The following is a 72,089-nucleotide window of genomic DNA, read 5'->3' on the forward strand; positions in this document are numbered from 1 at the left end:
TTCTGAATACATGTGTGACAGGGTGGAGTGGCAGTGGCAGACCATTGCCACCAACCTCACTACCACCTTATATCTTCCCATTAGCCACTCCACTACCCTCACAGAATGCTGCTGGTTATAACTGGTGGAAAAGCAATATAATTTCTTCAACAGGAGAGAGTTTGTGCTGTTAACCAAGAACAGAGTTCAACAGACACCACCTTGGTTCTTCTTTCCTGATGAAGCCTAGCCCAACACGAACCATATAAATCCATTAAATACTCTGTGGGTTTTACTGGTTCTACTCAGCCCTCACATTTATAGCCACTTGGCCCTTACTTTGAGACATTTAAAAATAAACCCTTTGATAACTGTGTTTAAAGTACTACATTTTTTGGTGTGCAAAGAAGAATCTGCTTTACTCATTTTATATTACAACAATTTATTATGCAATGTGATTACATGTTGGCAGCATCTCTGATTAGGACTTTAAACAGGAACTAGCAGCAGTTATGTTGAATGTGGTTTTCATTGGACAAAGCACAATACCATTGATTGGATGGCGATTATATTCAGCATTAACTCCAGCTCTATAAAAATATCACAAAGGAAATGGGTCTGGTAGCATCAGATATTTCTAATTGCATGGATGAACAGCACATGTTGTGACTTTTGATTTTAACAATCTGAGTAGACAAAGGATGCTGTAGGTTGGAGCAAAATCATTAATCTCAGTGGTTATGAAACATTTCTCCAAAAGGCATTAATGACTTGTTTTTGACCTTGCGTTGTTCAACAGGGTTAAAACAAAAAGCTGAGTCAAATATTTGCAATGACCAATGAATTTCACAGACCTGATAAATTATCTTTAGAGGCACGCTTGTTTCTTTTCACAGAGGTGTTTATGACTTTTTAATTCAGTATTTGGTAAATTCAGAACTCGCAATATGGTTTCCTGATTAACAGTTTGTCGTTTGACATTCATAATTGTAGGGTTATGCATCTTGTTTGTGTAACATATGGCTGGTTGACTGTGGGCTTCTACTAACGAAATACAAATGCTACTGTAGGAACAAGGCTCTCGTAATTGCTTTTGCGCTGGACTTGTACATACAGCTTTGGATAAGACTCAATGCAGTCCCAGTGGGTCAACTCCTGTTCTTGCTGGGTCCCATTTCAATATAGTTTCTGCCTCTTTTTCCTACTGCCACCTGATTCTTTACCATGTGTCATGTGCAACTGTACCTCCACAATGTATGCTTGTATTGGAGTGCATGAACACCCAAATACAGATCCAAAACCTAATATTGCTCCCCATATAGCACTACTGAGAATGTGTAGGTGTAATACTGTAACTCGCCAGATAATTTTGTTCACACCCTTGTTCCAGCAATTAGTTTTGGCAGGCTGTGTGCCCATGTACTCACTAGTCACCTGCATAATATCCTGTGCATTTAGGCCTTGACCTCTGTCAAATTCTGATTCAAGTATCCATTGTAAGGAGCATTTTGTTCATTTCATAAGGTGGTCACAGGTAATGGTTTTGGAAGGACTTGAACAAAGGAGATTAGAAAATTCTGAATTGGAAAGTTTCAGGCTTTTTATGATTGTCATATCTGGATCTGGAACAGACAAATAATTACCAATAACCACCGTACAATGGGTAGACAAAATCTTTTGTGGATACAGGTTTAATAACCTGGAGCACTGTCTCCAAGGGGCTCAGGGTGGCTTCCCTTGGTTTCCACCAATATTGGGCAAAACTCCCTCAGAACTACTCATTGATGGTTTTATAATCCAATTTGATTGGTGCGTATTCACAACATAGGCAACACCCAATGTTGGAGGGAGTGCAGAGAGATTGGAACTCACTGGCGCCTTTGAGGGATAAGCACACATTTGGGAGAGAGTAACTGCAGAAAATCAGCTTAATTATTGGCCGACAAGTAGAATAAGATCCTACGCTTTGTCTTCTCTCATTATTCTCAGCTGCTACTGCTAATCTAATTTTGAAATATCTAATGATATATTGTAACTGCCTGTTTAGTGATACCTGAAGACTGGAAGGGCCAATTACACTGGACTGCTGGTAGAATAAAGCCTTGTATATTCTCCCCCCCCCCCATCTTGATATTTTATTAAGGATTTTCTTGTTTTACAGAAGTGCAATGCCTCGTATTTTTTTCCCCATGTAACATTTTTACAAATCGGTTTCATTTGTTGAGGCATTAGGGGGAGAAGGGAGAAAAAAGAAAAAAGAAAGGGGGGTGGAGAGAGGGAAGATGGATGGGGGTGGGGTCGGGTGGCGGTGTTTCTATTATGTTTAATGTATGTAGAGTTTGGTGCCAGCGTTGCTTGTGTTGTTCACTTGTGTTCCTTTGGTGGTGAGAGAGGTTGGGGTTGGCCTAGGGTGTGATTGTTTGCTTGTGATTGGCTGTGGTGATCTTTGTTTTCGTGTGTGAGTGAGGTGGGTGGGTGTTTTGGATCAGGTTAGCCATATTGATTTGTATGCTGTTGGTGGATTATTGTCCTTGTCCTGTTGGGCTGTGTATGTGATAAAGGGGAGCCATACCGGGGTGAGGGCGTCTTCTTCTGTTTGTCCCCGTGTCAGTTTCAGTTTATTACTTAATTTTTCTAGTAGGGCTGTTTCCCATACTATTTGGTACCATTGGTCCATGCTTACTCCTGACAGGTCTCTCCAATGTCTGGCTATGATGCTTCTGGCTGCTGAGAGTAGGTGGGTTATGAGTTCTTTGTGGTGTAAATTGGCATTGTTGTCTTGGAAGATGTTAATAGGGCCAATTCTGGGGTGATGTCTATTACTTGCTTAGTTATTTTACATATTTCTTGTATGGCTGTTGTCCAGAATAGTTGGATTTTGGGACACTCCCACCACATGTGGAGGTATGTGCCTGTGGAGGTGCACCCTCTCCAGCATTTTGGTGAGGTTCCTGGGTGTATTAGCGCTAGTTTCCTTGGTGTTAGGTACCACCTGTAGGTGAGTTTCAGTGTGAGTTCTTTTCTTTTCATTGATATGGATTTAAAGGGGGGTTTAAGACCACATTCTGGGAGTGGGGGAGTGGAGCCCACCATCTTAAGGTCTTTGGGGAGCCATGGACATGGAAGTCTTGGCAACCATTTGGTGGCCTTTCATTAAATATATCACTACTTGGTCCTTCTGTGAATGTATCAAGTATGATTTTATTTGCTGGTATCTTCGAGTCATTTTATTTCTATTGCTGCCTCACTGGATCCTGTCATGTTCTTTTCTTTGTGGTCCATCTTACTTTCATAAGTGTTTTCATAATGCAGGGGGAAGTAGGGATAAGTTGTTTGTTGTTCTTTTGGTTGTTTATCCTTGACTCTTTGAATTATGTAAAAGGCACTACATTCAAATACGTATTGCTGGTATATATACACACACACACACAGAGAGAGAGAGAGAGAGAGAGAGAGAGAGAGAGAGTATGTAATAAGAAGGTAAAATGCCACAAGCCACACAATCTGGAACAGGATTTGTACTAGAGTGTACAAAAATACTGACCTATTGAACGCAACTATTCGCAAACTTAAAGGTCATCATGGAACTGGCCATTTAACAGCACATATAATAAACTCATAGTAATGTTTGAAAGCTGCCAAGGAAAGTGGCATGATGTGGGAATTAATTACCTAACCTTTGCATTGAATGTGTCATATCAGTAATTTGACTTTTATTAAAAGACTGTATAATCAGAAACATAATCACAAATGCAGTGTTAAAGAAAAAGTGTGATATGAACCTTTGTACTCGGGTCACACATAATGTAATACAATTTTACTTTCAGCTTAATGCATTATATGTATGAGGTTATGCAGCAACACAAAAATGCAGAGTGAGAAATGAGAGTCAGCTCCAAAACCTCAATAATTAATCCTTAGAGCTGTATTGAATTTTTTGCAGCTCTTGACTTTCATATCAAAATGTACATTTTTACAGGGTACATTTTTTTTATAAAAAACCCTAACCTGCTGTCAAAATATGCAAAAAATGTAATTTTCTTAAAACCATTAAAAAAGAAAATGTTCCTATCTTTAACAATAATATCCACAGGTAAGATGGGTGTCTCCTTCCAATTCCATGTAGAAAACAAGCTGCCATTGAGTCTGTTATCCTACACCTACTTACCTAGAAATAAGCGCCATTTAACTCAGTGGGAGTTACTTTTGAATAGAATGTCTACTGTACCTGCACTGTAAAGGTGTGATGTATATCATGATGACATCCTCAGTCATTGTTTAATAATATTGTAGAAGCTGACATAACCAATCAGATACATTAACATTAACATTAAAAGTGATGGTGCAACCAAGGGCCAAATGCGAGAGAGCCACCTTTTTTGAGATTTGAAAGTAGCTATAGGATGCCTGAATTGGGCTGTGGCTATGATGCTGGAGGAAATGGTTTTAACTCCTCTTCCCAATTTCACAGCTTTGATTTAAATCAGAGTCCTCCCAAGTAAGCTTCCATTAGCTTCTACCACCCAACCCTGCACATCCCTAGTGTGGGCAACCCAGCCAGGTGGGCAGGGTAGAAATAATAAAACATTCATTCATTCATTCATTCATTCATTCATTTATTTGTTTGTTTGTTTGACCTGGGGAAGATGCGGGAGGGTGGAGAATGAACCACCCAAAATCAGATCACAGGTCTCCTGAATCATGAATTGTTTGGCCTTGCTTGTGAGCACAGTGCAGTGCAATTCAAACAAGGGTGAAAATAAAAACAGGAAAGGTGGAATTGATGGGGAACCAATTGCTGTGAAAGGGTGGCAATTTTCAAAAGGTAGTGGCAGACCTTCTTGCAGTGGTGAGGGGCCACTTAGGATTGCTGACCTCTAGAGACTAAGGGATTCTGAAAGAGTCCTGAAAGACTCAATTTTTTCAGTAGAAAGAGCCAGTGAATAGTGCTGAGGGCTTTGCTGTTGAATAGTGAGATGTGGAGCTACATAATGGCTCCAGAGAACACTCTCCATGGAATTGTAGAGTTGGAAGGGACCCAGAGGTGCAGGAATCTCAACTAAATCATACCAGACAGATGGCTATCCAACCTCTGTTTAAAAACCTCCAAGGAAGGAGAGTCCACCACATCTCATAGGAGTCTGTTCCACTGTTCCACTCTTCCCTTTAAAGTTCTTCCTGATGTTTAGTGGGAATCTCTTTTAACTTGAATCCACTGGATTGAGTCCTACTCTCTAGAGTAAGAGAAAACAAGCTTGCTCCATCTTCCATGTGACAGCCCTTTAGATATTTAAAGATGGCTGTCATATCTCTTCTCAGTCTTCCCTTTTCCATTCTGAACATACCCAACTTGATCAACTATTCTTCATAAGACTCAGTTTCCAGACCCTTGATCATCTTGGTTGCCCTCCTTTGCACATGTTCCAGTTTGTCAGTTTCCTTCTTAAATAGTGGTACCCAGTACTGGATAGAGTATTCCAGGTGGGGGGGTCTGAATCAGCCTTAGCCATCCTGATAGATGGGAAAGAGATGGGGAGGTTGGCCTTGCAGCTTCTGTTCTATCTCTAGGCAGCTTTCAATGCCATTGACCACAGTATCCTGCTAGACTTGCTCTGTTGGGTAGATACTGGGAGTTCTGCACTGACTTCCCATCCGCTACAAGGAGGCCTGGTTCTAGGAACCTATCACTGGGTGTCTCATCTTTTAAAACTAGTGTCTTATCTTCATTTTTCTAGAATTATGTGGCTTGCATGTGGGTGTGGTCTCATACACTGGAAAAGAGCAGGGCAGTATTTTTTAGCACGCTTTATGGGCTAATTCCCAGGGTTGCCCAAGGCATTTCAGCACTTGAGGCAAAACTCCCTGCTGCCACCACACAATGTGGGTGCAAATTTTATAATTAGTCTCCCCCACTGGACACTGGGGGAGATCCTTTATAGATCTACCCTCCTACCTGCCAGTGACACTTTGCGTTGGTTCCTCCCTTTAAGAGAAGCTAGTGCAAATCCCCGTCACACCACTGGCCTGAGGTGGGCCAACTCTGGCTAATTCACACAACCACTCAACCGACCTGTTGAAAATATGGGCTGACTAGATCCTTGCAGAGTTCAAACATGTAGTGGGTGTGGGTTTTATCTGCCACACACCTGGTTTGCAATGCCACCTTAACCTTACTGTACTCTGCAAACCCACTTAGATTCATTCAGTCGACATGCTGTCAAATTGCCAATTTGGTTGGTGTGAATAGGTCCGCTATATTGCAGAAATGAAACACTTGCTTTCAGGACACTCGTATCTTCTGGTAAATGTTAGCCACCTAGCCCTCACATGTGAGCTGGGAGGTATTTTGCGATCATTCATTTTTAGCCAGGTAAGAAAGGAGTTTAGTGTCCAGGAAATAAATGAATCCTTGATTCTCTGTGAGTGAAGCTTTCTGAAGCTAAAATGCTTGCTTTAAGTCTCTAATGTTTCAAAATACGGTGAAAAATAGCAACAACATTGCCTCCTGTAGAAGCAAGGCAGAAATAAATCAGAGGAGTAATTTACTTCAAAAGCCTCTATGTTTGCCTCTTTCCCGTCTCCTAACTGGGAGAACAAAAATGAAAATAAACACCTAAAATTGTCAGGTAATACAAAGCTGTCACAACTAGAGTGATTCTGAATGCATCAGACACTGGATTCACTTAGACTATTTTGAGCACTTGGTGGATATTTTTGTTCCTTGGCTGCATTTCTAGTGTCAGTCAATAAGGCTGGGAGGTTCAGACTGGGAGGTGTATGTTGCAGCCCTTCACACGACTGGTCCCCAGAATGCGCACATAGGGTCTGAATGATGCTGCAGTTGGGAGGATTAAGGAGAAACATTCCTCATGTATGGGAATCTAGCAGTTCCAATCCTGATCAAAGGCTCACAACTTTAGGCCTGCTTCTGTTCCCTTTTATTTTCCTCTGAACCCAATACTTCTGGCTGTATCTCACAAACTTTTGAATGGGGAGTCACTGCAGAAAAGTAAAACCACTGCAAAGAGAATGCTTAGCATGGAATTGGTGCTATGCCATGTGCCCAAGGGAGGAGCTGAACCCTTCCGGGAAAGTCTGTAAAATAAAAAATAAAAAAGTTTTTCACATTGGATGCCATATGCACAATGTCAGAACCTGTCTAACTTCAGTGCACAGTGTGCACTGCTAGGGAGGTGTCGCTGTGTTGAAGAACCGACTCCAAGTCACCATTTTCCACCCTGAGTAACATCAATCACATCTGACCATTGGCCAATCCTGGCTGGGGCTGTTGGGAGTTGCAGTGTGCAGCATCTGGAGGGCACCATGTTGGCTTCCTTGGTGTAGACCCAACAAAGTGGTTTGGGACCAGAGTGCCTGAAGGTGCAACTTCTCCATATGCGTCCATACTTCAGCTTTAAGATAATCAAGCAGAGCTACATTCCAAGGACCATTCTTTGGAAATAAAGAAGCCTTGGGGCAATGAAGGAACAGGGCCTTTTTTCTGTGGAGCAGCCTTCCTGCTCTGAAGAGACTGGGTGGCTAGCTTGCTGATTTAGGAAGCTGGAGGGCAGGACTTCTCTGTTCAAGAAGGCATTTAGCTGACTGACTAATGCTGCTTGCATGGTTTCTTTTTTGCTGCTTTTGTATTGGCGATTTTAATGTGGTTTTTAAAAGTGGATTTTAGACAACTTTAATATAATTGTCAGCCATCTTAAGGACCTTTTAGGCTGGCTGGTTGGGAAAGCATTTAACAATAAATAAATAAAATTGCCATCTATTCCACATTAGCAACCCTGAATAAATCCACTTTGCATTGAGATTAATTTTCACGATGAAATGCAAACACGGCATAAGTTGAGACTGACAATCCTATCCATGTCTGCACAGAAATAAATTCAGCGAGACTTTCCCCCTGATAAGAGTGTATAGGGTTGCAGCCTCAGTAATCTAATATACTGAGCACTAAGGAATGGCTACTACAAGCCGGGACTGCCTGCTTTTTAACTATGCCACATAGTGCTGGAGTGCTGGATGTGGAAACGGACACATAATTTGGCAGCTTGAAAATGCCAGCTTTCATTTAAAAATAATGCAATGATCTTGCTCCGAAGATAAGCTTCAAAGTGGGTGGGGAATGCCTGATAAAGTGGGATGGAAACTGAACATAAGAGTCCTGCTGGTTCATGCAAAAGGTCCATCTAGTACAGTACTGTTGTCACAGTGGTCAGCCAGATGCCTTTGGAAAGCCTGCAAGCACAAAGGGAGTAGAAGGGCACTCTTCCCACCTGTGATTCCAGCAACCGGTATTCAAATGCATAGTGCCTTTGACAGTGGACAACATAGCCATTACGGCCATTGATAGTCCTAGCCTCTTTTTTTTTCTTTAAGTTTTCCATGTTGGTGGCTATCATTACCTTCTAAGGGAGCAAATTCTATAGTTTGGACTATGTGCTGTGTGAAGAAGTGTTCCCTGACTCTGCAACCTCTTGCCTCATAGATGTGTGCAATCATTTTACAATGAATTAGTGAACAGAACTGAATCAGGTGTGTTGAGATTTATTCTTTCTGAAATGGATTGAGTAAAAAAATTGGGGAAAGGGGCTTCCTTGTTTCAGATGGCAGCGGAGCAAATTTTAGCCAAGCTTCTCACAGCTGCCATTTTGTTTTCTCATAACTTCTTGCACATTACACTGCTTGCCATGGTGGGGTGACATGTGCCGCACAAACAAAAGGAACATCCTAGCTGGAGGCTGCCCTTTGTTCCCAGATGTGTCCCTGCAATTGTGACAAAAGGAGGCAATGGGCAAAACAACCACTGCCAATGAAACAGAAGGGGAAAGGAGTGGAGAAAGACAATGAATGGGTGGTATTCAACAAATGCATCCCATCAGTGTAAGGATTTCCACTTGCACAATGGGACTTTCCCCCTCCCTTGTCCACCCATGTGCACACTCCATGCCCTTCCTCAATTTGCTCCAGAACATTGGGGGGGGGGGCAAGAATTGATTTAGGGGTCACACAGGGGGAGGAGAAGCAGATAAAATTCCATTGTGTTGGCAGAAATTATTGCACTCACAGAATGTTCACTTTGACACTACATTGGATACAGCCAAGTGTAAGTACCAAAACAAATACAAGTTGAGTGAATGGATAATCAAAAGAATATGATTTAACTAATACATAATTTTATGAAAGTAGTCTTTAATCATGAAAACAAATGGAACAAAAAGGTGGGAGGGACTCTTGCATACCCCTGCTGCCCGCTGTTGTAGCTCACCCACCTTCAAACACATCTGTATCCTTTATTCTGGAGAAGTTATACGTGGCTAGATATGTGACTACATTTACCAGTGGCCTTAGACCCTGGGAAACCTCTGCCAAGCCAATCTAATGGCCTCTATGACTTAAAAACAGCTCTGACTTTAATTTATACTTCTGCTACCCTGGAGTGTGTTATTGCTTTAAAAACAAATGAACTTTATTTGTTAAGTCTTTCACTAACACAAAACGTGCTTACTGTCTGTTAAAATATATTTAGCATTGTTCGGAAACAAAAATCAATATATCTGTATCTTCTGCTCTAGCCAAAGGAATTGCTTTTATTCAGCTTCAGGATACATGGGGAATTATATTGCTAAAAGATTTCACACTTCCTACAATGAAGTTTAAACTTTTTCTGAGCATTCAGTGCAAGATAACACAATATCCAGGTGGTGATGAGAAAAGAAAGGTTTATTTATATAGTTATTTATAATGTATTTAACAAAGAAGGTTTTTTTAAAAAAAAAAAACAACTGACTGGAAAAAAAGGCTTCTCATTTGACTTTGTTGACTGCACAAGCCACTATCTTTCCTGGTTTTGCTGAGGAGAACATAGACTTGGATCCCATGAGGTTTAGAAAGTAATTAATGCAAACAATTTAAATCTGATGTGGAAAGATGAATGAACTAAACAATGAAAGGTAGATTACTTTTTTTGCTGGCTGTTCACCAACTTGGGTCAGAAATGACACAGAAAAGATTAAATGGCACACTACACCAAGCAACATTCTTATCACTTTTATTATTGAGAATGCATTTTATTGAGAAGTACATAAATGCATATGACATTCTTCACAAAGAAAATACATCGGCATTATTATCATGTTTATACCATACCAAATGGAAACATATCAGGAGATACTGGTGGGGAGATAGCAGAAAGGAATTGTTCTGATCTATGCATAAGGTGAGTTGGTGCCATTGTCCATAGTTTTGAAGATAAGGTTTATAGAACGAATCGAAGAAGGGAAAAGGAGATTAGAGGAAACACTGAAGAGAATAACTAAAGTAGGGATGAAGGAGAAATTTGACCCAGTATGCATTTAAAGTCAAACCTATCAAATTCGCATGTTCCAAATCAAAATGCAAACCAAAACCACTAACCTTCAAAAACACACTTATCCAAATTTTGCAATGCGGTTATCCAATGACTGTTTACAAAAGTGCAGATACTAGGAGAAAGTGTGCATAAAAATGAAGGTGCTAGTGAAAATATACAAAAATGCAATATATGAGTAAATTGCTTGCAAAAATGTGTACATTGGTAAAAATGTTATTAGGAGATTCTGTTGCATATTCATGAGGAGGCCCCTACAATTCAGAGTTCCCTGTGAATGATTGGTTATTAAACCACTCCGAGAACTGTAGATCTGTGAGGGGACTAGGACTCTCCTAAAAATTCCCAGCACCCTTGACAAACTACAGCTCCCAGAATTCTTTGAGGGAATTAAACAGTGACTGTTTAAAGTGCTATGTTTCAACTTTTAATGTATAGTACAGAGGGGACCTGATTCTCCTCTTCTTTGCAGATTGGGAGCAAATTTAGGTTACTGAGTAGGGTTATATGTTCAGGACCCTAACAGTGTGGCTTGGCATAAATGTCTTGAAAAGGGAAGCACTACATAAATCATAATTCCCTGATTTTTTTTTTTCTGTTGAGAGAATAGCCACTGTTGAGAGAATAGTCACAGTGCAAATGCTAAGAGGTTTGTTGGGTGTCTTTCCTCTTCCAGCCATTGCTTTGTGTGCTCTGCAATGTAAAATGAGCTGGTTGTGGAGAGGCTTTGCTGCAGTGAGCCAGTAGTCACTTGTGTGGTCATGTGATGCTGGAGTGAGCTGGTGTGGAGAGCATTCATGACAGAGAGAACAGGAACGAGACCAAAAAGAGATGCCATTTGAGAGGCTGAACGGCACCTGTCTCCGCTCCAGCTGGACTGGAGAGAAGGAGAGCCCTTCAGCTCACCAAATTGCCAGTCCTTTACTATTCAAGTAGAAAAACTTCACAAAACTGTGAGGAACGCATATTGTACGGATTTCAAAAGAACTCATTCAGTAGTATTGCTTTAAAGCAATGGGGCCTATGTTTCTTTAAAAACATTTATTCAAATGCTTTCTGAATACCGGACTATTCTTTCTTTTCCCCCCAGATTAAATGCACTTGGTAAGACAAATACTTATAATTCTTTGGTTCATTCCTAGTACTACTCATCCTTTGGGCCTTGTTTAATAGTGAAGAATCATCCAGCGTACTTTAAGACTCAAAAAGACACTGTGTGTCAATAAACGAGTTTGTGCTTGCAATACTCAGGAAAGTTGTGTGTGCACATGATTGGAGGGGGGGGTGTAACTGACCGGGGTGTGATTTGACATGACTGAAGCAGTCTTTGAAAGCTGTGTGACAGGCAGACATTGAGCAAGGTTAAGGTATTTTCAGACAGAATTGAGAGAGCTATAGCAACTAAAATTCTGCCTGTGGTGTGGCATGCAGTTGTTAACAACACAGGGCCTCTGCTAAAAAAGATGGTGATGCTAACTAGAAGGGAAATTTCCTTCCACATTTCTGTTGTCCCCCCTGCCTTCTCTTCTCAATGCTTTCTATCAGCCATATGCTACCCTCCCACTTAGTCCCTTCATGCTGCTCAGCTACTGAAACCAAGAAACAACTAGCTAATGGAGAGATTCATGTACTTTGCCAGGTTAACTTGCACTTAACTTCCCCCCACACCCAATCATATCTTCTCAGGCTCAAATTGTTGTCTTAAACGGCGTTTCCGTGCACTGCTCTGGTTCGCCAGAAGCAGCTTAGTCATGCTGGCCACATGACCCGTAAGCTGTACACCGGCTCTTTCGGCCAATAAAGCGAGATGAGCGCCGCAACCCCAGAGTCGTTCGCGACTGGACCTAATAGTCAGGGGTCCCTTTACCTTTACCTTTTTACCCCAACAAAAGGAACAGGTATTGTATGGCGTCATGTTCCTGTCTAGCTTGGACAGCTCATTGGAGGGAGGATCCTGCTATCGTATGGTGGTTTTGGTTTTCAAAAATAAATAAATACAGCATTTATCCATCCCTGGGAAATTGTGTTATTTTATACCAAAGGTTTCCCAGGGACCGAGAAGAATCCATTTTGTGCTCTTTTTCAACTAAAGGAGCAGTGATTTTCTTATAAAGAAATGTCATGTCTTCTTCCATGGGAAAATTTTGTATTTTTTTCATACTTCTATTGTGTGAGTATATATAAAATGGTAAGCTGATTTGAAAGGTTTTCTTGAAGAGCAGCATAAATATGTGGTATGAAGTGAAAAGTCTGCATGCTATGTGTACAAGCAGTTAACCAGACCACCAGTGCCGAAGGTGGAGGGCAGGTTTTGCTCTCCTGACAAGTGTCACCAAGTCCAGTGACATACTTAACAGATGCACTCTCAGGGCACCCAATGCTATGAAAGCTAAACCTGCTACCTGCTTCCAATGTCCCTCACGATTGAGAATCTAGCCTGCTACTAGCCCTACCTCTTATTCTACTCAGGAGCCCAACCTGGGTTCTCCTTCTTGGAGAAGAACTCCTGTTTGGTGGTAATACTCATGTTTTGCATGTAGAAAGCCTTAGCTGAGACCTCAGCATCTCCAGTTAAAAGGACCAGGTATTAGGTGATAAGGAAAACCTTCTGCCTGATCATCAGAAGACCTTCAGACCATACTGGACTGTATGGAGAAACAATAACTACCACCAGAAGAACTGCTCATACATTGAAGCTATGTAGGATTGAGGAGCAAGGCTGTACTAACTAGTCTCACTCCTGATGTCACCCATACCATTTTCTTAGTTCCTGACATCCACATGTATAGCCTTCATGCATACAGGCTTCCCTCTTGCAGATGTTCTCAGTGGATACTGCACTTACAGCCTGGAGAGCTCAATCAGTGACTAGGAAATTATGGGCTGGGGCTCCTTATTCTATTTCAGTGTAGCTCTCTATGCTTCTTGGTCACCCTAGAGTTTGACAGAATGTTGGCAGTGTAACTGGGGTTGCCCCTGATGTTGCAGCAGCATTCTAGATATTATACAAGAAGATATAAAACAAGACCTCCTTTCCTGTATCCCATCTATAGAGTTAGCCAAGAGCAGCCTTCTGGTGTTGCCCTCTATATACCAAATGGGTATGTGGGGAGGAAGCGAATGCCACATCAAAGTTGTTATTTTTCTGACTTCACCCCGTTTTGGAATTCGTTCTCTTTAGGAGTTCAGAAATGCCTGACTTTCCAGAAACCACTTACCTAAGGATTTGGGGGCAGCAGGGCAGTGATGACCAGTGGACTTTAGTGTTCTGATTATTTGATTTGAAATATTTACCTACCCCAAGGCTTCAGGAATAGGATAGGCAACCTGCTTTGAATAAATGAATATGTTAGTCCCTGTTCAGAAGAAACACAATCTATAGTACATACGCTGTATCTCTCTTTATGCTGCAAATTTCAAGGAAGTGTTAGTGCTGAGAGATCTTCATCTCTGCTAGCTCTTTCTGGGATGAGCTGATATGTTCAAAGAATCAGCAGATTTTATGCCTGTTGCTTTTCCTTGACCTGTTTCCAAATCTGAACCCAGCATCCATAAAGTCATTCTGTCTCTGCACCAGTTTATGATGCATTCTGAATCAATAGCATAGAGTGGGGAGAAAATACGAAAAACAAGCTAACTGAGGCAGTGCTGAAGTCTTCAGAGCTATATTCAAATACTCCTCTCTAGCCGGTTCAATATAATTTTCTGAATAGCACACAGCAGGAATTCATTTGCTACAAATAGCTTTACACCACCAGCATCTTCAATAATTTTGTCATGCAGTGTTCCCTAGATAGGGCCATAATTCATTTAATAAACAGAAAATTAAAACAGAAAATAAACAAAACTGAGTGAAGACAAAGCCGACATAGATTTCCTTCAGCGTTTAAAAAGAAAACATTGATCTTTTGTTTTCTATCTTTTTTTTTAGGACCTCTGTTGCAACTCCTAAGGTCACCTTCTTGACAATTCCAACAGGGGTTTATCTTGTACCATTTACTCTGACATACAGCCCAATGATTTATTATTGCTTAGTTCTTGATACTCTTCACTGCACAATCCAATCTAAAAGACACACATATTTCTCAATTCGGGGACTTCTTTATTTTATGAAAAATCAGCTTGGTGCTTTGTGGTAAATGCTAGACTTGCCACTTGATCCTAATTTCTTTCTTAAGTATGTTTTCCACATACTGTGTTCCGTTTCCTGCACAGGTCTTTACCAAATGGCATCCCTCCCCCTTTACTTCCAACAATCCCATTGTGCTCACATCCGGAGGGAAGATGAGTGGAGCTGTAACACTGGAATGTTTCTATATGCATCTAAAAAATCTATAGTGTTATATCCCTCAAGTGTTAGTAGCTGGTGTAGGGGTTTTGTTCTTTTCCTGTCTTCCTTTTTTTAAGTTAAGGTTTATATTTAGACTAAGGGCTTTACAACATTGGATGCTAATTATATTGCCAGGGGAGACAGAATAAGAAAATACTTGTGCCTTTAACTCCTTCCCTGCTTTGCAGCTCAGGGAACAACAGTAAAAATGGGCAAATCATGTGTGTTTTATATAAGGTTGCAGTGATGCCTTTAAGAACTGCATTGTGGGTAGAAATTCAACATAGGCTACACACTTCATCTGTTGAAGTCTTACCTGCCACACAGTTGCATGTGAAAATGTGCTTTTAGATGGAGGAGGAGGAGGATTCTAACCCTTGCAATGTGGGAGAAGCAAAAATAAAGATGCTGAGCTTTTCCTGCAGTGCTCTCCTATCTTAACTGCTTCCCAATGGGCTAAATTTTTAATTGGTGAGGCTTTCTCCTTATGGAATCTCTGATCTAGGAAAAGATTTGCCTGTCTTGCAGTGTTTTAAGGCACAGGAACCCTGCTGAAAAAACGTGGCAGCTCTTTAAACTGGAAGCTGAAACTGTGTGTCACTTGCACTGCTCACCACTTAAGCAATGGTCTGATGTTCTTTGTTCAGTTGGTAGGAAAATCCAAGGTGTATCTGTATATACTAAAGGTGCGGTGATTGCTTAAGAACATTAGGAGAGCCCTGCTGGCTCAGGCAAAAGAGCAGTGCTTTTCTTGTGGGAAACAAAGGTGCCGGCACTGCGTACCCCTGAGTACCCCCATGAAGAAGAAGAAAAGCAAGGCCAATGACCCACCTAGTCCAGCATCCTGTTCTTACACTGGCCAAACTGGTGCCTGTAGGAAGCCTGCAAGCAGGACATGAGAACATCAAACTCTGCTTACCTGCACTTCCTGACATCTAGTATTCAGAGGAATATTGCCTGTCACAGTGGAGGCAGAACATAACTATCATGGCTAACAGCTGATGACAGCCTTATCAATACGATATCTTTATTGTCATTGTCCCATGCAGAACAATGAAATTGAAGAAACTACATAAGACATTCAAAACCCTCTAAAAACTCTGAAACCCCATTTAAAAATACAATATACTCCTACAGAGATGCCTTATACTGCGTTTAAAACCAGAATTGCATTTGGGTAGAAACTGTTTCTCAGGCGGCTAGTCCTAGTCTTTATAACCCTGTATCCTCCATTAATTTCTCCAATCCTCTCTCTTTTTTAACCCATCCACGTTACTGGCCATCACTGCCTCTTGTGGGAGAGGCTTAGTTCCTATGTGTATTGGAACAACCATCACTTTACTTTTTCTTACTCAGCTTTGTATACCCAGGTACAAAATACCTGTGTGCTCTACCAAGCATGAAGGGTATGCTGCTCATGTAGAATTACATGAATGACGCCTAAAAAACAAACAAACCCCCAAACAGCAGCAGTGGTTGAGTGTACTTCCAAAAACTACTTCCACTTTTATGGGGGGGGGGGGGTTAAGAAAATCATGCCTAATTAGGAATATAGAATGCTGCCTTATGTGTGTGCTCTGCCACTGAGCTATGACCCTCCTCCCATCCACATATGCGCCCTCTTCACACATTATAGCAGGTAAAGGAACTTGTGTTCCTCCAGAATTATTCATTTATTTATCATTCATCCAAGGAGCTCAAGTTGGCACATATGGCCCTCTCCCCTTCTCCATTTCATCCCCACCACAACCCTGAGGCACTGAGGTAGGTTAGGCTGAGAGATGGTGATTAACCCAAGGTCACCCAGTGAGCTTCATGCCCAAGTGAAGGTTTGAACCCTGGTCTCCTACATCCTACTGGGGCACTCTAACCACTATACCACACTAGGTTGATAAGACAAGAATTACATCATTCCTGATGTTGAGGGTGCTGGCTGGGTCTGGTGGGAGTTGGGATGTAGTAAAATCTGAAGGACCCAAGGTTTCCCATCTCTGTTACAGGGTAAGTTTTTGGTTTGTTTTAACTTAGACATGATTCACCAAACCAATTGGACACCTTTCCACTTAAATATGTTTATGATTCTCCCTGTCTGTATGCGTGTTTGTGTGTATTTATGTGTGTCTATTTTGCCTTTCTTTGCAGTATATTAATATCTGCTTCAAAACTGTGACAGAATGCTTCTTAAAATCTTGGTCACCACTAAAGTTTTTGCAAGTGTTCCTGCAGGCTGTTTAAACCATTTGGTGTCATTAACCCTCCATGTACCTAGATCCTAGAATGCAGCTGCTTCCTTTAAACTGTTCCAGTCATTAGCTGGTACGTTAAGTAGCTAATGATGCTCTTACAGGATCTGCTGCCATCACACAGGTGCCAGGGAGTAAACATTTTTAAAAGGCATTTTTGTGACATGTCAATTAAGAGCTCAGATTTGCAAATGCTCTCCTGAGTAAGTTTAGTCACAGGTTCAGACCTGCCCTTCACTCAGTTCGAATGTCTCTCTTTGCAGAATTAGGTCTTTAATGAGCACAAATCAATATCAGACATTGGGCTAAAAGCTGTGGTATGGTAACTTAAAAAAATAAAATCTAGCAAAGTAGAAATAAATGGTCCAGCAAGTACTTAGTAATCTATATTTCCACTTGCTGTTTATAAAAATGATGATTTGCCTGTTGTTGTTTTTGCAAGAATGTGGATTTTACCCCTCCGTTCTGTGACATCATTGTTTTCCCACAAATTGATCAATGTAAAAAAAAAACCCCGTCAAAGAATGATGTTTACTCCCCTGCTAATTAGCTACATATAAGGAAGATTAATTGGATGTATGTAAAATATTGAAGCCTTAAGCAGCTTCTGGAGTCTCCCCTATTCTCATGGGGCAGGTGGAGGACCCCTATGGAAAAGATGCATAGCAAGGTTAAGTAAGCAATCCTCATCTTTCTGTCCACATCTGTCAGACACCTTTGCGGTCCTGCTGGCGCCAGGAAATCAGACGCCAGCCTCCAAGCACGGAACCAGAGAGGCGCAGGAGGCTGCCAATGTTGAATTTGATACCACAGCAGGAGGTGCCATTTGCTTTCCCATAGGAAAGCAATTCCACTCCTTTCCCTTTCATGCTCATATAAACAAATTGAAGATGATGTAATTGTTAAAGGCGTTGCAGTTTGGGATTCTTTTAAAATAAGAATTTTCTCATTTGATTTCACTTGCTTCTCTGGCTGGCAAAGGCTAAAAATATATCCAGTGGACTTCCATATAATAGTGCTTAGATTTGCAGCCACATAGCCTGATCATGTGTGTTTTAAGTCCCACTGAATTGACCAACATTTCCTCCTAATTGTGCATAGGACTACAGCTCTTGCATGTGTATGTACTGTTCCTAATCCCGAACAAAACTGCATACATACAAAGTCCCCTTCGCGTGTACACCCAGTAGCGTGGGAGCTGTTTCATTTTGATGCAAAACCACACCCCTGTGGTATGGAAACATTTTAGTGAGTAGGGCAGTCATATGGGTCTTCCCCACCTTGTCAGCATATGTCATAGTGACAGCAGGCAAAAAAGTTGTTGCAGAAATGCTGTTAAACATCGATTTTACAGAAGGGCCACTTTGCAGTGCAGTACTAAATGAGCCAAACAGGAAGAGGCATCAGCCCACATGCAGGTATTTGAATCATGCTTCCTTTCTGAAGTGAAAGACCTTTTTGACAAGAGACACAGCAAACAAAGTCAGTGCATCAGACTAGGACCTAGAAGAGCAGGACTGAATCTCCACTTGACCATGAAGCTCACTGGGTGACCTTGGACCAGTCACTCACTGCCTCTCAGCCCAAGTTACCTCACAGAGTTGGGGGGATTAAATGACAAGGATGTATGCCATCTTGAGCTTCTCAGGGGGGGAGACAGGATAGCAATACGGTAAAGAAATAAACTGCACAACCCTATACATGGCTACTCAGGTGTAAGTCCCATATACAGTGGTACCTCAGTTTAAGAACAACCCTGTTTACGAACTATTCGGTTTACAAACTCCGCAAAACTGGAAGTAGTGTCCTGGTTTGCGAACTTTACCTCAGTCTAAGAATGGAATCTGAATGGTGGAAGGGCACCGGTGGCGGAAAGCCTCATTTGGGAAGGTGCACCTCGGTTTAAGGACGGCTTCGGTTTAAGAACGGACTTCCAGAACGGATTAAGTTCGTAAATTGAAGTGCCACTGTAATTCAATGGAACCTAGTTCCATATAAATGTGTAGGCATTGCAGCCTCTTTCACCCCAAATGCCAAGTGTAAGATTCTGCTTTAGCTGCCTTGGGGCTGCTTTGCACTTAATGGTAAACCAGAGTTAAATCAAGGATGACTTACCAGAAACAAGCAAGTGCACTGGTGTTTTTTGTTCAAATTGTGCCTGCCTTCTCATCAATTTGCCACACCAGGGGGAGACAAACCAGAACGCTGGCTTAGTGTTACATGTGAACACTTGTTTACTAAAATAATAATAATAATCCCCAGAAGAACAAGCCAGTGTCCTCCCAGTGTGGCAAAGGGAGAAGGTGGGGTCATTCTGATCAGTGCTTGCTCATTCCCAATAAACCAAAGTTTCCTAGCCCTTATGTGCAAACCAAGTCACAGCAAAGATCATTGTTAGTGTCACTGAAAGTAGGGCAAATGCTTGGTACTGGACTGCCTATTCCCTTACTGCTTTGACAGAGCGCTTCCATAGTATCCACAAAATATTTGCATTTCCTGAACCTCCAGCTGGCTGAGAGAATACGATCCATCTCTTTGTTCTCCTGTTTAATAAAAAGACATGAGTACATAGCTTTTCCCTGATATTCTTTGACATGCTGACATACTAGTTTTTTCCAAGCACAACCATATCCTAATGGACTAATGCTGGCTTCTTCTAAAAGCTGTTTTTGTTAACTATCTGGCCAGGCTGTGCCTGTGCTTGTGTAACTGTTTTTACAATAAATTGTGCCCACACTGCATTTTCATGTATTAATACTTCATTTTTTAAATAGCTACATCTTCCCAGAACTCCATCCTGAGGCAGCGAGCTACCAGTTGTCATATTGTTATGCTTCAGTCTTAGCTGACAACATATTTTTCAAATGTCCCTGGTTTTGCCTTTAAGTTTCCGCTCTCATTCTTGACCTAAAGTTGTCCCCAAGCAAACATTAAAATGTCAGATTAGGGGTGATGGCTCAGCTTTACTTCAGATGCCATTCCTTTCTCATTTCAATATATTTTTGATACCATTTGTCTCTCTATTCTTGCTATTTGTTTGATTGGGCTTCTTTTTAAACTGATTTTTAAAATGTATATTGAATGTCTAGAAACATTCTGTTCAGGGACATATGCTACTTACTAGCCTAGTCATCAATTAATTTTTAAACAGCAAGTCTCTAGCCCCTGTGAATGCCAAAAATAAATAAATAGCTACACTATCTGGTGCAGATTTTCTCTCCATCAGCCATGACTGGTGGCCCACCAGAGGCTTCATAAACCCTTGTTTTTGTTGCCTGCCTGGATTGCAAAAATTGGTGTGTGTGTGTGTGTGTGTATGTGTGTGTGTTAAGCACCTGGCAGGCACAATATATATGGCTTGTGAGTTTCATTCAGCTTGGTGAATAACAAGTTGTGCTGGTGAAATTGCAGAAAGGCGAGACAAAAGCTTAATGTTGTCAAAGTGGAAAGCATAGTCAAGGGAAAGTATAGTGTCCTGTGTAGCAGAATCAACTATATAATAAAGTACATGAGCATTAGCTTAATTTTAATAATTACAGAATTTTAACAATCACCAAATTTAGCTAGTATTGGCAATTTATTTATTTATTTATTGGTTATTTATATTTTTAGCACAAAAGATTAGTGTAAGCAGCAATTGTTTGGCAAAACAAATAACCCATAGGGAACTAAAGCAAAGTTAAATTGTGCTTGCATAAAATAAACCATATACTGTACAGGATGAGTTACTTTTGGCTATTTGAAAATACCTTTATCTTTTTACCCACAATGCAATGCTGTACACTTACATTGGAGGAAAACCCATTCAACTCAGTGGTTCTTACTTCTAGATAGCTGGGGTAGCTCAATTGGTAAAGCATGAGATTCTTAATCTCGGAGTCATGCGTTCAAGCCTTACATAGGGCAAAAGATTCTTGCATTGCAGGGGGTTGGACTAGATGACTCTCATGGCCCCTTACAGTTCTATGATTCTATGTATAGGACTGTACCATCTTTATCAGAAGCCTGCCTTTCTCACTCCCCTTACAACTTTTAGATACTGCTTTTCTTCTAAAGAAAGCACTCAAGTAACTAATTGTTAAAAGGCCCGTTTCCAACACTTTTGCATCAGTCATTTCCACACCAGTTATTTGCAGATGTGTCAGCAAGCTAAAGTTTGAAAATAAGAACAATGTTTACTTTATCCTGATGTTTGTTGTAGGCATTTACAAACAGAAAATTCAAATTATGAGTGTGATATATGCAAAGTGGTTAAAACATTTGTCCAGGCTTCAGAAAATCTAGAGGTAAAAATATGCACATTCTACTTTAGGAAAAAGTTAAGTTACTATATAGATGGGGATATGGTAGCAGTTTGAAGATTCACATTGCAGATTTAGCTTACTTCCAAAAGCACGATAATACCATAATGATACCAGTGTCCTTTAGCAAAGCCCTGAAGCCATCCAAACTATATCAGCACCATGGACAGCAGCTAATGTTTCGACAAACTGCCTAAGGCCTGAATGAGTCTTTTCATATACAGGCCAGATGTTCACTCTTTCTTAGGCCAGCTTAAGGCTAAAACAAACCTTTTCAACCAGGGTTTATCAGAGTTTCTAAATTACATACTGGGAAGAAATTTAATTGGTTTAATTAAGAAAGTTTATTTCATGGTAATTCAGTTTTGTTATGCTGCAAGATTTAATGTGTCCTCTGGTAGAAGGGATTTGTTATAAATATTCATAGCAATTTTTTTTTTCTCCAGCCCAGCCAAAAAGCAACTGTATGGAGAAAATGTGAATGGCTGTAAATAAAAAATGTAGAATAGTTGTTTTAAAAGTCAGAAGGATGTCTGGTTTATAATCTTCCCTCATACTGCTATGCTTATTTGTTTATGTCGATATAATTAAATGTTATCTGTCTCTATCACTCTGCACTTACTTCATTGATTTGCTGTATATTCTAGAGAAATGTCATCAAGATGAACAGACAGGAAGGTTAGAAGCTGATTTTCTTCATTCCCCCAAATTTAGTCATTACTTTGCTGTTTGTTCAGTTTTTATCACACTTTAAACACAAAGGACATGACTGACCAATGTTAAGCACTTGTTCTCAGCTCTCATCAATGAGACAATTGGTCCAGATTCAACTAAACAATTGCACTAGTGGGAGCCAGAGCAACAAGCCCCACTAGCACAATGAGGCTTCCCCCTCTTCCCCTGGCACCCCCACAAATCAGCCTGAGGGGCGCCCCCTGCTTTCCACCCTGGCCAACATGGTGGGGCTGCCCTGTGACTGCCTGGCTGGGATTAGAATTGCTCTGCTCTTTATTAGCCATGATAGTGAAATCGAACCTCTATGTTGAGACTCTGTATACCTCTGAAGAGCAGGTGTTAAGAACAAACAAAAAACCATGCCTTCGCTTTCATGCCTCACTTATAAGCTTCCCGGGGCATCTTGCCAGCTATTGCTAGAGACAGGGTGCTAGGAGATATGAGCATTGGTTGAATGCAGTAGATCAGTTCCTCTGTCGCAGGAGGAAACGTGCAGCCCTCCAGTTGCTGAAATACAACTCCTATTATCCTGGATTGTTAGTTGTGTTGGATGGTGCAGATGGTAATTTGAGTCCCAACAACCTCTAGAGGGACACAGGTTCCCTCCCCCTGTCTTATGGCTGGCTGTTATGTTCATGTACCATAAAGGGTAAAGGGACCCCTGACCATTAGGTCTAGTCGTGGCTGACTCTGGGGTTGCGGCGCTCATCTCGCTTTATTGGCCGAGGGAACCGGCATACAGCTTCCGGGTCACGTGGCCAGCATGACTAAGCCACTTCTGGTGAACCAGAGCAGCGCACGGAAACGCCATTTACCTTCCTGCAGGAGCGGTAACTATTTATCTACTTGCACTTGATGTGCTTTCGAACTGCTAGGTTGTCAGGAGCTGGGACCGAGCAACGGGAGCTCACCCCGCCGCAGGGATTCGAACTGCCAACCTTCTGATTGGCAAGTCCTAGACTCTGTGGTTTAACCCACAGCGCCACCTGCGTCCCATATGTTGGGCCAAATGGGAAGATGAAATCATGGATATGTTAGTTGTAGGTGTGAGCTTTTCACTCATGTCTACACTGAGATATCCTGATGTAAACTTTAAAAAATGGCTGCATATGATGTTGTACGTGATAAATTTCCCCCTGTTGTTATTACTCTGGACTGTGCACTCTACCAGCCAAATTTCCTCCAGGGAAGATGCAGTGCTGTTTGTAATTCATGCCAAACAATACCTACTCTTGAGCTGGCAGGACATCTTTTTTCTCAATTGGTTAAATTAAGAAGAACAATGATCTCTCCCTAGATTACTGAAATCCATAAATAAGCTGTCTTGACAAAGTATCTCTGCCAATTCATAGCAGCCAATTTGTAAGAGAGGAGATTGGATTGATGCAAAACATATTTTCTTTAAATCTTTGATGCATTTATATGGGCATTTTAGGCAGCATGAAGTTAAGACTGAAAATATATGTTCCTGATACCAGGTTCGTACATCTCACAAAAGGCAGCTTCATCCAGCCAATCTTAACCAGAAAATATGTGCCTGGTTGACAATAGCCAAATAGAGCTCTCTTATTATCAGTATTCAAAAGTCAACACCGAAAAGATAACAGAGTAGGGAAATAACAAACCTTCTCACTCTGGGGACAATCCAGGCAGGGAGGGTAACATGAGTCAAACTCTTTGATAGTGTAATGCAGAAAACTTTTTAAGTTAACTTTTTGATACTGCGACCAGCACTGAATTACTATATGTGGGGCTATTTGTCAAAGCAAATACAAGGGCCCCATATTATCTCTGACCTATACAATACAGTCCTTTGCCAGCACTCATGCTTCAAGGCAGGAATACAAAAGTTATTCACAGGCACACATTTTTGAAAGCATTCATCCCAAACACTCTTATAAAAACAACCTAAGGTAATGATAGCTGATATCATTCAGGAGAAATGCAAGTACTACTGATAGGAAAAATGATTTAAAAACAGGAGAGACTGGAGTGTCCCAGAAAACTACAGGTCCAAGCAGAATAGGAAAGCATTTTTTTCCCCGGGCAAGTCGACTTGCATCTTAAAGATGTCTCCATGGAGGTGCATTAATGTGATCAGAACATTATTCAGACATTGACCTTAGCCGCATTAGGACCCTTTAACCAATGATCAGACAGAGGTTAATGCCATCAGCTCCTTGGAGATGTCTCCATCCACCACTTACATACCTCCAAAGCAGTGAGATTGGTTGAGGTTACGGCTGATGAGGCAGGCACTTTCAGACTTCCATGTTCAAATGTTTCTCACCTTGACTATCTTCAAGTCTAATCTATGAACTTTCCATTTGAGGGCACTTAATATTTGACTTTCTGTGTGTGAGTGCTGCTCTATTAACCATGAACTGAAGCAAGGTTTGGACCATTGGGTCTGTTGCTGCTGCTGCTGCTGCTGCTGCTGCTGCTGCTGCTGCTGCTGTTATCATGGGCTCCTTTGGGAAGAAAGGGGAAATATAGGTTTATTACTTCCCCCCACTCTGTTCTGCCTGCAATGTATGCAGCAAACAGTCTATGAAACAAAATAAATACTTTCAACTTTACTAGAAGTCTCCAAATTGATTTTATTTATTTTTTTGTATAAAACTAATGAACTCAAAAGATGTTCACAAAGCAGATAACATTAGCTGGAACTATCTGGATTTACTACGCAGCCCTGCAGTATGCAGTCTTTCCCATGCTGACTGCTACTTTTTATACACAGACTTTCTGTAATCGATTATTGATTGCTTATTGGGAAAGTGAAATTTGATAGATATTTGCTTCTTTGTTATACTTTTTCCCCCCTAATCCCCCCCCCCCAGCCCTACAAAGGAAATCAGAACTTGTGTGTTGTAGCAGCAAAATAAAAATAAATGCTACTTTGGAAATCCATTATTGGATCTCCTGTCTCTTTCTCTTAAAGCAGCCATGGGAGGGGTGATGAATGGATCTGGAGGGCAGCATTGTATACTTTTACCAAAGTAAATCGCAGACTTTCTTCTAGAAATTACTATTTGCCCCATATAAGACGAAATATACTTGTATTTAAAATTTAGAGCAGTGGTTCCCAATTAGCTAATTATTGAGGGCCCCGTGTTTTTCAAAAGCCAATCCATGGACCCCTTACCTCTGTAAATTTTGGTAACTATGGTAGTTACCTCTGCAAAGCATTTTTTTGAACAAAATGTGGGGGCCCTAATAAGCAAAGGATTTTAGGTATACTAAAAAACAGACTAGAGCAAAGTGATATCTGATTTTCAACAGCATTATATATCGGCAGCTAAACATCAGGATATTTCTGGTATATCATGATGTCTGAAATTGGAGATTAGGCATGGGGATGAGGTAAGGAGCAGTCACGGCTATCGGCGGTGCCTTGGAATCAGCGGCTCTGCTCTCCCTTGCTTGAGTAGCGATTTATTGCTGTGTATTGCTGGGTCAAAATCGTTATTGCAGTGTGATATCAAAACCGATTTTGGCCAATATATTGTAAAAATGCACAGCACTAAAGCAGACCACCATCCCCTCCAGACTGGCTGCCCCTGCCCTGCATGACTTCAAACTGTTCCTCTTACAGACTCAGCCCCCTTTGTGCACATTTTCAATCCTGTAATCAAAGGGTGGCAGGCCATTCACATGTCTGAAGTTTCTGGTCCCAGATTTGTGGAATGAACTGCAGGTGCCCATTTAAGAGTGGAAAACACTCTACATACACCCAAAGGCACAATGTACCTTATTAATATTTTGTCTTCCAAGCCTAAAACCATGAGAAAGCATTGCTGGGGCCAAGGGCTTGGTGGCATGTTTCGATTGCCTCCTGCTGCCCACCCCTTAGCTTTTATATATAATGCCCTCTTTGCTGATGGCCTTTAAGTTTACAGATGTTTGTTAAGCATATCATCATCTCTTCTTTCCCCAGATACTTTTTCATTGTAACTGAGAACATTTTAACGTGTTGATTGTATTGATTTTTTCCCCTTTTGAAGCAGAAATAGCAGGCTGCTCCATTTCAAATGAAATTTCAAGGACATAAAGACTGCTAGAATGGAAAAAGCCATTTAGTTCAACAACCCTGTTCCCTTTATTTTTATCTCAGCCAGGCACAGAAAGAACCGAGAAGAGCCCAGTTTCCCTCTCCCTGCCCTTTATCCAAAGGCAGAATCCTGATTAATCTAGATCCCCAGATGAACTGGGAGGAGTCGTGCTGAGGGCAGAGGACACAAAGAGTAAAATAGACTGTGTAGATAGATACACATGACACTGGCTGTGTTTATAATCCTTATATCTGAAAGCACGAAAAGGACTTGGAATTGTCACGGCCCATTTCTAAAGCCGCTGTGTTGCAGCAGTCACCTTTGCAGTCCAACGTTAAAAGTGTTGAGTTCCACACTAGGGCTAAGCTCCTTGTGAAGCACAGGCACACTTTATTTGGGTCTCACTCTATCTCTGTTGTCAGATGCACCACAAAATGCCCTCCAGCTTTTTGATTATCATGAACTGCCTTAGTTCTCACGTGCCTGAACATCATTTGATTAGTGTGCACTCAATGTCTTGAAGCATGTGCAAACCGACTGGGTCAAAAGGTGTTGTGCTTGAAAGAAAAGATGAAGTAATAAGAACATTCCATGACTGGAGCATCTAAATTCACACATGCCATTACCAATATCATGTCACACTAGGGGTTGCCAATGTAGTGCCCACGGGTGCCAGTGCGCCCACCTGTACCTCCTACAGCACCCGCAGAAGGTCTTGGTACATATCCCCTCAGAAATCTGCAATACAATACAATGCTACTTGACCATCCTGCTCAGATCCTGTTTGCACTGGCCCAGATTTTCCTACACTGAAAATGCCTCCTTAAACATGTAAAGACATTTCATGAGTTGCCAATATTGAGTGCCCAATCTCCCGTCTGTTCTGAACAGAGGAGAAATGCAAACATGTGGTAGTGGCTCATATAGGTGCCTTCCCCACCCCCCAACCCCATGGTTGGAGCAGTTGATGGGGGGTGGGCATATGCCTTTTTCTGCTTTTTTATGAAATCATTTATTGGTTTTATAAATACAAAGTACAAATAGTAAAAACATATATAAAGAGATTCTCTGAATCTCGAGACTTCCCCCCTCCATCCTCTCCATGGGGTCTCATTTTAAACATCTACAACTGCATATTCATCCATACTCCAGTTTTTATATCAAACCATATTATCCATAGTGATATTTTCCCTACAAGTGAATCAAAATCCTGCTCTTGTTTTCATCTGCTTACAGTGGTCTCCTAAGTAATTTATAATTTTTTCCCATTCTTTTATATATAAAAAAATATCCTCTTGGTTTCTGGTTTTTCCAGTCAGCTTTGCCATCTTGGCATAGTCCATCAGCTTGGTTTGCCATTCTTCTCTGGTAGGGACTTGGTCTGCTTTCCAAGACTGGGCTAATAACATCCGGGCAGCTGTTGTTCCATACGTAAAAAGTCTTTTCTGCTCCTTTGTTATGTTGGTACCTGTAATTCCTAATAGAAAAGCTTCTTGTTTCTTAACAAAAGTTATCTAAAGCATTTTTTTCCATTTCATTATATATCATCTCTGGTTTCGTAGATATGGCAGCCCCACAGACACACACACACAGGCAGCCACTGTGGAAACACAGCCAGCTCCATTGCCATAAACATGCCCCAGGTATAAAGAGGGATAAAACTTTGACACAGACTGCAGTGCACAACCCTGACCTGCTCTTCTGTCCATAGTATTAACAAACAAGAGAAATAAATACCTTTAAAATGCAGGTGTCAAATCTATTGGTAGGAAGTTATGGCTAGCTTTCAGGTCAAATAACTAACTTCATCCAGAACTTCCTGGATCCATTATTAACAGCTTTGCGGAAAAATGAACTGATTGCGGCTTCCATTTCTCTTTGCCCAAGGATAAAATTATTCTCTGTGGAATGTAGCATCAATAGTTTGAGAGGAAGTTAGAAATGAAACCACAAAGCGTCTCAAACATTGTATTGTACAGGGCTCAAAATTAAAGAGAATACAAAACCAAAACAACTATGGCATATGTGTGACAGAAAGAGATTGCTGTTGCTCCTCTGAACATGGATGCTCCATAGCGCTATCATGACTTGTAGCCATTGATAGACTTAGGGTGCTTCTAGACTGCCACTATTTGGGGTTAGGATTTAGTCACACTCTGGCAAATTCAGGTTACACAATCAAAGCAGATGTGAAGCTCAACAAACCAACGATCCAACTTTTTGCAGTAAGGAAAGTGACAGAAATGCTGTGGAAAGTGTGAGGTAATGCTTGCTTTGATGCAGTGGGATTGTCCACACTTGAGCAGTATTTACCTATTAATCCACTCCCCCCCCCCCATTCAAATTAGACTGAAGTAGTCCATGCCCTCACATATTTTAATTTGCATTGTGAGGAACAACTGCATAGAGAGCCGGTGTGGTGTAGTGGTTTAGAGCGATAGACTCGTAATCTAGGGAACTGGGTTCGCGTCTCCGCTCCTCCACATGCAGCTGCTGGGTGACCTTGGGCCAGTCACACTTCTTTGAAGTCTCTCAGCCCCACTCACCTCACAGAGTGTTTGTTGTGGGGGAGGAAGGGAAAGGAGAATGTTAGCCGCTTTGAGACTCCTTCAGGTAGTGATAAAGCGGGATATCAAATCCAAACTCTTCTTCTCTACTTCTTCAGTCTTTTCGGCAAGAAAGAACTCCAGGTTCCGTTCAAGGCAACCAAATGAAAATATCTCTCCCTAGAGATGATATAGGCCCATACTTAGGGTTGTGAGGCCTCCATTTTTAAAGGAACATCTCTTGTTTTTAAAAGATTGTCTCTTTGCTCAGAGCATGGTTTTCTATAGAATATAACAGATGTCCAATCTTTCAGAGCACTGCTATCCGCAGCACTAAATTTAATTAGACCTCACAGTGCTATTGTGTCCTTTTATCTATTGGATTTTGATCTAGCAAATGTACCTAGAATAAAAGCTCCAAACCACATTCATGTAAAGTGCACAGCCCTGTGAATTCAATAGACGTTTTGAATGCACAAGGGTTTTAAAACTACTTTAAGAGAGAGGCCGACAGACAGATATTGAGAATGTTTACTCAAAAGCAGATCCCACTAAGTTCAATGGGACTTAACTGGGTTTGTATAGGATCCTTGGCTTCCCCAGATTTCAAGTGCATGCAAGAGCACACTAACTAATACATGGATTATCACATCTCATATTTTCACATGTTCAGTGCTACAAATGGCAGCTTTCCAAATGGTAAAGGCTGCCATGATGTAAGAGCTTTAAGTGTTTCCTACGGGTAATCTTTCTTTCTTTCTTTCTTTCTTTCTTTCTTTCGTTCGTTATTTTACATTTTGTATTCTAGTTTTTTTGGCTACAAATGTGTATATGTACCTATCTCTTATGGAAAATTTAAAAGTGCCCACTACAGAGACAGGCAGATAGTAATTTGGGATTTACTGGCTTTGTTTTACAATGGAAAAAACAAAATGACCCCTGCAAATTATGCTTCTGGAATGGGAGTGCAGGTTGCCAGGAGTGGAAAGACCATGAGCTCAGTTTAGTTCTGAGACACAAGACAGGTTCCTGGGCTCAGAATTCATTAATTCCAAGGGTTGTCATTGGTATTTGACTCCTGTGGTGGATCTTGGTGCTCAAGTGAAATAAATAGATAGATTGCACAAATCTGATGGTTGCCCAGCCCAGTTGCCTATGGCTATGGTTAAGTGTTCATGTAAGTCCAGCCTCATTATTTTGCATGCTCATGCACATAAGTGCTCTTCATTCTGTAAAATACAGAGATACTGTTTGCTTTAGAACATTTTTATTTCCTAGCAGGGTCAACTTCCAAAACAGAAACTATTTTAGTCTTTTGAATTTAACACAAAATAAAGGAACCTGTGGGTCCTAGAGAAACTGAAGGCTTAAACAAAAGAAATAGTGCACAACCTTTTTGAAATAAGACTCAGCTTTGCCCAAGGTACCTCAAAATAAGAGGAAATGTCAATATATCACATTCTTCTAAATATCAGGTAGTAGCCTACAACATCCCAACCAGAAACTGCAACCTTGCTAAAGAAAGGAAATTAAACTCAGCAATATAGTTAATTAATTTTTTGTGTTAATCCTTTTAAGAAGAACCGAGAACATGAGGCTACTGAACCAGATAGCAATGTTCAGAGTTTTGGCTTCCAAACATTGTTTTTGGGTCAAACGTTCAGATGCTGAGTGTGAAGGGAAGTGACCAAATGTATTCTTTTGTCCTGCAGTGTAACGTGCTGTTTCCAAAGCTGCTGCTGACATCTATTGGCAGCAGCCTGAAAGAACACTCCTCTCGTGGGTTTTTTGTTTCTTTTTACAGAGGAGCAGCTATATGTCATAGAATCACAGAACTGTAGGGTTGGAAGGCATCCTGGGGGTCATCTAGTGCAATGACGCCTGTTGCAGGATCTGGCCTGAACTAGCTGCCTCTCTGCCTGTTGTATCAGCCAGGGGCCTCTCTCAACATTTTGGGAGACTAGTTGAGACAGGCAGACAGCTCAGGTCAGCAACAAGCCACTGTTGCTACTTCCAGCTGAGGAGGATGAAATAGCTTCAGGGGGGAATATATAAGGGTCAGTTTGTGCTGCTCCCTCAGCATCCACCACCTGAGATGGTCACTTCACTCTGCCTGATGGAAGAGTTTGCCGTGATAAAACACAACTTTAATACATTATCTTTAAAGACATTTATTCAATGAACCCAATTCAAGAGTATTCCTTAAGATCAAGTTCTCTTCCTCAAGAACAACTCTGCTTTATTCACATTAAAAGTATTCACTTGCACAATGCTTAAAAGTGTACAATTTTATTTTTATATAAAAAAAATTAAAGTTTTGAAGATACAGAAGGAAAAAAGAAAACACACAAAAATAAACTACTATTTACATGAACAAAAATCCTTCCTACCCCTATGACTTCCGATCACCCCACCCCACTGCTTCCTTCCACCACACCTCGACTTCCATATATTTTAAATTTAAACATTCCAATCTTTTAGGTTTTAAATTCTAATCTCTTTATAGCGTGACTTATTAATGCTTTCTTTTCCACTTTCCTCCTTTAGTCTAAGCATATCAGCATATTCTTTTTTGAACACTGTTTACCCATATATTCTTCAAAACATTGCCATTCTAGTCTAAGTTTTTGGTTTGACTGCATTCTTATATATGCAGTTAGCTTTGCCATTTCTATAAATTCACTTACTTTATGTAACCAGTCATCTTTTGTAGGTATTATCTCACTCTTCCATTTGCTAGCGAACACAATCCTGGCGGCTGCTGTAGCATATAGGAAAATTCCTCTCTTTTCCTTTGGTATGTCTTTCTCCAGCAGGCCTAATAAGTATGCCTCTGGTTTCTTTTGCATAGGCGTTTTAAACATTTTTTAAAGTTCTTTGTGAATCATACCCCAGTATGCCTTAGATTTTTTGCAGCTCCACCAGGCATGGAACAATGTTCCTTCTACTTTTCCACATTTCCAGCATAGGTTGGACTTCTTTACCATATTTAATCACCCTGCAAAGGAACACTTAAAATAGATTAAGGTAAGAAATGCTCATTTGCCAAAAGCCAACCAGTGAACTTCAGGACTAAACAGTTCTGTGTCCCAAGGCAGTAGGTTAAGTACCGCACTAGACACTGTCCCACACTGACCATTCATGTGTGTTTTTTTCACATGGGAAGTGCAGTACATTGTCTCGCCATACCAGGAACTGCTTGTGTTTCTTCTAGTTTCAATTCTGCAATTGAACAACCACCAGCCCAAATCATGGTATTCCCTCTCTATAAAGTGCTTGGCATTAAATTTGTGCTTCTTATGCACCCTGTGTGTGGCTTCCTCTTCATTATACTTCTCAGAAATTACTAGGGATAAAGGAAGGGAGTGAGGAGTAAATCAGAGACATTAGAAAAGAAAGGAAATGGAAGGATTCTAAATGTTTGATACGCCCTCATTAAAAAGACACATACTCTGCTGGGCATACAGTGCTGAGGACTGGGAGTTGGAGCAAAATGCCTAGCTGTGGCTAGCAGAAAACATTAAGGCAGGTGCAGTTATTAATTGGTCCTTTCAGCTGGACCGCGCTATCCCTCCATCCCAGTGTCTGCCTGCCATTTGGATGCATCTGCAGGGATGTCAGCTTTCCATCAGGATAACGAGGCAGGAAAACGAGAACTGGCACTTGGAAAGAGAACTCCATAAACCGTGGCACCAATGACAACATGTTGTGTTTAAAAAGGACATCTATTTTTATTCCAGTCCTTTACTCTTAGGCCCAGTTTCCTCCAACAAGCAGATGCTGGCTTCTCTTTGCTGGGAATGTTTTTGTATGTTGGAGCACTTTCAGTCATATGTGAGACCCCCACCTGAAGTCTGAGGTGACAGTGCCCAGATTATAGGTTTCCTGTCTCGTCTGCTGCAGACCCTCCAAGTCTCCCTGTTTTCCAGGGATGTCCCTGATTTAGAGAAGCCGTCCTAGTTTCTGATTTGATCCCGGAATGTCCCACTTTTCCTTAGGTTGTCCCTATTTTCACTGGAGAAATGTTGGAGGGTATGGAGTAATCCAAGTCGTCTGAAGGCAATCCTTTTTTAATGTTTAATGTTTTATTATGTTGTTATATATGTTGGAAGCTGCCCAGAGTGGCTGGGGCAACCCAGTAAGATGTGTTGGGTATAAAATAGTAAAATTATCCTTAGGAATGGGAAGTCCCTAATTTCATCAGAGAAATGTTGGAGGGTATGCAGCTATGCACCAGGGCTGGATTCACTTGCAGGGTTGTGGGTTCAGGGCTCCTGGCACAGTAGCAGATTCCCTCTTCAGACAGACATAGAGACAGAGAATCTGAGTTTGGTTGGCTTAATTCAACTTTGCCTGGAGAAAGGGATAAGGAATTGAAGACCTGCCATTTCTTATAGATGCACACACATATTTCGTACCTCCCTGACCTCGTGCCCTCCAGACTACAACTCTCACAATCCCTGTGTATTAGCCATGCTCACTGGACTTGATTGAAGTAGTAGTCCAAAACATCTGGAGAGCCAAATGTTCCTCACACCTGGCCTAACCTGCAGACTTTGGAAACAGCCATAAGAGCCTTGCTGGATCAGGCCAATGGCCCATCTAGTCCAGTATCCTGTCCTCATAGAGGTCAACCAGGTGGGAAGCACAAAAACAGGACCTGAAGGCAACCGCACTCTCCCCTCCAGCAGTTTCTAGCACCTAGGTATTCAGAGGTATGATATTCAGACCATGGAAGCAGAGCCATCCTGGCTAGTGAGCATTGATAGTCTTATCCTCTTCTGAAGTCATTGTAGTTGGTGGACATCCCTGCCTCCTGTGGGAGTGAAATCCACAGTTTGACTGTGCACTGTGGGAAGAAGTACTTTATCTGTTCTGAATCCTCCAACTTCATCAGATGCCTATGAGTTTTAGTGTTATTGGAGAGCAGAGAAAAGAGGTAGACTTGAAGAACTGATATCCCTTGGTACCACCTGGGAAGTGAAAGTAAAGGCCACAGATGGCAGCCGTGGAAGAGGAGAAAGTGGAAGAAGAGGCTGCATCAGTAGGATATGCCCAGGGTTGTTCAAAAGAGAGAGGAAATTGTTATAAATGCTATCATAAGTGTACAGTGATAGTGCTTTAAAGAAGCTAACTATTTGCATGGTTCTTTTCCCAGGCAAAAGAGAGACAAGGTTTCTTGCTGCTGTATAATTTTTGCCTCTCACTGCTGCTTTATACAAATGGGAAGGCTGGTAGTTCAAAACATTTTGCTACTTGGCTTTTGGAGATACGACTGGCAGTTTCTGTTCCTCGGGTTGGTAAGAGATGAGAGAGCTATGGATTGGCAGAGGACAAATAGGATTTCGGTTTTTCTCAGCATGCGGTGGGCTTGATAAAAGTCCTTGGTCACTTCTACATCCATTTGGAAATATTTGAGAAGGAAACCCGGATGAAACAGGCACTTGGATGAGAGAGGCGCCTTTGAACGTGGTTTGTTTGCCCCATTCCAGAGTAAATGAAAGCCTCACCAGCAGTGGATTATGGGATATTTGCAAGGTGTCAGCCACATGCCGATTAAGTGTTACCATGCCAAGGTTAAGAACTTTCTTCAGGAGTTTCCCTTAAAGCCTGGGCCACTTGTTTTGTTTGAATGGAGAAGAATGATTAGTCTGAGCAGAAAGATAAAATGAACCTGAAGACATTCCATTTCAAAGAACCTTTTGTGACTCTTCCATTAAATAAAGCATTTGAAACAAAGAAGGACATGCAATTGGATGCAAGAATTGTTACAGAAGTAAAATATCAAAGCTTGTTGTGTTGTACAGTTGTCACTGCATAGACTAGGCTGGCTAGCCAGCACAAAACTCTACATCAACAGGGTGGTAAAAAGAGTAAAAGGTAAAGGACAGTTAAGTCCAGTCAAAGGAAACTGTGGGGTGCAGCGCTCATCTCGCTTCAGGCCAAGGGAGCTGGTGTTTGTCCACAGACAGCTTTCCAGGTCACGTGGCCAGCATAACTAAACCGCTTCTGGCGCAACAGAACACCAGAGCGCACGGAAACACAGTTTACCTTCCCACCGCAGCAGTACCTATTTACTTGCACTGGTATGCTTTCGAATTGCTAGGTTGACAGGAGCTGGGACCAAGCAACGGGAGCTTACCTCGTCGCAGGGATTCGAACTGCCGACCTTCTGATCGGCAAGCCCAAGAGGCTCAGTGGTTTAGACCACAGCACCACCTGCGTCCCATGGGTGGTGAACCAGAAACGGCCCTCTATACCTCTCTATCTGGCCCTCAAAGCTCCCCCAAGGCCACATCCCCTCCCCAGCCACTCCTCCTATTCCCAGACAAGACTTTTCACCACTCTTTGTACCCTGAGTGTTTTTGCCTGGCTGTAATGTTTGTTTGAACTCTGATTAATCTTCTTGTTTGCCTGGATAGAGATGGTTTGGGGGGGGGGGGTGTAAAGAAGTCAACTGTACAAAGGTAAAATTCACATTCATTGCTCTGCTCACTTTCGCCTACTGCTCAGTCCAACTCCTTTACAAAGAGTGCATTTGTCAGCACCAAGAGAACCCTAAAAGGATGGCACATGTAATCCAAAGTCACAGCAGCAGACCAAGCTGATTGCATCAAATAGAATTTAGTGTTCCTTGGCAGAGGTTTTGAAGGACAATGAAGATATTAGCTAATGTAGGTGGCTCAGACAAGTGAGCCATACTGCAGGCTCCAAAAACAGGCAACAATCCTGGGATCCCAAGGCAATTTGGTCAGGAAGAATTTTGAACAATGCCAAATGTTTTGAACTAGTTAGACGCATACATTTGAAATTCATCAGGCAGTTTTGAAATGTCATGAAAACAGGGTTTGGGCAGTCTTTTGGATTAGAGCTATATAAATTAATTTAGCCTGGTGTAAGGCCAGAAAGCTACATAGCTCATGCAATTTGGCTGTTTTCACTACTGAAAGTTGACTGCTGCTGGATAATTAAAGCAGACAGGAGCTTGAAAAGTCATCAAACAGTGAAAGGACATTTTACGGAAAAGGGTAAGGAAAACGGTGTGTGAATCCAGAAACAAAATGTTACCATTTGCACTGACTGGATAACTGAGGGAAAATGGGGAGGAATGAATGAAAAATCTTCCAAGAATCTATTTTAAAAGGACAGCATGTTATGAAACAGAAGGAACCTACCAGCTAAACTATGAACGATTCAGTTGTGTGCAAAACCTGAGGGCCTGGAACTCAAGAATGGGGAAGTCTTTTTTTCAGCAATGTGCTAAAACATCTGTGGAACGGTGGTTGTATTGGGCCTTAATGAAACAAGAACAATGTACGGCTCCCTCACGTCAGTTTCTTTGAAGCTGGAGAATATTATTTTTCCAGGAAATATACAAGTTGGGTGTTGTTGTTTTTAAGTGGATTAGTATCCACAAGCTCAAAGTAAAAGGGTTTTTTTGTTAAATGTTGGGGGGACAGCTTTGCCAGTGCTGCAAATTGTAAAGCAGCTTTGAAAATGCTATGAAAAGAAACTTGTATACCAGCAAATTGCAGCATTCATAATCCATAAAAGAGTCTCTACACAGCTGCAGAGCAGAACATTTGAGCTGCAAAACTGCACTAGGGCAGATTTCTCTCAACAAGCCTGGTCATTTCAGTTTAGCTTGCCAGGGAAAATGGAATCTGTGGGTCTTTTTGGAAATACATTCCCGGCTAAGTATTTAAAGCCTAGGATGTAGAGCAACCAATCTGAATATTGATTATATAGGGTAGAAAATGGATTCTCCTTTTAAAATACACCACCTTTTAAAACACTCCACCCCAATCTCCACTGAGGGAGTGTGTGAGATTTCGGGGGTTCTAGGTACTTACCCAGGATCTGGGTTTCCTTTTGGAAAATGAGGCACAGAGGAGACTGTGGTGTCTTTAGGATATATGATTTATTTACACACCACACGAACACACATATTTATTTACACACACACACAGCATTGGCACACCAAAAAGTCCCTGCTTATTTCATATGCCCTGTCCTCTCTCCAGCTTACATCCCTGTTAACTCCCTTCTATAACTCTAGCTTACTCTCTAAGAGACCATTGCTTTCTATCCCTCCCTCTTTCTCTAAGCCAAGGTGATCCATTATGCAACCCTGGGGCCACATGTGGCAGTCAGGGCCTTTTTAGGTGGCCCTCAGCAACATTTGATGCCCACCAAATGCACACAACCCTTCTGCTGCCTTCCCAAAGGTGGGTAAGTGAGACACTGGGCTTTGGGGAGGAGGCATGAGGGTCTGACAGGGTCCTAGAGTCCCCCTCTTTCTTTCCAAAGCCTACTTAGCGCTTTCCCTGCTTTGGGACCCTTCCCAATGGGTGGGAAGGCTTTAAGACCCTGCCTGAGCCTCACGCCTCCCACCCAAAGCCCTGAGCCTATTTGTCAGTGCAGCCTAAGGCTGAAACCTTCTGCACGCTTTCCTATGAGTAAGCCTCAATGGATACAGTGGGATTTGTTTTTGATTAATCGTGCAAGGATTCTGTTGCAATATGAAAATCAAATTCAGGAAAAAAGTAACAAACTAGGATAAATTGGAAGCATCATTCCTAAAGGATATGCACCTAAGGGGTGAATTAATAAAGAGACGAAAAAATTGAAGGATGGATTTCCAGCTGAAGCCCACTTATTTAATGCAACTTAAACATCCAGGAACAACTGCCACTTATGTGAAATGTAAAATGAAAAGCTAAAAGCACAATCCTGTGCAGGTCTACTCAGAAGTAAGTCCCACTGAGTTCAATGGCGCTTATGCCCAGGATTGCGGGCTAAATGTTGAAGGCTAACTGACCCACGTTTGGCCCACCCATGAAGCAGGGTGAAGCACTGGTGCTGATTTCCACTGAGATGATGCCGGAAGCTGCCATCATTGGCTCTGTTTTGCACCTCTGCACAACCTAGGTAAGGCATGTTTTGACAGGGGCAGGGCAGAGGCAGAGCTAGGCGACACTTCCTGTTTTGCCTCAAGTGGCAGAACAGGACCTGCTGCCCCAAACTGACCTAAGATCTCCTTTGCAACCTACTACCCACAACCCAAACTAGCACTAGCACATGTGTTAAAAGCAACACTAGCTTAGCAGTATTTGTGATGCAATTACAACAAATCTGAGCGGTATCTTTGACCCAGAATGAGTATGATGGCTCAGTTCAGTTTTTGCAATGGTTGAACTGCAAGGCATGCAGGTAATTGTTATTTGAACTTAGCATTGCGTCCATTCAAACGCTAAAGTTAAGTTCACATTTCTGGGTGGATCAGCGACAAAGATGACAAAACCTGGGAGATGTTCTCATGTGCCAGGACAGTGGAGCAGTTCATTCCCTGACAGACAACCAGCAGTGTCATAGCATAAGGGAGCTGCAGGACCCTTCCTATTCAATACATCTCCCATGTGAGCCAGGCAACCCCAGTTGCACAGAGGCAACATTCACATGATATATCCTCCTCAAAAAAAGGGAAAGTGAAATCACTCAAATTGGGTGTGGTGGCTGGGAGCTCACAAGAATGCAGTGGTGTTTAGAACTCATTAGAACCAGTAGGACAGGAGGCAGGAAGGCGAAAGGTGGGCGGAGTCAGAATCACTGATAGGCACACCCTACGAATTCTAGTCCTCCACCCCCATTCTCCCTATAAGGCAATACTAAGACTTAAGGAGCTGGAAGCTAACAACCATTACTGCCCCCTGGAGTGGTTCTAAGTATGATGGCAGGTGAGTGGGGCTGGCTGAAGTTGGTGGGGCCCTATTCACCCTAGTCAACCAGCCTACACGGCAAGAATGGTTTGGTTTACACTGGAGGCTGTCAGTCATTTGGTTTGCACTGCTTGGAGGGCAGAAAGGGTTTGATGTCTGATGTTCATTTCTGAAGCACAAAATTCCCACAAGTTTCCACCTATGACAACTGAGCTCTTCACCCACAAATGCTATGTAGTTGTGCTTTCAAACAAACAAAAATACAGGTGAAGAGGAAATATATTTCACACAAAAAATAAATGTAGCCTAAGGGAATGGAGCCACATTGCATAGCACTGGAGTGAGTTTCAATGTCTCTGCGGAAAAGTCGTTGTCATAACAAGCTGGCGTGCATTTACAGTTGGAGAGACGGCAGCATAAGAAAGCAAAAAAGCAAAGGGGCCAGCAGCTTATTAGTTTATAGATGAAGATGATAAAGGAGTAGCAGGTAAAAAAAATTCCCAGGGGGTGATCTGAAGTGAAGCAGACAGGGAATGTAAGTGGATTTGATGAAAAAGTTAATTAATTTATTTTAGTCAGTATGTTGGTTTTGGCAGAAATAGTCGCTACTATCCTAAGCACAAGCTGTTCATTTTAGTTTGAGGAAAGAGGGTGCAGTTTAGCGGAATATTTATGCACATGCTACCTGACCTACAGCACATGAGCTGTTACACTAAAGCAGTGGGTCTCAAATGACACTGTGGTCCATCAGTTCATTTTAAGGCCACATTTAGTCCAAGGCTCCCCTCTTTGCTAAAGCTATCAAAGGTAACCACACACACACACACACATCCCATTACATTGCATGAATGTCCTAAACATACAGGCAACAACCATTTTGTGCATGTTCAAAGTGTGCATGCACACATCGCTGCAACCCAGAGGAGGGCAGAAAAGGAGGCAGGGAGGGCTTAGACACACTCCACCAATCTGCACATGGGTCAGAAACACAAACTCCGTGCAAAAAGGCCATTGCCTGTATTCCTACTCCAAGCATTGCTGATATGTCTTGGGACATATTCTGGGAAGAAAAAAGCAGCACAAAGATACCATGAGTCTATGATTGGACTTAAGGGTTCCAGTACTAACTGAAATGAATCAATGACTATTTCTGTATGGCTTTTATGACAATGTTATAGGTATGTACAGACTTATTTCTTCCAAAAAGCTCAAGGCAGTGCACATGGCTCCCTCTCCTTTAAAAAAAATAAAATATCACACCAAACCAGTGAAAAAGATTAGGGTGTTATAATCCGAGGTTGCAACTACAGGGGAAGCAAGGTGTTAATGTTGTGAACCCCTCCATCAAAGTCTCAGGTTGTATATATGTGTAAGCAAACCATATATCATAAAGACACCACAGTCTCCACTGTCCCTCATTCTGAAGGGAACACAAATCCTGGGTATCCCTGGAATCTCACAGCACTCCGGGATTGGGGTGGTGCATAACAGTATCATGGTGCATTTAGGATCAGCAGCAGAGTTTTGAATACTAATGATAAGGAACAAATTGCTTCCCTAATCATAGATTACAGAAACACAGTCAAACATTTGTGAAAGGCACCCCCAATATATAATCTCTTTTCGGTGCCCAGGTCTACCCAGCTGAGACTGTGCATCAGCCCCACTGAAAACAATGGGAGTTGAGTACTTAGATGTGCACTGAACATCCACTGTGAAGTAAACTCACTTAACTTTCTCTGAATTAATTTTAGAGCCAAAAGCACAATGACTTTCTTAGCCACCCTCTGCCCCTTTAAGCAGCTGAAGAGGAGAATCCTGTTACAAAGCAGTGAATCAAAAGAACGAAGGCAGGAGGAAATTAAAGTAAACCTTGCAATACTGAGCTGTTACATGCATCAGTAGATCAGGTCTGGTGGAGAGTTCTGCTGCATGGAAATGTAGATGTTGATATTCTGCTCACTTACATTCTTAACAGAGAATGAACAAAGAGGAGGAGAATGCCACTACCTCCTTGCTAAATCCAAGAGAACCTGCCTCGGGTACTTTCTTCTTACATCAAGTTTCTTAAAGTAGAATCCACAGCCTTGGTATCTAATAATCTAGGGGAAAGAGCCCTTAGGAACAATGGGACTTGAGCCTCGTGTTGCCATAAAAGCCAGTGGAGTAGCCATTGACTAAGTTCAGGTTGTACTACAGCCTTTCAGCCCATCCCTGGAGGTTCAATCCCTTTATGACATTTTTGTGCACCTCCCCGCTGGAATTCAGAGGCTTACTGCCTCCAGAAGTGGAGGTAAAACACAGGATTCATGGTTAGCAGCCAATGAGATCCTCCACCACTTTGTCCAATCCTCTTTTAGCAGCATCCAAGTTTATTTGTTGGTGCAGAAGTCTGTTCTTGATCCTGAGTACAGCTCCACTTCTGGAGTTTGTAATAGGAAAGTCACTACCTCATGAAAGAGGTACTAGCCTTCCCACAATGTAAGCACAACACAAGGAAAAATCCTAGGGGGAACACTGACCCTTTTTCAAGCTGGAGCATCTACCCACCAGCACATCTACATGTAGGTGGTCATCTCCACCCCACCCTGTTCTTTCAACTGCCTGGTCAAGCCACAAGGGCACTTTTAATGCTCTCTTTTTGCTCCTCGGCCAAATTTTTAGGAGCATTGTAATTTGTAAAGCACATCTGAACGTCTGTTGCCTCGCTCTTCTTGCCTCCTCTCACCTCATTTCTTTGCCTGACTATTAGGACCTTCATCTGAGGCCCTGTTCAGTGCCCCCTTCCTTCACAAATGTGGTTGATGGCAGCTGAAGACAGGACTTTTTCTGCTGTGGCACCTCTGTTGTAGAATACCCTTCCCGAGTTCATTTTCTCAGCATGTTTAAAATGCTGTTTTCATGGAGACTAGAAATTTTTCTCACCAGGCTAACACATGTAAAATTTTGTAGTTCGGTTAGTGCAAGGATTTTGGGCTGCACAATGCAACTTCCCCTCCTCTTCCTAGCCCCATATGCACATGCCCTAAATCTGTTCTGATGGCTCCCCCAAGCCTCCAGATCAGATTTGGGGGGTGCAGGAGCACTGGGGAAGAGCAAGGATGTGCCATTATACCAATGGAAATCCATGCACTAGTGGAAATACTTTGTTGGATGCTGCCCATTGCTTTTATTACTGTTTTCTTGGTGTGTTTTTTAATTGCTATGAGCTGCCTTGACAACTAAAGCTTTAGAGGCAAGATAAAAATATTTTTTTATTAAATAAAATAACACATTCCTATAATTTTGCTTCCAATGAGTGCTTTGGCAGGATCCCTTATTACTGAGTCCAATGCGCTTCTAGGAATATCAGGCCCTGATCCTGTATCATAGTATTTATATAACTAAAAGTTGACATCACAGTCTTTATATAACTACTGGAAATAGAAATATGTCAGTTCCACCTTTAAGCAAAGCTAGGACTAAAAGGTAGGTAAAAGGAATATTCAATGAAAAACTTGGAGTTCCAAGACCTTCTGACTAGTAATATTTGTCCTAAAGGGCATGAAATATTGCTTCGCACTCTGTAGCCACAAGGCTATTTTAAAAAGTTTGCTTGAATGGACAAAAATGCTCCTGTCAGATTAAAAAAAAAATTACGGATCACATAATGCCAAAAGTTGGCCATACTTCTTCCTGGCTGTTCCAACAACACATGCACATCCCGATATTGTTTACGCTCCCATCGCCTTAAAATTAATAGCTTTCCATGCATCTTTTGACTTCTCCGTGGCTACAAGGAAAACATCTTAAATATATTCAAGGCTAAGTGTCATTTAAACTGCCTCTGATATACATGTATTATAGTAAATTACCATAAACATGCTATGTGGTGATCGAGACAAATGCCCAAAGAGAGAATATGCATAAACACAAAAAGTAAAACTGTCTTATACATATTTAAGGGGATACATAAAGGAGGGATAGCTGTAAAGTTGGTGCAGGTAATAGAAGATATATGTTAAATTTCATTGTGATAAAACTGAGGTTTAAAAGGTAGCATATAAGTTTTAGATGTTTATGCAAGACTACCGTTAAAGACTTATAGCCTTTCTGTTTAAATTTAAGCTGCCCACATAAGATTCTATTTAATATGGAACACAGCCATTGCATCCTCCGCTAAGGCTTCCATCCATCTATGCCAGTACTTCTTGCTCTGTGGAACGGTTGGATTTGCAATCCATCCTTTAACCCATTGTGCTTTGAGAGAAAATGGGCCAGAAAGACATTCTTTTAGATTCAGTAAAGAGAGAGGAAATTGGTAGGAATATTTGTAGGGATTAAGAGAAAACTTAAGTGTGTGGTTAGTTGTATAACGTCAGGTCGTTAATGTAGAACTGAGGTGTCCTATTGCCTGGTGACTTAAGATGGTGTGTACAGCATACATATAAAGTACACACACACTTAAAAATGTTGGGAACTGTAGTTTACCCCTCACAGGGCTACAGTATACAGTGGTACCTCGGGTTAAGTACTTAATTTGTTCCGGAGGTCCGTTCTTAACCTGAAACTGTTCTTAACCTGAAGCACCACTTTAGCTACTGGGGCCTCCTGCTACCGCTGCGCCGCTGGAGCACGATTTTTGTTCTCATCCTGGAGCAAAGTTCTTAACTGAAGCACTATTTCTGGGTTAGCGGAGTCTGTAACCAGAAGCGTATGTAACCTGAAGCGTATGTAACCTGAGGTACCACTGTATACTATTTATATCCAAGGCCAGGTCAGAGAGGACCAGCTGAGATCCTTCTAATAACACACATAGAGAAGCCTGTGGAGGAGAATACTTACTCCTCATCCATCCTTCATGTGACCAGAATGGCTTACAAGCAGAGGCATCAGGGTGCAGATTTAAAGAGACTGGCTGTGATTGACTATGCCCACAGACTTAGAATCTGGCCAGCTCCGACAGCTTGCTATCTTTCACCTCCACCACTTATCCTCTGTAATCCCTCAACATGTAGTTCTGGCATGGAAATCAAGCTACTGGGCTTCTGTAATCCAGTGGTTGGCCCTGGCCAACTGGAAATATACGATGCTTGCCTTTTGAAAAGTGTGCATTCACACTTTCCGAAGTGAACCATTGGACACCTTTCTCAGAATAAAGATGCATTCACTGGTATATGGGAAAGAATGCCCTATAGCTCCCATAAAGTGACTATCTCCTGGCCTGCATGATCTTGTATGATTTTATCATTGCGCAGGTTCAGCGTTAGAAACCAATTCTTCAACTTCCCTCTCCAGGCACAGGAAAATGAACTGGCAGTTCCAGGGAGTAACTGGCTTGGTGCAATTCACTAGCAAGCCAGAAAATGATTTCACTGTGCTAAATGTGGAATTTGCACACATAATATGGAAGCTATTTGTGCAGTATACATAAAACCATTTGCATTTTAAAATGAGCATCTTCTGACTGTTTTACTCATTCTTCATAGAGCCTCCTATACATCTTAGGGAAGAACAAAAGAGGAAGTGTTTGTTGTTATTTTTCTTTCTGTTGTCAGTAGTGATGCCCACCATTACATGTATAATATGCTCCTAGTCCATTTGATATTTATCCATTAAAATATGCCAGTTTCAGAATGAGTTTTATAGTGTATTTCCTCCTGAATTTGCAGTAGATTATATTATTATTATTCACAAATAGCAGCACGCTTTCAAGATTTCTACACCTTCCCGAATGCTTATTTTAAAAAAATTTTAAAACTCCAACAAAAACCCACATAGATTAATCAAATTTTACTTAAAGGAAAACCTGTAAATGGTAAAATACTTGGTGGTCATGGGAGATTCTCCTTACTTAGCCATTTGGGGATGCCACAGCTTAAGAGGCAGGAAATTAAAAGAAGGAATATTCCCACGAAAGCTTTCTTTTACACTCATTTCATCAATCCATTATAAGAAGGCTTTGGGGTAAACATAAAGGTTGCTGGTGTGTGTGTGTGTGTGTGTGTGTGTGTGTGTGTGTGTGTGTGTACATTGCAGTTATCACTTAAAGGCAAGACAGAATCATTTCATTGTATTGTTCTGTTTTAATCACAAGGCTATGAGTAAATTTGGTAAATATGAACAGGCCGAAGAGGAAGTGCAACCCTGAATCTAAAAAGAGATGCAGTTTCAAATATTCAAGAATTAGAGCCGAAGGGCATATTGTAATCCCCCTGCTCTTCCAATGTGCTTTACGCATTGATTTCTAAATATCCTGTACCTTTTAAAGGCTATTTTACAGTAATTGCTTCCTCTTTTTTCCTCTCCCTTGGAAGAGAAGAGGAAGAGAGCAAAGTTTTCTCTCCAAATTCATTGATCCTACTTCTTCTCCTCACTTTGCTTTTTGGTGTCCTCCCACCAAAATGTGTACATTTTCCTCTCCATTAAATCAGCTGCCAATCCATCCATAACACAAACTCTCAAGCAAATAGATATGGAATTGCTCTCTATACAACTAGGAAAGGATATCAATCTTTCTCTCTCATAAAGGAATCATAGTGAACATTTATCTTAGTCTCACTAATAAAATGCGTTTTGCAAAAATTCATCCTCCATGTTAGCCAATGCTAGTAAGTCAATATGACAGCAAGGAGAAATTCAGCCCTGTTTGTTTTTCTTTTCTCCCAAGCAAGGGTGTTACACGTTTTAAAAAATAACCCTCAGTTGACTGAAAAAGTGACAAATATATATATATGGCACTTCCATCATTTCACAAAGAGGCCCCCAAGCTTAGAACTGTCAGTCATGAGACAGATGTACAGTCCTTCTCCAAACTTCTAATTCATTACCTGCAGGTCCAGATACTAATTAGGCCAGAAGTAATGCCTTGTTTATTATAATCAGCTTGGAAGGGTACAAAACTCATGATTCGGGGCTTCTGGCAAATACTGTCAGAGTTCAAAAGAGAACTGTCACTGGATTCAATTTTCTATTACCATGGAAGGATTTCTGCACTCTGCTATAGAAAGCCCTGTTCCTACAGTCTGGAGGCCAAATGAGACAACAGAGGAAATGTGTGATTGCATTTTCCTTATCAGCCATGGAGACCCCAAACTGCATAATGACTGTGGTACACAGGGAAGTCAATTAACCGTTTTCTTCCAAAGAATAACCACACACACACACACACACAAACACACACACTGTGAATCTCCTGTTAGCCCCTCGTAGAATAAACTTTGGAGGAATAGGTATTCACTGAGACTGCAGCACAGGAGGAAAAGTTTAAAGAGCAGCTTTCTGTATGTCACCGTCCTCATCCTGATCACGAGGTTGGATCTAGGGGAGCATGACCGGTCGCACCAGGCACAGAGCTTCTGGGGCTCATCAGCAGGTGTCACAGCAATGACGTCCAATGGAGGCGAAAGGCTGTGGGTGCCAGATTTTGCTGTTGCACAGGCAGCCATTGAAAACTGAGGCACCAAGACCGGCCACTGCTCTTCACACACCTGGACTACCATTTTGGTTTCAAAAACAGTTCTATGAAATGCAGTCTCCCATTTTTCACAATATTGCATAGTTTTGCCTTAATTCTAACTTACCCTTTTGGGTCACTGATCTGATGCAGCATGGAAACACCTACATTTCTAGCAAATCTGTATGTTTAGACTTAGTGTGAGCAAGACACATATTGGAAGGGACTAGAGAGTTAAACCAGAGGTTAAACCAGAGAGTTAAACCAGAGGGGAGCGGGGCTGGTTTGGCTGCACTGGGCACCAAGCCGAGTGGGCACTGCAGGGGGCGCCACAACAATGACTAACAATGGAAGGTGAGAAGCAGGAGGCGCTGAATTTCAGTGTCACACAGGGCACTGCTAAAATTTGAAAGCTTACAGTCCACCACTGATTCGACTGAACATTTCTAGAGCTGAGCTGGATAGTTTATGTTCTTGTTTATCCATTTTCACCAGCCATTTCTTCTATAATAACATATGGAGGGCCACAGATTCCTCACCTGTGCACTAGATGGACCTCATCATCATACCTTGCAAGTGGAAAGTCCATTTCACACATTGCGTAGTGGCAATGTGTTTACCATCCTGTGCAGACATAGGATGATCCTATGGCCAATTTCAATGAACATGTCTGTATAATGCATATTTGTCACATTCCATATTTTTGGAAAAATGTGCATGTTAAAATATCTTATGTATATACGGTACCTAAAATGTGTAGCGCATGAAGCAGGAAATTTAAATTGGGTTTCTTTTTCCCCCTTCACCTGTCTCTTAACAGATTGGTTCATTTCATTTTACTAGAGCATATAATCTGGATTATGAGAGTTGATCCATGTGGAATAATGAATAAGAAGGAACCTGCCTCAGATGTGTGGAAGAAATATATTGCCTTTGGGCCCCATGCAGCTGGCCCTTCTATATAATCCATGAAGTAAGAAACTCTTTCTCAGAGGTGGCCAACTCAAAAGTAACCTGTCAGAGACGCGCTCTAAATCATCATGCTTCTACTGCTAGAAAACACAGGTTGTGTACATAATTATAAAATAAGTCTTAAATTATGGCAATTTGTTGATGAACCTTCCAGTCAAGACAAATTCATTTTTTGCTCACAGTTATTCTCCATTTTACACTTCTGATGGAACACAGTATTATTTTTTTAGATATTCTCGTTGCATAGCATTTTAAAGAACTCTGAGAATTAAAGACATCTGTATTTGCATACACACGCAGCTGTTTAGCCTGACATTTACACATGTAAATTAGATGTTCAGTTGTCATGCCCGTTATTAGCCAATGTTCCAGGGGTGGACACCCATGTATATTCCAAGAAGATTATTGCCAAGCCTCATGAACAATACATTCATCTATATAACATATATTGTTGAAATACCAGTGGAATGCTTCGCCCCCTCAATCATAGATAAAACTGACATCTCTGAAAGCAGAACAGTAACATCATAATGTTACTGCAGCAGAAATTCCAGCTGGAGTCTTAAGGCAAGGCAAAGCCTGAAGACCCACCACCTGGAGTAACTTCTCTAAACTTAGCCTTCAACTAGTAAGTTTCAGATTGAGGTAACCACCCATTTTGTCAAGCTATATGAAGTAAGAGTGGACTGGAATACAACTAAAGGAGCAGTGAATTACGCCGCTGCAAATTTGCTGTTCCTTACCTCTGGGAGGTGCCTATCAATTTTATTTAGATATTTACATACATGTTTATCCCATTCTTCTCCCAAGGATCTCGAAACAGTGTACACACTTCCTTGCTCCCCATGTTGCTCTCAGGTACAACAACCCTGGGATGATGAGCTGAGAGAGACGAGTCCAGTGTCACACAGTGTGTTTCATAACTGTGTGGTGGGCTGAACTGGGATCTTCTTAATTTTGATTGACACTATAAGCGCACAGCATTCAGTCAAAGGAAGATATAAGGCATTGCTCCTTCCACAGCTGAGGAGGGAGACCTGGCTTGTAGGAAGACAACTGGATCTTGCTGTGAAATATTGGTAGAAGCCAATATTCTTTGTCAGGACCTTAATATTTCATTCTGTCTTGCTCTGAAGTGTCTTCACTTTCCTCTTGGAGTCTATATTTGAGTAAGCATGCACTTCTCAAGAGACAGGTCTTATGAAGCAGATGTTATGCTTCACAGAACTGTAGCAAAAATATTCATATTCAAGGCAGTAAAAATGCAGGATGTTAAGCTGAAATTGACAGCAGTAGCATCTGACATCTGGGTCCTCCTGAATGTGGCCTTAGATGTCTTTCTTTACGGATAGGGGAAGAAAATAATGCCCTTTGAAAAAGTATCATGCCACAGGAATTGCTCAGGGCTTGTGTGAATATAGCTAAAGATAAGATCAGTTTTCTAAATCACCGGGACAGGCCTTTAGTTCCAAGATATTTCTAAAAGAAAAATTGTAGTATTATCATTTGGTAAACACTGTGCCTTTAGAGCTGACTATGTGTATATCTGCTGTAACATATATTGAATGGTAAATGAAGATGAGAAAACACATCATTCTGTTATTACAGTGCAGAGCACCTTCAGTTAAGAAAATTTAGAGCATGCAGGTAGCTTCTTTGTGAAGGTGCAATGGAATCATAGAATTGTAGATTTGGAAGAAGTCCCAAGGGTCATTGCGTCGAACCCCCTGCAATGCAAGAATCATAGCTAAAAAATCCCTGACAAATGGCCATCCAAATCCAGTTTAAAATTTTCCAGTGGAGAGCCCACCACCTTCTGAGATAGTTCGTTCCACGGTCTAACAGTTCTTACTTCTTTCTGACATTTAGACAGAATCTCCTTGTAATTTGAATTTGTTCAGGTCCTATCCTCTAGAGCAGGAGAAAACAAGCTTGCTTATCATCCATGTGACAGTCCAGATATTCGAAGATGGCTATCTTATCACCTCTCAGGATAAACTCACCTGACTCCCTCAACTGTTCCTCATAAGGCTTGGTTTTCAGACCCTTTATCATATTGGTCACCCTCCTCTCCACACATTCCAGCTTGTCAATATGGCAGCCTGTCAAACAGAACATTGCTAGAATATAATCAGAATACCCAAGGTATTTCTGTGAAATTAAAAAGTTGGCTACTTAGAAGTTATTATCCAACTACTACTTTTGGATTTTCACTCAGGGAAAACACAGTCATGGCTCATCTGCATTGGCTTTCTAGGTGCACCTGACATACTTCTGTTACAACCCAAGCAGTGCGCAATCCTCTACATGTCAACTCAAAAGTATGCCCAATTAACTTCAGTGAGACTTACTGCTAGGTAAATGTTTTTGTACAGCATGCAGTCTAGCAACTGCCGGAGATGCCCAATTTAATATTTCTGATAAAGCCCTGGCCATTGGTGCAGAAATAGAAAAACAAACCCATGCAAATATTGGAAAGGTCTCCCATTATGAAGATTGTTGAATATACAGCAACAGGTTTAAAAAACAAACAAACCTAAAAATAAAATCTATAAAGTTGTGAAGGATGGATGAGGAAAAGACTGGGAGGCAAGGTGTTATAATACATTTTGTCAAAATAAATGCCTGTGTTAAGACTTAGGAATATTGTACCAATTTTGTGAAATAGCAGTGCTGTTCTTGTACTGAAATAGGGCACAAAGTTATAAGTATGGGCTGCATAAGACAGATAGAGCTCGGTCTTCCCCCAAAAGTGCTCAGAACGGCTTGCATGCAATTCTCAGGGGTAGCTTTCCCACCCTTGAGTTCTTCTGGAACAGAACTCAATCAGCCACCTTCAGTCATTCTTCTGGCTACCACAGATAACATGCTTTCTAATCTTTATCCTCTACAGTCACTCACTTGTTTCGTTGTGTGTTTTTACAAACATTCTGTATCCATCTCTTCCACCCAAAATTGGATCCCCAGAGCAGCTTATGGCAGGTCTAAATAAACAACAATAAAGCAAGACTTGAAAGAAAGTAAATGACAAAGACAGAGCAGCGACAGCAAAGAAAATTCAAGCAGTAAAAGTCATCCGTGAGCAACTCCACAACAAGCGCCCTCAGAACAAAACTGCAAATGGAGCCAACAAGGTGGATTTCTGGATCTTCCTGGGCAGTGAGTTCTGAGCGCTGCTAAGGAAATGGTGTGATTGTGAGTTGCAAACCTCAGTTTCTCACTGGGCAGAAGGACATGCAAAAGGGACTTCACTGTGGGCTGCAATATGCAGAGAGGTTCATTTAGGAGGAGATATCTTGGTTCCAAGCAGCTAACAGGTTGTATGTAATGCTGTCTGTGAATGAGCAGAGCAGCCTACCCTTCAACTGTCCCGATTAAATCAGGACATCCCATTTTGGGGCTCTGTGCTCTCTTGCAGGTCACGTGACACATGCAGGAGCACAGCCCAGAAAAAGCATGTCCTGGTCTTCAGCTGCAACCTGTTGAAGAGCATGGAACGGACTTCTGCTCATACAAAAAAGGACTTCACCATTCTCTCTTCCTCCCCTGAGGCCCTCCATGCACTCTCAAAATCTGCTTCAAAGGGATGGGAGACCCTCCTGAAGGGACTTTGAAGGCCCGCTGGAGAAGAAGAGATCAGTAAAGTCCCATTGTATGAGTGGAAATCTGCTTGCACATCTTGGGTTCTGCCCTAGGGATTTAATAATAAAAAGCACATTAATCTGGTTAAAATTGCAGGGGGGGGGGAGTTAAGTCTATGGATTTCTTCCAAGGCCCACCAGCCCTTCTTCTATGATATGAAAATGGATGTGCACTTCATATCACTTTATGATATGAAAATGGATGTGCACTTTAACATATCTTTTAAAGGTGGTATATAGCGCATAGAAGAATGATCCTTTCTCAACAGCGTGGGTGAGATTAGATGACTTCAGATCATTTTCAGCTTCACAGTTTGCAAAATCAAGGGATGTAAGGCATGAGTTGCTATATACACATCACTTCCGAAGCAGGGTGGGGGTGGCGGGGGAGGAGGATGATAAGTGAACTACTTGCTTGTTTTATCTCTCCAAATAATTTTGAAAGGGGGGGAAACAGTTATGATGGCAGCAAGTAATTGAATTGTATAGATAGAAGCACAGATGGATAACAACTCCCTTTCTCATTTGTTCCTGAAACTTCCTAAATGAAATTCACATCAAAATGTGAAAATCTGCAAAGCATCATTAATTTCAAGGGATCAAAGTAAGATTTTAAACAGGAACTATGAAATAGTTTCGGAGTGTATGCTTCTGATGCCTTTCCTATTTCATCTAATTAACAATAAAACAGATGTCCCGTGACACAAACAGTTTTTCCCCATCCAGTAATGCTCCTGACAATCTAAAAATGCCAATCCTTTCACGTATGTAACTTAAATGTCAGTGCAGACAGTTGATGTGATTTGGAAATAAAAGCAAAGCAAATTATTAGCATTGTCTAAATCACTGCAGGGGTTCATCAATTCAAGGTGTGTGCCTCAGGAGAAAAGATGTTTTGTTCTATGTTGTTATTTTCCTGACAGAAAGTAAATTAAATTAGTGCCACTTTCTTTTCTTGTCTCTTCTAACTGTCACTCACAGCTGTGCAATACAGAAAGGAAGTTTGCTAGTCCAGGATAGCCATTTTGAGCACGCCCAGGCCAGGTGATTTCCCCAAAAGTGAGGCCTTCTGCAAACCTCGCTTCATTGACCAGCTTGTGCCAATTACAAAGTGGGTTTGAAGGCTTGCAAAAATAGTTTCACTCAGGTTAATCCCACCATGCAGCCAGCCAAGTGCTTGGTCACATTCATATTCACCTGGCAGTGAAGCATTGTCACCTAAACATATATAATGAGGGCACCAGGCAAGCTTCCCTGGGGAAAGCATTCCACAGACAGGAGCCACTGCAGAAAAGGCCCATTTTCGTGTTGCTAAGTTCTGGAGCTCCTGTGGAGCAGGCACACAAAGAAGGGCCTCAGATGATTATTGCGTGGTCTGGGCAGAGTCGTAGGAAGGTCAGGTGGTACCCGATGCGAAAAATTTATTGTCACCCCCCCACACATTAATTTTTTTCCCCCTGCAAAAATAGTTTTATGTTATTTCATATTTTCTTACAAAGGAATGTGGATTCTGGGCCTCTGATAACAAGTAGGCGACTATGGACAGATACTTAAATCTACAGGATGGGTTGTGTTTTGGTTTGTGTTATTTTATTTATATGTATTTGTCAGGGGTTCAGGAGCAGAGGCACAGGAGAGGGAGGAAATAGAGAGCGAGGGGGAGGAGTCCGAAGGAAATGTCAGCGATGACAGCAATCCGAGGTCTCTGAGTCTTTCCAGTGAATCGGAAGATTCACAGAAAGAGGCCCCCATGGTCAGGGCAAGGGGGGTGCCGAGGGGGACACCCCAGGAAGAAGGGGCCAGGGGGGACTCAGAGAGCAGCAGTTGGAAATCTGGACCAGCGTCCACACCAGAGTGCAGTAGAGGGGAGGAGTCCCAGGCATCGGGATCAGGCAGCGCGCTGACAGCGGGAGGACATGAGGCAGGAGTGGCCACGCCTCCATCGGAGAGCGAGGAAACGGTCGAGAGGAAGGTGGAAGGCTGCGCGCGCCAAGTTCAAATGTACAGGAGGGTGCAGCAGTTGGCAGCCCGGATAGGGAGCCAGGTCCCAAAGCCCGCCGAAGAGAGAGGGAGGAGTCAGGGGGGTCCACGTCTGTGTCGGAGGAATCCAGGAAGGAAGGGACCTCGGGGGGTAGCAGGACCCAGAGGAGAAAGGAGAGACGGAAGAGGTGGAGTAAGGCTAGAGTCTTAAACTGGTGTACAGAGGGCGGGGATTCAGATGGAGCTTCGCCGGTCTAGACCCTAGACGTAGAGCTGGGGCGCTGAGGCTTGGAAATGGAAACTATACTTCAATAAAGACTTTGATACATTACTACCGGCTAGCGTTGGTCCTCTGTGAGCTGGGACCAGGAGCCAGCTCTGACAGTATTGTTTATTTATTTAATGAAATCTATTTTTAAAAACCTGCAAAGTGGTTTACCCAAAAAAAAACCCACAAAAAAACCAAAGCAGTAAAATCAAGGAAAAATTAACAATCCTACTTTAAGATACAGAAAAGCTAAAATATTAAGATTAAAATTACTTCAACTTCTTAAGCATCTAGGTATGCTTGCCTAAAGAAGAATGCTTTTAGCAGGTACCCGAAAGAAAGTGTAGCAAAGGCACGTGCTTTGTTGAAATTTCAGCCTTCACGACATAGGAAAACAGCCAAATAAACAGCTATTTTCGTGGAGGAGGGTCAAGATATTAACTGATATGCATGAAATTTCATATGTAGTTGTATAACCCCTAGTGTAGTAATATAAGACCTTTGGAGAAGGCATTTTCAAAAAAGAAATTTTTTATGAACCGCCCTAGTAGGGCAGTAATTGTTCCTTGATAATTTGTCACCCCGCTCCATGATGGCACCTGGGGCAGCCCGCCATCCCACGCCGCCACCCCTTTCCTACGCCCCTGGGTCTGGGTCAGTTCATATGGGGAGAGGTGGTCCTTTAGGTACTTAATACTGTATAGGTCAAAACCAGCACTGTGAATTGGGCCCTGAAACTATTTGGCAGCCAGTGAGGTCAAGCCAGGATTGGTGTTGCATGCATAACTGTTTTGCCCCGGTGAGCAAGCTGACTGCCTAATTCTGCACCAGCTGAACTTTCCAAACCATCTTCCAAGGCAGCCCCACATATGTGTTGCAGTAATCTAACCTGGAGGTTAGCAGAGCATAGACAATAGAAGTTAGGCTATCCCTGTCTAAACAGGGGTGCACCAGACAAAGCTATTGGAAGGCACTCCACGCCACTCAGGCCACCTGAGCCTCAAGCAACAGCAATGAATCCAGAAGCACCCCCAAGTGGCATATCCCCTCCTGCGGAGGGAGTGTAGCCCCGTCAAGAGCAGACAACTTCTTACCCATTCAGTCTGGGGAACCATCCACTAACAGCGCCCCAGTCTTTTCTGGGTTGAGCTTCAGTTGATTGGCTCTCATCCAGTCCATTATTGAGGTAAGACAATGGTCCAGCATATCTACTGCCACACCTGCAAATGTAAAGGAGAAGAAGAGTTGTGTGCCATTGGTATATTGCTGACAACATAATCCAAAACTCTGGATGATCCCACTTAGCAGTTTCATGTACAGTGGTACCTCGGGTTAAGTACTTAATTCATTCCGGAGGTCCGTACTTAACCTGAAACTGTTCTTAACCTGAAGCACCACTTTAGCTAATGGGGCCTCCTGCTGCCGCCACACCGCCGAAGCACAATTTCTGTTCTCATCCTGAAGCAAAGTTCTTAACCCAAGGTAATATTTCTGGGTTAGCGGAGTCTGTAACCTGAAGCATCTGTAACCTGAAGTGCATGTAACCCGAGGTACCACTGTATATGTTAAACAGCATATGAGGGATAAAATCAAATCCTGAGGAACCCAACACTGAAGGCACCACAGGGCTGAAGAGCACTCCCCAACCATCACCCTGGTATGGTGTGTATACAGCCTCAGTTCCTGCTTTCATGCTACATAGTTTGCTTTTCAGTTGGGGGAGGGATTAAGACACCTTGTAGCTGGCCCCGCAGCCATGAAAGTAGGGGTAGAGAACCCTTCTCAGGCTAAAGGCTGTGTTTATTTCTAGGGAGCCTTCCACGGGCCACATGCCCATGTTGGGCTGTAAAAGGTAAGATAAAGGTACCCCTGCCCGTACGAGCCAGTCTTGACAGACTCTAGGGTTGTGTGCCCATCTCACTTAAGAGGCCGGGGGCCAGCGCTGTCCAGAGACACTTCCGGGTCACGTAGCCAGCGTGACAAAGCTGCATCTGGCGAGCCAGCGCAGCACACGGAAACGCCGTTTACCTTCCCGCCAGTAAGCGGTCCCTATTTATCTACTTGCACCCGGGGGTGTTTTCGAACTGCTAGGTTGGCAGGCGCTGGGACCAAGCAACGGGAGCGCACCCCGCCGCGGGGATTCGAACCGCCGACCTTTCGATCAGCAAGCCCTAGATGCTGAGGCTTTTACCCACAGCGCCACCCGCGTCCCTATGTTGGGCTGAGCAATATGCAAATGTGAGCAAAGCAATGAATGTTCATCTTACCTTTGTACAGCAAGTTTGTTTCTACACACACTCCTCTCTATCCTCCTTCCAAGCAAGTAAGGGACATAATCAGAATTCAAGGACACATTCCAGCCTGGCTAAACCAATCAGGGAAGGTGCTAAGCAGGGCCAATGAGGAGTATGGTCTGTGGGGGGGGAGGTGTGGTGTCAGGAGTGAGCCAGCAATAAATCACACAGCGTAAGTGAAGTTAACTCTTTATTGGAAGAAACAGGATCTGCTCAGAAGTGCCAGGCCTAATGAGCACAGCAACGCTTCTTCAATAGGTCTTGCCCTTGCTCTTCCCGCTTCATCCTTCTCCTAGTCTTGGGAAACTAGCAGGAGGGCAGCTTGCAGAAACAAAAGGAGACACCTCACCAGCCCAACTCATTTCTGCTTCTTGGTCTCCCTCTTTTCCTGCTTCTGCTTCTACTTCTGGAGTACTTTCTGCCACATACTCTCCCCTCTCACTAAACCCTGTTACCTCTACAGCTTCCAGCACCACCCCTACTCCCAGTCTGCTTTCTCTTCTCTATCTGACCATTCATTGTTGTCCCACCACCAACCCCCTGGCTCTGAGTCTTCTTCCCTTGGGGGTGCCCCAGCTGGTTCCTCCCACCATTCCTTGGCATCCAGCCAGTCCATGGCATGTGGCTGGGGAGGAGATGTAGCCTGGGAAGGTCTTTGGGAGGCCTGGAAAGGTATATTTGGCCCTTGAGCCTGAGATTCCCCACCCCTGCACTACAGACACAATCCTCTGAGCTATGTCTGCGAGGATGTATTTAAATCCCATTGGGATATCTCATTATTGCTGTGAGGTCTCCAGTCAACCCCCAAATGTGATAGTTCACTTCTAGAACCCCCCAAAAAATCCAGCTAGTTTTAAAATGGCATTGATTTAAAATCGGTTAGTTAGCAAACCATATTTACTCTGGTACAGGTGACACTGCCCATTGCTTTTGGAAGATGTTTGTAGGACTGACCCAAGCAGTGTGTGTGTGTGTGTGTGTGTGTGTGTGTGTATTCCCTTGCATTTCTAGCCTATAGTATGTTGGTTGCTAAGCCCCTAGACCAATCCACAAGTAACTAAGAAACAGTCTTTGGCTTTAGAAAAGTGCAGCTGGTAAATTAGCTGTAGATATAAACTGCTGATGAATAATTAAGGGATAATGTTTGAAACACTGAAGTGTTTGTAGCAATAAGGGCTTTTTGTGATTAGATAAATGCTGAAAAGGAAGCATTTACTGCAAATATATCTCTGTGCTTGAGTGATCTTATTTTGATGCAGTTGGATAAAGCATATAAAGTTCTATCATTTTCTTCTCGTGCTGCTTTCTCATTTGCTCCCAGTACAGGTTTGTTTTTAATGATTCTGTAAACAGCTCTTCCCAGTAAAAGCCGCTTTGTTTTAAGCACTGTTGAAAATCCTGCACTGGTGCTGAAAACCATGATCATGAAAAGCAAATAAGTCCAGAGAATTCAGAGTTACTATTGCTGTTTATGTGGTTTGGAGATAAAACAGAAGCAAAGCTCCTGAAATTATTTTAAGAGATTAAACTAACACTCAGAATTCTTCTCTGTAAACTTTGATTCTGAATATTCTTCAGAATGTCTTTCAATACTTGAATATTTTCCACCTGCTCACCAATATTGGAATTTAATATCCTGTGAATTCAGTATTTGGACTCAGGTGACATGCTAAGTCATACCCTCCAACATTTCTCCAATTAAAATAGGGACATCCTAAGGAAAAGTGGGACATTCTGGGATCAAATCAGAAACTGGGATGGCTTCTCTAAATCAGGGATGTCCCTGGAAAATAGAGACACTTGGAGGGTCTGGCTGAACCAAATTTTGGCTTAGCTCAGCATGGCACAGGAGCAAAAAGAACCAGGAAGCCATTGTTTGGTTTATTGTGTTGTGCGAACGAGACCACTGAAAGGCATGCAAATCCGTACCTTTCCAAGTTAAAATACAATGGAGTTCAAAGTTGCCATTGGGTACGGTCAACCCCAGAAATACAACTATCCTGACAGTAGGAGCAAAATAGTCTCCAAACTCAGAAACAGAGGGACTGGACTGCAGGCAACTTCTTGTATGCATTAGCAACAGAAAAGGGGTGACTAGCTCCCTAAAAAGACAGTGGACTTCCATTGTCAGAGCAGAAAATTAACTGGCTGAAATTCAGGACAGTTCTATCTGCATTTATTCATAAGTAAGTACCAAAGTGTATTTCATGGGATTTACTCCAAGTGTAAATAGGGCTGCAGCTTTAATTAGCTGTGGCCGGGTTTTTTCTTTCTATATCTCTGTAGGTGCCCTACATGGTACCAGCTGACATTCTTCTTGATTGGCAGAATCTATATAGTTTTTCCCGTTCTAGTTCAAAGGGCACTTTGTGATAGAGCTCAGAAATCTGAACACTAGTGAAACATACTGTATTGCACTCTCACGCTCTCTCTCTCTCTCTCTCTCTCTCTCTCTCTCTCGTTTACTTCTGTTCCCCCTGAGATTGTAATCGGTAGATTATATGCCTCACATGAGGAGTAGATGTATGAGGTCAGCATGGGATGTTTCACAAGGTTTTCCATCCTGATAGAATCAATTCTGCAAGATTTGGAGGACAGAAGATGGTTAATGAATCCAGGGTTCCTGCTAGAGACCGCCTTCAATGTTGCCAAGCAGCTCCTTTGTTGGGGAAAATACAGATAAATTACTTGCAATGACTAGGAAACAGCTGGAGACTCTTCTGGAAGGTTGAGAGTCATTTGGGGATAACTGTATGCTTGTCTTCCTCCCACACAGACACCCCCACATTCCATAGTCAGGGAGAGGAGGCTGAGTAGGTGAGAGTGAAAAAGAACAATGGGTTGCAGCAGAAGCAACTTGTCAGATGGGTGGAGCCACTGCCCTATGGTTCCCTGTTGCTTATAGTGATCTGGTCTCTGACTGTGATATGGTCCTTCCCAGCTACCTCATGGTTTTGCCTAGCTAGGTACATTATTTGATTCGGGTATACACAATGAATATCCCTCCTCCAAATAGATTATTTGTCTCTACCATTTAGATAAATTTGGTTTGCTGAAATTGAATGGAAGGAATTACCTTAGTAGAGCAATGATAATTGCCCAGATGGCTATAAAAGGCAACTTTTAAAATGGCACTTTCATCACAGAAAACCTCAGTCTAATTTATATTTATATAATTTATATAATTATATAATAATTTGTATAAATATTGTGACTTTTTCTTTATAACCGCAGACAAAATTTCAATGAAACATTTAATCAGAAGAGATATAGGTGACATTTAAAATAAACAACCTGAGAGTACAAAATGCAATGCAGTGGGTTAGATCCAGACTTTGTCATGCTTAGAGTAGACCCCCATTAGAAATGAATGGGGCTTCTGCTTAGCCTTTAAAAAGAAACAGCTTTCATTTCTTGCAGACTGACACATGATGCGCAGAGCAAACTTGGCAGAGCAAAATCCCATGCAATCAAATGGGACCGATCAATCTAACCCCTTGCTAATTTAAGAAGCAGTATGCAGGTTTATGCCATGCAAGGTTGTGGGTTGGATAAAATGCATAAGACATGACATTCTTAACCCCACTGCTTCTATACATCACTCCATTCATTTCTGAGATGCACAACAGCTCAACATCAAATTGCAATTAGTACATCTTAAGTGCTTTCTTAGAAACAGCTGCGCTTAATCCACCCTACTGTCTCAGCTTTATTCTGGATTGGTATCTGATGCCAGTGCAGTGCAATGGGCTGTGAGATTATGCTGGCACATTGGTTGCTGCACCCCATCCAAAGCAGAGTGATGAAGTGATGAAACAGCAGGCCAAAGAAGGAAAACTAGTGTGCTTTATCTTGTCTAGGAATGCTTTAATAACTCAAGACATGCTTTTAACACAGTCTCTGCTGCCCTCTCGTGGTTTTGCAAATTATCCAACAAAATACGTCAATTTAGCATCCAAGCCAATTTTTTGCAGGATCGAAACAGTAACCCCACCAAACTAAAACATACTGCATTCACATAATATAGATGCAAAGCAGCGTTTTGAATTTAAAAGCTAAAAAAGGAGGAATGTGGATGGTAGGTAATTCATATGATGCTGTTACTGCTTAAATTGTTGTTGTTGTTTAGTCGTTTAGTCGTGTCCGACTATACATGACCCCATGGACCAGAGCAGGCCAGGCACTCCTGTCTTCCACTGCCTCCTGCAGTTTGGTCAAACTCATGCTGGTAGCTTTGAGAACACTGTCCAACCACCTCGTCCTCTGTCGTCCCCTTCTCCTTGTGCCCTCAATTTTTCCCAGCACCAGGGTCTTTTCCAGGGAGTCTTCTCTTCTCATGAGGTGACCAAAGTATTGGAGCCTCAGCTTCAGGATCTGTCCTTCCAGTGAGCACTCAGGGCTGATTTCCTTCAGAGTGGATGTGTTTGATCTTCTTGCAGTCCATGGGACTCTCATGAGTCTCCTCCAGCACCATAATTCAAAAGCATCAATTCTATGGTCCAGCTCTCACCTCCATACATCACTACTGGGAAAACCATAGCTTTAACTATATGGACCTTTGTTGGCAAGGTGATGTCTCTGCTTTTGAAGATGCTGTCTAGGTTTGTCATTGCTTTTCCCCCAAGAAGCAGGCGTCTTTTAATTTCATGACTGCTGTCACCATCTGCAGTGATCATGGAACCCAAGAAAGTAAAATCTCTCACTGCCTCCATTTCTTCCCCTTCTATTTGCCAGGAGGTGATGGGACCAGTGGCCATGAATTAGGTTGGGCATAATATAAGACTTCATGCTCATGAAGCAAGTTTCAAGAGAGAGAAAGCCTCTGTCACCTGCTCAGAAGCTGAAACCATATTCTTAAAGGACTTTCCGAACTAAAGCTCCCAGGACTCTTTGGGGGAAGCCATGACTGTTTAAAGTGATATAATGCTGCATGAAATGTACATGCATCCCCCCCTTACACGGGGGTTATGTTCTGGGCCCCCGTGCACATAACTGAAATGACATAAAGTGGGAAGCACCCTCTAAAAAGTCCCTAAATGCCTATTTTTCCCTGCTCTCCTACTCTCTCCACACAATTCTTTCTTCAACTATTGATGAAGCTCTGGGGCTGGCTGGCAAATGCTTGGGAAAGGGGCTGCCACTGCTGCGGTGCTACCTTGCCAGTCAGCTGTTAGGCAGGGAGGCTGGGCAGCCGAAACAAAGCTCCACTGCACCTCTGGTCTTTTTGGAGCTTCCTCCTCCCTCACTGATGTCCTTTTCAGGCTGTGGGGAGAGCCTCATCGGAACCCATCAGAACTCTGTAGCGCTGTCCTGCCATTTCCTGATATGATTCTATTTCTTTCTTTATTTCCCGGCACAGCATATATACACGGCTGTGTGCAAGTAGCATGTGTAAGTGGGGGAGATGCCAGTATAGAACAACTGGGGCCTCAGTTTGGACAGTGATGGCCAAGCACCAGGCCTTTGTGGTAAATGCCTCATGGTTGCGGAACCTCCTTCATGCAGAGGTGGGGAGAAATGATCTCTGACAGTTTTTCAGAAGTGGTTAAATTTAAGGCACATCTCTTTCCACCAAGTCTTTGCTTCACAGCATTGTTTTCTGTGGCTGCCCTTATGCTACGGCTGATATTAGGTCATTTTTATGCTGTTGATCTTTTTATATTGTACTTTCGTTTTGATATAAACTGCTTTGAACCTTTTGGAAAAGCAGTTTCTAAATATTTTAACAAATGGATAGATAAGAGTGCCCTTGATAGCTTGGAGGACCATTAGAGCGAAAGTGGACTAGGCTAAATCCAAAGCACTATTGAGTATTGTGGTTAAAAGGAACATAGATCTGTTTCAACAGAGATTGGTGTCACATACTGCTTCGAACCACAGAGGAAAGGAAGCATTTCAAACTCTCATGGGAAAATGGGCCGCCTTTGACTAGGATGGGGGGGGGGGAATGTTTGCATATTTAGAGGCAGCAGTGCCGAGTATAGAGTGCAGAGGGGTCTTCAGCTCCCTCAATATTTTTGGGCAAGGGGCAATGCCCCCCCAGTATTGAAGGGGCTGCCGCAACCCCGCCGCCACTGGGCACCCTCTGCGTGCCCCAGCCCCAGCCTCTGCACAGCAGCCCAGGAGCTGGGCTGCAGCTGGGTCGAGTGAAGCAAAGATCACCCACGCTCACCCAACCACCGTCTAGACCAGGGGTCAGCAAACTTTTTCAGCAGGGGGCCAGTCCACTGTCCCTCAGACCTTGTGGGGGGCCAAACTATATTGGGGGGGATGAATGAATTCCTATGCCCCACAAATAACCCAAAGATGCATTTTAAATAAATGGACATATTCTACTCATGTAAAAACACGCTGGTTCCCAGACCATCCACGGGCCAGATTCAGAAGGCTATTGGGCCAGATCCGGCCCCTGGGCCTTAGTTTGCCTACCCATGGTCTAGGAGCTCAGGAGCCAGGCGGTGGCTGGGATGAGTGCGGCCATCTTTGCTTCACTTGTCTCAGCCGTAGTCCGGCAGCCCAGTAGCTGGGCAGGAACTGGGATGAGCAAGCATGGAGATCGCCCACCATGCATCCCACCCTGTCCGGCACACACTGGGCAGCATCTGTGCCCCCTCAATGTGGGGGGCAAGTTGGCACCCCTGTTTAGAGGATTCTAGGTATCCAAGTCCATTGTCAATAACTACCAGCATCTGGGGATAGAGGATTTTTCTCCATAGCATGAAACTCCCATCTAACTGGAAATCTCAATTTCTCTGGGCCAAAATGGGTGAACAGGAGTGCTTGGTTTTAGAAGACCACATTGATAACATAACAGAAACCTGTTGGAATGAGGAGAAGCAGTGGGACACCATGTTCTCTGGATATAAACTCTATAGGAAGGAGAAACCAGAAATGATGTTACTCTTTATGTCAAAGAGGCACTGAGCCCAGCAATCAAGACTCCTCCACAGAATCATTGTGGGTGGTGTTATTGTCTCCCTGATTAAAATCCTCAGTGTGATCTTGATATCAAGAATGAAATCAAAGAAGCATCCGAAAAAGGGAATGTTATAGTCAGTGCTTTTTTTCAAGCGTATGCAGTACCGACACCTCTTTTTGTTGTTGTTGTTAAAAAGTGTGGCACTTAGTGTAACAACTTCATGGTGAGTACTGGCACTTATTTTTCTATTTAAAAAGCACTATTATAGTAATGAGTGACTTCAACTACCCTGACATATGCTGGCTACCCATGTGTTCCAGTCACTGTAGAGAGGTAAAATTTCTAGGTATCCCAAGTGACTATGCCCTAGCCAGTCATGGAACCAACCACAGAGGGGCAGCAACCCTAGATTTAATTTTGAGTGCTTTGTAGGATGTAAGTGTTGTTAAACCAATTGAAAGCATGACCATAGTGCTATTAAATTAAATATACATGTAAACAGCCAATTGCCAAGAAAATCCAACATGGTCACATTTGACTTCAAAAAAGGAAAGTTGAAAGGCAAATTCAAGAGAGTCAAGTCACTCCAAAATGTTTTAGAGTGCGTTAAAAGCTAAACCACTGAGCCTAGGGCTTGCCGATCGGAAGGTCGGCGGTTCGAATCCCCACAATGGAGTGAGCTCCCGTTGCTTGGTCCCAGCTCCTGCCAACCTAGCAGTTTGAAAGCACGTCAAAGTGCAAGTAGATAAATAGGTACCACTCGGGTAAACAGCGTTTCCATGTGCTGCTCTGGTTTCTCCAGAAGCAGCTTAGTCATGCTGGCTACATGACCCAGAAAAACTATCTGGCGGCTCCCTCGGCCAGTAAAACAAGATGAGCACCGCAACCCCAGAGTCATTCACTACTGGACTTAACTGTCAGGGATCCTTTACCCTTTTTTTTTTAAGCACAAAACTAGAAGCTCAATTGGAGTATATACCCTGAGGGCCAAGAGGGATTAATGAACAGAGCCAAAACTGCTATTAGAAGCAAAATAAATGGCTTCCTTAAAAAAAACCAAAAACTCCAAATGCAAAGAACAAAAAGGAACACATTTGCCCTGAAGAAACAAGTTTGCTGTTTGGAGGACTCAGCACTAGCTGTGCAAGCACAGGTGGCAGCCATGTCTAGGAATGTCTTTCACCAGCTTATGCTCAGTAGCAGACCTTGGCATCTCATATGTCAGGGGAGCCCTGTGCAATGCCAAAATCCACTCCTCTCCACCACCTCTTACCTTCCATTGGACTTCATAGTTACGGTGCCTGCTGCGGCGCCCCAGAAGCTCTGCACCCGGTGCAACCGAACCACTCACCACTTCCCTGGATTTGCCTTTGTTATGCTGATAAGCTGGACTCCTGCAAGGCATTCTGCCTAGGACTACTTTAAAGATGGTTCAGCTTCAGCTGGTACAGAATGCGGGTGTCCAGATGCCAGGTGGTTGAAACACATGACGCTTATCCTCTAGCAGTTGTACAGTTGCCCGGGTGGTTCCAGCTCCAGTTTAAAGGGCTGGTTTTAAAGTCCTCAGTGCCTTGAAACCTGGTTCCTTGGAAAACCACCACCACTACTGTGAACGTGCCCACATATTGAAATCAGTTTCAGAGGTCCTGAAATGCCTGCTAGAAAGATCAATTAAGTTTGCAGGCATGGGAGATGGGACCTTTTCAGTAGTTGCTTATGTCTTCAGAACTCTTTGCCCATCTATGTATGACTGGCCCCCTGCATTCAAGTTTCTAACTGGGCTTTGAAAACCCACTTATTCCAGTTTGTATTTTTATGACAGTTCTGGGATGGTGATGCAGAAAATATTGTTAAAGCTGTTGCTATAATAAGTGTTTAGATACTGTCAGTTGGTGGTATTTTAAATAGGGATTATTATTATTATTATTATTATTATTATTATTATTATTATTCTATTTCTGAATTGTTTTGTATTTTATGTATTACAAGCTGCCATGAGATGATTTTTACCCTGAAAGGCAGCCTAAAAAAACTGCCCATACTAATATGCCTTCCATATGCCTCTGAAGTTTGCTGGTAAGCACCTTAATTTGTCAATGAGCAAGAAATTTATTTTTCCCAGGTTTCCCCCACTTTCTGCTAATGATAAATCTCACATTGCTGCTTGGCCCATACAAAACAAGAAAGGGAATAGAAATGGGCTTCTCTCAAAAACATGGGATATACAAATGGAAGATAAGATACATTTTTAGATCACTTATACTAATTGAAGAACATGCGGTTTTCAGGCTCTCATTCTACAAAGCCAGCTTGGCAGAACTGGCAGGATTCAGCCACACAGTGGCAGCAAAACCCAAAATCTGTTGTACAGCTTCCCTTTACCTGATTGTCATTCCAATAGTACTTTGATTAGGCTTATTTATGTCTCAGTCCCACAAATTGTGTCATTGAGGAGGGTGCCTCTCTCACCATCTCCCAACTGGAAACTCACTGAAGTGCCCCAGCTGCGTTTTCACCTTACTGTCATGCTCCTGCAAGCCCCAATCCAGCAACAGCAGGGGATATTGGATTGCTCTATCGCATTGCATTGCTGCTTTTTGCTGCGTTTCCGCTCTTAAGAGCCTAAGAAGAGCCTAGATGGATCAAACCAAAGGCCCATCTAGACCAGCATTCTGTTCTCACAGCGGTGACTAGCCAGGTATCTGTGGGAAGCCCAAAGGCAGGATTTGTGTGGAATAGCTCTCTCTTGCTCGTGATCATTAGGTCATAAAAACAGCCCTACTGGATCACCTAGTCCCGCCTAGTCTAGCACCCTGTTCTCATGGTGGCCAACTACATGGGACTCAATGTGGTGTAATGGTTAGAATGTTGGACTAGGACCTGGGAGACCAGGGTTCAAATCCCCACTCAGCCATGAAGCTCAATGGGTGACTTGGGCTCAGTCACCACCTCTTAGCCTAACCTACCTCACAGGGTTGTTGTGAGAATGAAATGGGGAGGAGGAGTGCCATGTACACCACCTTGAGATGCTTGGAAGTCAAAGGTGGTATATAAATGTAAATAATAATAATAATAAGTGCTTTTTTCTTTTAAAATGTTTATGGGTACTCTCATTTTCCTACTCATATTGAAATACTGCCCCTCAATGAGGCCAAACTTAGATTGACAAAATGCAAAGCCCTGCGTCCCCCCAGAAAAAAACACTGATGATGATGATGCTCATGGGAAAGCAGGACCTCACCAGGAAGTCATATTCAGGGGTCTACCGTAACTCTGATTAAATTTATAGAATTCTGAACAAATGTGGGTGTGGGTGGGTGTATGTATGGGGGGGGGGGTTCAGCAATATTGGAGAAGAGAAGCTTTCCTACTTGTGATGTTGAAAAATACTGCTGGGGGAGTATGCGCACCAGAGATGTTCGTCATGAAGGAGCATAACTTCATTTTGTGGAGATTCCCTTTTAGATATTCTTAATATAGTGCATTGACTACTCTGATGGCTATGAACTTCTCTGGTATGTACACTCCCCCAGCAATCTTGGGTTTGCCAAACTGTGTTCCGTTAGCTTTCTGTTACTCTCTTGCTCCAGAGAATCCAAGATGTTTCCCCATAAAGCACTGAAGGGAAATCATGTTCTCCAAGCACTCAAACCACAATGTTTGACGCTGGAGATTGGAAAATGCACTTGTCCCCCACATACACCTCTCTTGTCCTTCAGAGGGTTGTGTGAGATATGGATGTTCAAGCACAGCAGTGCTTGTGACAATATTAGTCCTGCCTACCCCAGGTCACAATATTATATCATCATGAATAAGGATAAACTTCTTACTCAGCTACATTAGTGTGTGTGTGTTTTAAATGCGTTATGACACTGTGACACCAGATGGCGCTGTAGAGTTTGGTCTTTCGGCAACATGATTTCCTATTACAAGGTTCACAACGCGTTTCCCTGAAACGGTTTTTTGATGTGTCTAGATCCAGCCTTTGTCTCCCTTTCACATGTAGAGGGAATAGGAAGCTTTCAGTCTATGAACATCTTAGCATCCAAACCCCCCTCCCAATTCCCTGGGTAGCAGTCCCCACCCCTCTGTAGAGGCTCTTCGGGGATACTGGTGGCTCATGAGAGAGTCAGGAAATTTTTCCTTCATGCCCTGCCTTTAGTTAACTTCTCTTAGGATCCAAGTATTTCAGTCTGGTGTCAATTGAAAATTGGACATTGCCGTGATGTGTTATGAGTTTGGGGTGTTATGCCATGAGCCAGACCCCTCTAATCCCTAGATCTAGCAAGTGTTAAAATGTAATCAGAACTTTTAATTCCTGGCAATAGCCAACATCGCTTCCTGGTGAGGTGACAGGGAGTTAGGTGGCTTGGTGTGAGATGTCAAATAGGTGGGGGGCCCTCCCTCAACAGAAAAAGCCAGAGTTGAGAGCAGAGTTTGGCAGTGATGTGACCTTGAAGTAAAGCATCAAGCTGGAGAGTTGGAGCAATGTTTGAGAGCAATGTTTGATTTCTGTTTGGATCCAAAGCTGTGGCTATTGGAGAAACAAGACCTTTTGGGGGTGTTGATGCTGTGAAACCTTCCATCATGGGCTCAGGTTGTATATATGTGTGAATAAACCATATACCATAAAGACACCACAGTCACCGCTGTGCCTCGTTTTCCAAAAGGAAACATGAATCCAGGTAAGTGCCTGGAACCCCTGGAAACATACACTTCTTGGAGATTGGGATGGTGTGCAACAAATTTCCCACAGGCATCTGGTTGGATACTCTGAAATGAGGAAGCTGGGCTAGTTGGGCCATTGGCCTGATCTAGCAAGGTCTTCTTATGTTCAAATATGGAAAGGAAGGAAGGAAGGAGAAGAGACTCCCAGACAATGAGCTGAAGCTTCCAAAAGTAGGGGGAGTCCCCTCATCAACACCTGTATGAAAGATGTAAGAGACTTGTCTTTGTTTGCATGGGGTCACCCTATTATTTAGGCCTTAGCCCACAAAGGTGTCTTGGAGGCCCCTGTCCTTCCCTTCCTCACCCAGCTGAAGAGTTTAAGATAAATTCAGCTATCCTCCCCCGTTAACAAGAAGCCCAAGATCGTCATATATATCTTTCGCTCTCTTGCACAAGCTGTAATTTTTAAATGATTTTTAATAATTTATGTATTTAATGCATAATATATTTAATAATAATGATTAGAGTAGATATGCGCAAGATGATTCCTTGTTCAGTTTAATGACTTCCAACAAACTATGGAAGATTGGTGTCCAATGCATTTATGCCCATGGGCCCAGGTTTGTGTGCCTCCCCCCACCAATATATTTTGGTGGAAACTAGTATTCTTGATGCAGCCTGAACTTTGGAAAAGTATAAGTTTTTCAACTCTTAGGTGAAAGAGGGAGTTGGAATCATAAGTGATGTCATTTGCACAAGATGGCAGCTTAGCTTAGGAACGATTCGTCCCACTGGACTAATACCTCTTTAAAAAGTTGATTAGATAATAGCAAACAATTACAATATCTGCACAGCCAGGGCAAGTACCAGGATTCAGACCAGGCTTCCGTATCAGCTCGCCTTTCAGATCAACACAGATGGTTGCTGCAAGCTCAGACTGCATGGCTCTAATAAGCCTTTTTTGTGTTCCTATACCAATAATTTAGGAACTTTCACCACTGTAATTAAACCAAGTTTTACTACCTGTGTTTTCTGATTCCTGTCTGGAAAAGCACATGAATTTGACCTTTGGAGAGTTTGTAAGTAAACTGTTTTTAACTTATCAAACATGTGGCCTTTTTCTCTGCAAGAGCAAGAGGGAAACTTTAGAAGGGCATATTTTTAGAGGTCTAACAGCCTGTATTTCCATGCTTACTTTGTTGCATATTTTGTGGTTTTAATTCTGGGGTACTTTTACCAAAGATTACTTGCCCCAAACTTGGATCTTGGCATCCAGGAATTCTCCTTTTATACCTTCCCACCACCAACAACAAAACAGGGTTATCTCCTAGCTCTACAAGGACATGACAGGGATTGGACCTTGTAGTCTACCAAATGCGCTTCCCTAAGGCATCCTCAGTGCTAGTGAACAATATCATTGCACAGTTGCTAGGGCTCCAGTGTCCCAACAAGGCTCATCATTATGCTGACACAACCCCTGGGATGTCTCCCTTGACACCAGTTGCTACAGTGGAGGCTGGTCCATTATGGCAAATTAGGCACTGCCCTACCAACTTCAGTTTACCCTCAGCCGGCCCTCATCAGCTGTCTTCTTACTTACAACAAATCCACAGAAGGGCACAGCCTGCAAACTTCCTCTTCCTTAATTATAGCATTACCTGTAAAGAATGCAGGAGGAAGGGGGGTGGGAAGAAAATAGGAATTTATTGGCTCTGCCTGCTATTGGTTCTGGATCCACCTATTGTTGGTCTTCCTGTCTTCCACCCTAACAGTCTCATTTTATATATATATATATATATATATATATATATATATATATATAGTTTTCCATTAAGAACATCCAATTAACAAATCTGTCAAATCATAATCCAGTTAAAAATAAATATAAAAATAAAATTAAAAAACAGCCAAATTACAATCCAAATTATTAATTACAGCGTTACCTCGGGTTAAGAACTTAATTCGTTCCAGAGGTCCGTTCTTAAACTGAAACAGTTCTTAACCTGAAGCGTGCTTTTGGTAATGGGGCCTCCTGCTGCTGCTGCACCGCTGGCACACGATTTTCGTTCTTATCCTGGGGCAAAGTTCTTAACCTGGAGCAACCATTTCCTGGTTAGCGGAGTTTGTAACCCAAAGCGTCTGTAACCCGAGGTACCACCGTATTAATTTCTTGAGCTTCCCATACTCTGGACCTCTGAAATATATCTCCAATATTTTCATTTCTGCCTTATTCTTGTTGTTCTAATATTTTCCTCATTCCGATCTTAATGCTTTAAAGTTCCCTGTCCCTGGCTGTGCGATTCTCCATGGTGTCAGAGATCCTAAATCCTTTCATCCATTGGGTACAATCTGCCAGGGCTACTGTTGTTGCCACTAACCTAAGAGGGAGCCCAACACAGGCAACTTACACACCTCTTTAAGCCTGAAGTCAGCCATTTTAAAAGTTGTTTAGAGGAACCCTGCGGAACCTCCAAGTGTCCCTATTTACCAAGGACAATCCTGGATTTACAGAAGCCATCCCAGTTTCTGATTTGATCCCAGAATGTCCCGCTTTTTCTTAGGATATCCCTATTTTCTTTGAAGAAATGTTGAAGGGTAGAGTAGGATGTCCCTATTTTCATCAGATAAATGGTATAGTATGGAGTTATGCAACCCCCGAGCCAAGGAGATAAGTAACTGTACAACCTTTAGAAAACATCTGAAGGCAGCTTTGTATAGGGAAGTTTTTTTAGTGTTAAATGTGTTATTATGTTTTTATATGTTTTGGAAGCTGCCCAGGGTGGCTGGAGCAACCCAGTCAGATGGGTGGGGTATAAATAAAATACTAATGCTAATACTAATACTAATAATACTAATAAATTGCTGTTGTTGTTGAATAGGATGTCCCTATTTTCATCAGATAAACGCTGGAGGGTGTGATCCTGCCAGAAAAAAGCTGGCCCAGCAGACACATATATTTGATAATAGCTGCATGTCTCACTTTGAACAGACCCATGCATTTTGGTGCTGATCTCTGCTTTTTCTCCCATAAATGGAAATAGATAGATATTTGCATACCATTTGCATTTTAGAATTAATACATACATGCATTAATGTGTATACATGGGTGTTAATGTGCATATGTGGAATTGTAACATAAAAAGCAGTCCTAAAGTCAGGCAGGCTGTGGTTTGATAGGTTCGTATCAGGCTGCATTGTCATTGTTGATTTTTATTTACCTTCAATCTGATGTAAAGTGATGTCCAAAGAAGAAACAAAGAAAATGCATGAAAGAACATGATATGGTTGAAAGCATGTGCACATATTTACAGTCAAAGGCTCTCCCCCCCCCCCCCCAATCCATTTTGTGCTCGGTTTCTTTGTGGCCGTGGGAAACCTTATAACCTGGAACATCACATATTTACAGTCCTAATTTGTTTCATTTCAGAATGTTTGTGTATTGTTTGTGTTCACACTGGATCACAATACATCAGTGGCTCTGCTGGCTTTTACTGTACTCTTCTGTATAATTATGATGCATAGTTCACTACTATACAAGTTTATTAAAAATGGTACAGTATAGTACAGTATAATCTTTCTTAATCCTCTTTTGATTGCCATCTATCTTTTTATAATAGCTACAACTATTATAAATGTTAACATAGCAGGAGTCACAGACATTATAACCTCCTTCTGACATGTTCATCAACAGCATTTGGAAAATAAATGTCCCCGAAAAACACAGAAGATGGACGCACAATTAACACTTTGAAGTGTTAATTAGACAGAGCTATTTTTTATTACAAAAAGGATATATCCTTCTCTCCTGTGGTCAGGAGTAAGAAGCTTGCTAAACAGCAAGACCCACACTAGAAAAGATATCATGAGTTACAATTTACTTGATGCAAAATTATACAATTGCTACATCTACAATTGTCTACTATTGTCAGCTACATCAGAATTAACGGTAATGTTTGTGATGGCATCACAACTGCTAGTGCCATTACAAACTGCGCCCCCCCCCCCAAAAAAAATAAGCAGTTTTGTTCACTGAGGCTGGACTGATCCGTAAAATCTACACCAAAGCTTACCGCAATGTGTAAAAAAACAGACTTTCTTCCCACACATATTTGCTCATGGAAAACTTGAAACTGTACTTTGTTCAACAGTGGTACAGTTCTCTAAGAGTGATTCCAAATTAAAGTTTTATTGTGGGTGATCAGTGTTGTAAATCATGAGCATGAGTGAATCACCACAGTCCAAATTACATTCAATATTACATTAATAACCCATCCTTTCTCCTAAGAGCTGGTGGCAGTATACATGCCCTGAACTGGCCTACTGAATCCTCACAATGTGGGGGCTCTGGCAAGGACCCAGAGTCTTTTATCTTCCTTTCCAAGGCCTAGTTAATACTAGTTAGCACTTTCTCAGCTTTTGGAATGGGGTGGAAGGGCTGGAGGACCCCACCAGAGCCTTGCACCTCCTTCCCAAAGTCCAGCACCTCCCTTACCCGGATTTGGGAAGGCAACAAAATATGAGGGGGTGCCTCAAACTTTGACCTTGCTCTCCCTACCCCACACAACAAGGCAGTGTGTGGCCCACAGGTTCTATGTTGAAGTACTTTTGTGGTCCACTTGGTATGAAAAGTTGGACCGCCATGCTCTAGAGCAGGCATGGCGAAACTTGGTCCTCCAGATGTTTTGGGACTAGAACTCCCATCATCCCTAGCTAACAGGACCAGTGGTCAGGGATGATGGGAATTGTAGTCCCAAAACATCTGGAGGGCCAAGTTTGGCCATGCCTGCCCTAGAGGAAGGGACCATTGCCCCATGGTGGAGCACAGGCTTTTCATGCAAAATGTCCTAGGTTCAGTCTCTAACATCTCCAGTCAAAGCCTATGTTAAGAACCTGTAGTCTGCCAGATATTGTTGGACTACAACTCCCATGCTGGCTGTGGAGAATGGGAGTTGGAGCCCAACAACTTCTGAAGTATAATAGGATCCCCATCCCTGAGTTCAGATGATGAGAAAGACCTCCAGCTGAAACTCTGGAGAGCCTGTGCAGAGACAGGCAGCTGAATATCTTCATGTTCCATTGGCTGAGTTGGTTATATAGGAGGTGGGAGAATGAGATGCCATATTCACATAAGTAGCTTTTTAGCTCTTCCTAAGCATGCCGGCTCCCTCGGCCAGTAAAGCATGATGAGTGCCGCAACCCCAGAGTCGGCCACGACTGGACCTAATGGTCAGGGGTCCCTTTACCTTTACCTTTCAGCACTTCTTTGGGGCAAGGACTTCTTCATATACGGTATTATGTGTTGTTTATCAGCAGTTTTATCCATGTTTCCTACACTTCAGTATAAAGCATTGCATTGCATTTGTTAAACTATGACATGGAAATTCAAAATTAAGCAATATTTTAGTAGTAAGTCAAGGTGGTGGTTGGGGGAGCATTCAAAGGTTAGCAAATGCTTTTTCCTATGGAAAATGAAGCTGCAGGGCAAATACCGTAGGAAAGCACTCTGTAACGTTGATCACAGAAGAAAACGAAACTATGGAGAGGACAACACCTTAAGCCAGGAAACACACATCATTTATTCTGAATTCTTTTCTAAAAATCATGGAGTAAATCCTGCATTCATAAACAA

This window comes from Podarcis tiliguerta (genome assembly GCF_965153285.1).
Source record: "Podarcis tiliguerta genome assembly, chromosome: 6".
In the NCBI taxonomy this organism is placed as follows: Eukaryota; Metazoa; Chordata; class Lepidosauria; order Squamata; family Lacertidae; genus Podarcis; species Podarcis tiliguerta.